We start from the raw sequence: 72,089 nt of genomic DNA, 5'->3' as shown, positions 1-72,089 counted from the left end.
TAACTTCACTGTCACTGTAGTTGTGGTCAATAAATTCCGCTGTTGAAGCGCACTACCGTAATGAATTGTTTCAACGTTTGGGGCAAAAAAAAAAAATGGGGCTTACAAAACGGATCATATCGTCTACTTTGGTACGCTATAGAGGGGCCACTGCCGTCTTTCGCAACTACTTCCACGGGCTTTCGAAGGAATTTCCAGCACTAGCCTTTATCGTATTTGCTGTTACTACGTGGGGTCTTCGAACAGGACTGTGCGAATAGTTAGAAAAATGTATCCACTCACCAGCTCTGGTAGTAGCCAGAGTGGATAAATTCTTATTTATCCACTGTGCACCACCTATCGATATGTGTGGGCACCAGGGCGCACAGATAAAATTTTGATTATACACTGGGTGCCAAATCACAGATAAGATTAATGAGGTGCACCCAAAGATTCCGGAGGCGATGGTACTTGCTTTTCCCAAGAGCTCAGAAGAGGGGGGCTGCTGAGCTCCCCCGTTGTCGGTGCCCATGGCGGTTTGTACCTCTACATTCTCCAACGTGAGGTCATGAGCTCGATGAGCTTCGACATCTTCAGGATAAATGACTTAGTATCTTGCGCTGGGCCACAAGACCTTTCAATTTTCTTTTGGTAAAAAAATAGGCCTCTTAGCACCTCCTCATTGAAGAGATGGAGTGCTGGGCCAAACCTCATATTTTCAAAGCCGTTAGAAAAAAAAAGAAAGAATTGCGGATGTGAGGCATGACCTTCAACGTCACATTTTCACAGTCACTTCTCCAAGCCTTTCAAGTGTAGTCAGCGTGCGCAGGACCCTTCGGTGTGTCAAAACCAGTGTCTATAAAACCGATCTAGCAGATACTTTACAGAGGGCGAAAAGTAAAAAAAAAAAAATGAAGAGGACGACTGTCACGACTGCCTGCACTACATGAAGCAGAGTCTCCCTGTCACTCCTTTTAATTAATGTTGCGGGATCACGACTCACGTCGATCGAACTCGAGAGGGGCACGAAAAAGAAAACGGGCTTTTTTGCAGGATCGGTAGCCACTGTTGCAACCTGGCACGGGCCCCAGGAATTGAAATTAGGTGGGTGGGAGTTCGGGGGGCATTGAGGGCCCCCCGAACTCTCTCCCTCCCCCTCGTTGTCGTTGTGAATTAAGGGGGTTCCACCCCCGTAGGGGGATGTAGGGAAATCACTGCCCCGGCACAAAACACGTCCCGTCTCTCTTGTCCCGCCGTCTTTCCGTCATTTCACGCGTTGTCTACATGCCACTGAACGGCACCGATCGCAATCCATTTTACTCAATCATTATTAAAAAAAAACAAAAAAAAAACATTGCAGCAAAACAAAGCGACGACGCCAACCACGCGATCACAAGCAGTACGACAACACGGGAGTCCGAGCGGGAAGGAGCACGCCTGTTACCCGCAGCGCCCCCTGCCTTCCCTGGGCACCGTCATCGCTGCGCCGACCTCCCCCCTACGTTGCTACTCGGCGTGGACGACACACTGCCCAGTTCTAGTACACCGTACCTGAAACCACACTGTTGCCGACGTTAGAAGCTAGTCGGGCCAATAAACCAGCACAAAAGCGCCTTGCACGTCATATGGCAAAGTAGCAGCCGCCATTGTGCCGTACCATGCTCCTGTGCGCGTACCCTCTGCAGCATATATTTTGCACCATAAAACTTGATTTCTTTTTTTTTTTTTTGCATGGCTTGCCGAGAAGAACAAATTCAATGGTGCAAAATGTATGCCGCAGAAGGTGCGGGCACAGGGGGGCTATGTTGCGCTTTTTGCACTCCCAGGAGACTGGGGAGAGGGAAGTGACGTCAACGACACAGCAAACGCAGATTGGGTGTTGATTTCGTTTTCTTCTGTCAACATCCAATCTGCATTTGCTGTGTCGTTGACGTCTTTTTGCAACTTTCGGTCCACGTCGTTGACTTCGACCGAAAGTTGCAATGTGCACTACGGTATGCCGCCATCTCGCTGACACCTGTCTAACCAGCCTAATGGACATGAGGCGTCTTCGTGTATTTAAGCTAAAATGACAAACTCTTTCATTTCGAGTTTGGTGCACCAATCCGTCCCTTCCGTCGGCTCATTGCACGTGACATCATAGAAATGAAAGAGGGAGAATGATTTAAAACGTACAATGATTTTGATAACGCTTTCCGCCAGTTTCAAATATCCACAAACACTAAAAGAAGCAACAAGGCCAGTGAAATCTGTCAACGCCCACCTGTCAGCAGGAGCCGTGAAGCTTGAAGAAAAGCTCCAGTTCGCCCACGTGACGTTCACCTGCAAGCGTGTTGAGTGTCACCAGACTACCGGTCGTGCTTCCAGTAAAGTGAATACTTGGGTGAGTTGGTTTTGCATATCGAAAAAGAAAAGGGGCGTGGGAGTGGCCGTTTGTCGCGGTTTTCTCGTGGGAGAGCTCACTTCGCTAGGTGAACCCAGCTTGCTGAAACTGGTTCTGGCGTGGCACACGTGTGAGCCCAAAATTATATTACAACGGAGCAAGTGGTGGAAGCCTAGTTCTTCACCTCGACCCACGACTGGCGTATAGGCGGCGGCATCCCTTTGGCGAGGCAAACCAAAGCAACATGCAAAGCCAATGCAGCCGCGCAAGTGGATCCTGGGCCCGCGAGACAAATCCCGTTGCGGCTAGGCTTAGCTAGCGCCAGCGGGCTCTCCCGCTCGAAAAAAGCGCCGCGCCAGTCGCCCTCTTTCAGCCTCGCGAGACATCCTACTGCTATAAATTTGACAGGTGCCCCTGGCAAAATGCGTATTTTTTAGACACTGTCCACTTCTGAGGCAAGTTTCACTCCAGGTCAGCCATTGTCCTGTGTTGTCTTTACCCATTCTTCGTCCCCGTTTATCTGAGGCTGTTTTTTCATCATGTTTAACTGTTACCAACTGGCCCAAATCACCACCCTACCTCACTCCAGGTCCGGGAGACGGAACGAAAAAGTCTAAACGTCATTTTCTTGAAAATACTCAAGACGGTGCCTCACGTCCGTGGTTCATATAGCATTGCTCATAGATTAGTCGAATGCAGTGTGACCTCTTGTTTTAGCGTGCATGATTGTATTTGTATTTATTCCAGCCTTTGACTAAGTTCCGGCTGACTGAAATGGAGTGTAGTGTAACTCGTAGTCACTCATCAAAGGCTTACCTCCCGTGGCTTCCCAGCGGCCCAAGAATAAAGGCCGACGCGCAAAAATTAATTCTTCCTGGCAGAAGGTTATTCTCCTTTTCTTCGTTTCCTCCTCTAATTTTCTTCTCACTTCTTTGCGTCCTTCTCGCATGCTAAGCGTCTAAGCTATTTATGACCCCCCCCCCCAACCTGAACAACATTAACTAGTCAACTGGCAGGAAATGAACACCGAAAGGGGCTGTCGCTATTGCTTGACTTGGATTCGTGGATCGCTCTTCTGTGACGGGCTCACGAGTTTCTTTTCGGGAAGGACCACATGCACCTTTCGTTCCAGAGCTGACAGTGCGGTGGAAGCTACGTGTTCGTAGGAATGTCTATCTTTAGCCACACGATTACGCTTCCGTCCATACAGATGCTCAGGGAGCGGGGTCAGATGATGAAAGGGAGGCTATTCATTGATTCGGCGAGCGCTTAACTCCCACAGTACTGTCAACTCAAGGGTCAACAAAGATTTTCAAACTTTTTTTTATAGAGCCTGAGGCATTGAGCTGTCAGAGTTGTATTCTTATTTGTTTTTTGTTTTTTAGAGCGCAGCTCTTAGGGGCCCGTTCCCGGTCTGAGCGGCGTCGCCGTCGGCGTAACCAAGGTCATCCCAAGGTCACGTGACCCCCAAGGTCACGTGACCCCTCCCAAGGTCATCTCAAGGTCACGTGACCCCACGTGACTCCCAAGGTCATGTGACCCCTCGAGGTCACGTGACCCCTCCCAAGGTCATCTCAAGGTCACGTGACCCCAAGACCCCACGTGACCCTTTGAAGGTCACGTGACCCCCGTCACGTGACCCCTCTGAGGTCACGTGACCCCCGAGGTCACGTGGTCTCCTCCCCAAGGTCACGTGACCCCCAAGGTCACGTGACCCCTCCCAAGGTCATCTCAAGGTCACGTGACCCCAAGGTGACCCCCACGTGACCCCTCTGAGGTCACGTGACCCCCCGAGGTCACGTGACCCCCCTCCCCGAAGTCACGTGACACCCCCCCCCGAGGTCACGTGACCGCCCCCCGGAGCATATTAAAGAATGAGGGGAGGAGGAGGGGTCTACCCTCCCCTCAGTACCCTTCACTCCTCCTCCTCAAGAGCTGCGCTCCAATTCGGCGTTACAGGGATTTGTAAACGGCTTTCACTTTTTCATCATGTGCCAAGCTAAGTTTTGGCAGCACAGTGTGTGTTCAAGAGTGCAGATATGTCACCAAGAAATCTTGATGATTCACTACGTCTTTGTAAGCCGTATTTGAGGATACCGAGGTGTCTCGGAGAGGCACAACAGAGTTTCCATAGTCATGGCATTAGTGAATCGTCTTCAGTTTCAGCATTTGCTTCTTTTAGAAGAGTGTCGAACATTGTCGAGCCAACTTTAGCCGGAAAACGCTAAGCTGATGCTCCGCCGCAGACTCCTCTTCTGACATGTACGCTCTTCTTGGCCATCGTCCCGCAACATTTTCTATAAGAACATAGACTAAAGGCTCAGAAATCCCAATGTTCGTTCTACTGTAAACAACTTCATTTTTGCGGTCACGTAATTCCATTGATTTCGTCAAGTATGAATTTTGGGAATATTTAGTGGGCATGGCATTTTACGATTGAAAGTGGTTCGCTATGTACTGGTTGCGATGGAGTGATGAATTTGTGTGATCAATTTTTCTCTTTATTTTTAAATTAGGAAATTTGTCGAATTTAGCTATTTGCAAATATTAGTCTGCTTTAGTATATGATGTGGTTGCTGAAACAGTAAAGAACCATATTTCATTCTCCAATAAAAAAAGTGAACCAAAACCGATATTCATAATAGAAAACCTCAAACAGGAGAAAAGTTATCCTTCAGAAAAAGAGCGGTCGTTGATGTTCCCTTGTCAATAAAATGCTTCCTAGATATCAGAATGAACGAACCATGCGAGAAACCGAGTGGGGCAAGCAGATGCCAGCATGCGAGAAGAATAGCAGCTTGGCCTTCTGAAGTTTTTGTCTCGTTCAGCCCAAAGCTTACGATGTGGTGGGAGCTGCGGCCTGGTTGGTCCATTCAACCACTTCTTTCGTGGCTTGACCCCGCTCTCTGCGCGTTGGTGTGGGCCGGGGTCGAAACTTTGTGGGGAAAGATAGGTGTGTGACTGGTCCGACGAGCACGTAGCGTCCACAGCACTGTCGATACTTCAAGTCCGAGGGTCAACGTAAAGGTTAGCATCAGGTAGGGGGAAGTGGGAAAGAAAGAAGGTGTGGCTTTTGCATTTCTTTGCATGATTACTAACTGGCCACTAGACCAATCCTTTCTAATCCTAAACAGCAATGTGAAAGAGAGGGGTTCTTTCCTCTTGCATGAAAAACAAACTTGATCTAGGCAGTCTACGCCACCAGTTTGCAGACGATGCATGTGTTGTCAGAAGTGCTGCCAACAGATGTCGTATGCCGTGCCGAAAGAGCGCCAAACGATTTGGGCTGTTTTGCGGGAGTGTCTGCCATCATAACGCAAATCGATCGGCACTCCCTTAATCCGGCATACGCTATCTGTTGGCAGCACTTTTCACTATGCGTGAATCGTCTTCGAAGAGGCGAAGTAGATTGCCCAAAACAGGTTTCTGTTTTCCTTGTCTTTTTCACTGTATACTTCCACCACTTGCTTGCACCTCTGCAATAAACTACCGCACAATACATAGAGAAATAGCTTTTGAGGGCCGTCTAAAATGCCCTAAGGGTGTTAGTTTACATGTTGTAAGGGCTGTCTGACTACTGCAGCATGCGGTTCAAATTTCTAATGATCTTAGCCAGGGGAGGCCAGACAGACACGTTGAAAGAGCCATGAATAGGAACCATTTTAAGTGAAAAGAGGGAAAAAGGAAATGTTGCACTAAAAGAAAGATATCATCAGTTGGTGGCTATGGAAAATCCACTCCTAACATGATTGCTGAAAATATTTCCTTACTGTGAGTTTGATTCGTAAAACAAGGATCAAGGCAGACATGCGTATGACAGTACGAAGTTAAAACACAGGCTTCCCTCTTTTTTCTTTTCCTCTTTCATTCTTTTTTGTGTGCGTGGGAGGCAGGGGGGGGGAGAGGATGGGGGAGGGTTACGGGTTGCCAGCGAGGTTGAGCCGCACTTGGGTTCACGAAGAGACGCATGAGGCTCACCAGCCGTGGTTAGGCCATCCCTGATTTTAGCTATGACTGAGAGTAGGCCACCACGATATTCCTCTGCTTTCAGGAAGCTCATGGATGAAAACACTTGAAAATACTCACTCTGTGTATGGACCAGTGTTGGGTTAAAAGAACATCTCTTTGCGTCTTGTGAACATGGAGCAAAGAGCTCTCATGTCAGTTTGCTTTCTATTTTTTGTTACAGAGCTTTGCAATGCTCCTGCTATTTCAACCCATGCGGCCTTTCCTTCTGAAGATGCTGGTGGTGTGTCCTCTCTGCATGACCATCTAAATATTGACGAAGCAACCATCACTGTGTTGAGGCAAGGCAAACTCCCTTTGCAGCACTACTCTCACTGCTCTGTAGGGTGCACAACCAGTAGTAGTGAGCAAGCTGGACACAGAAGGTGAACGGAGATCAGAAGGGTTTTGAGCTATGAGAAAACACATCGAAACTAGTGTTTAACTAGCTGTTCCTCTATGTAATGGAGCACAGGTTAGTTTTGCCGATCCTCGCTTTCAGAACTGAAATAAAATGATATCGCTTCATCCTCAAACCACTCTACTGCCATCTGAGTCCTAAAAGTTGATGAGGGATTTGCGAGAATTGCAACGCTTGCATGCATGGACCAGGCTCATCCATGGCTGTCAGCAGCAACAATGCGCCATTGGTTTTACACTCAACTTACAAATCGTCGCAATGGAGAAGAATAAACTAACACATAGAAATTAAAACTAGTCTTAAAACTATTTATGAAATGGCAGAATGAACCCGGGAGCTCAGTAGAAAATTTGAAATAGACCTTTGTGCCTATCGATCGCGGATAATCGATACACTGCGTGCACGATACGGAAATAGTCAAGGAAAATCTTGCGAAATTCTAAGGCATCCGTCAGGCACATCACATTATCTTTCTATGTACTCGTACAAATGCATCACATGCCGCTCATCTCTTTTTGAACAATCATTCGTTCCGCAAACAGTAATCGACTGGAATAACCTCCCAGCACGCATAGTCACGAAAGATGATGTAACAAAATTTGATGAACTTATGTGCGGTGATAATGTCTAGTTTGTTAGCCTTGTACTGGAGCACATCTTGGTTATTATATCATGTGGACCCTGGCCTGTCTTATGCATATTGCCTTCTGCCAAGTGTACTTACAAGATGCATGCCATCAGTTGAGCATTACAATGGACATCACCATTTCACTGTTTGCACGGTTTCTTGAAAACGGCTTTTTCCAGCCTTGAAAGCCCTGAAACTTCTAGTGGTGCTTGAAAACCCTTAAATTTCCTGATGATAGTCAGTATTTTTTGTTTTTTCACAATAATAAAATTTGTTTACAATTATAAAATGTAATTATGTTTTTTATTTGTATGTTAAGATAAATTCTGAAATTCCAAGGAAGAAGTTATATGGCACATTTAGACAGATTTAGCAGATGCCCATTAAGCACCTGACCACAATGGTCGCTGATTCAACAACTTCTGCCAATCACTTCGCTGAGAAATTTGCTCATATATGCAAAAGACAGTCTGCGAACACAAGTTACCACAGTATCCGTGGTTTAAATTCCGCGTGCCAAATTGCCTCCTTGAATTCTCATTACCCTGCGGCATTCGGAGCACAGATCTCGCAGCGATTCGCATTTGAATCTGCATGCAGATTGTTTTTTGTATGATGTATTTGCGGCGAGAAGTTTTGCTATCGCTGCCTGGTGAAATGTTTTCCCAACCAAGAGTGAGGATACTTCAACTTCCTCTGCTGGTGCAAACACACGTGCAATGCCAAGCTTCTTTGCACTGCGAAAATGAAAACATAACTGCGTGGGTCGCACGTGCACCGCCCATAATAAGAAGAACAGGAGCGCCCCTCCCTAACAAGCTTCTCACCGTGAATAAGCAGTGTGGCCCTGGCTTAAAGAAAACGGCGAAAAACGAGGTGCAGGAACTTCTAAAGATCAGCTAGGAAATCAAGGAAAAGATGCGGTAGCTGTGGTGAACCCTTTACTAGCACCTCTTTGGCAAATGCGCCTCTTCCTAGGTATCGCGCAACAACAAATTTTCGCAGTGCCTTTGAAAAAAGTTGTTACATTATAAATTTACTAGATAAAGTATTGGAAGAAACCTTGAAGATATTTTACAGGCTCTTAAAAGTCTTTAAAAACCCTTGAATTTTTTTTTGAACCTGTACGAACCCTGCATTTTGACAGTCAAATATTGCCGCGCGCGCTGGCCAAGTAGGCAGCGCGCGCGTGGCCTAATGGTTATCACGCCTGCCTTCCACGCGAAAAGCTAGGGTTCGAATCCTGGGAGCGACGTGTCTTTTGTTTATTCCTGTAACTTAGTGTTCTGGAGAATTCGGGAATCAGGTTGCTTGTTCCAGGCCCGAATTTCTACGCGTCGAAGTTTCTACGCCGATTATTCCAGAAGACCACGCATGTACATAAGGGGCTCCGCGTGGCGAGCCGCAGTCAGTTTTGCCCCAGCGTTCGACTGTGCTGCTCCGCCGACTTCGACGCCCGCGACGCTCTGTTATTATCGTTGTACCCCTTTTATTTTTTTGGCACAAGTTCGCCACATTAAACGTTCATTTCTTCCTGTTTATTTCCTATTTTTTTTGTCACCACCCGTGACATTTTGGTGGAGGTGCGGGGTAGCGCATGCCCGTGCAGCGTTCCCCTCCCAGGGCCCGCAGTGCAAGCCCCATTCCGAGCCCGGTGAGAAGACCACCCGACGCGGAACCTGAAACTCGGACCAGTCGCCGCACCCAAGGTCTACACCCGGAATACAGACTTCTGCCACCCAGGACCAAGCAGCCAACGAAGCCGACGATGGACGGCCAGCAGTCACAGACCCCGGCCGCTCCTGCCTTCATCTACCTACCAGTCGCACCCCGGACTCCGACGCCATTCCACGGGGGCGCCCACGAAGACGTCGAGGACTGGCTTCAACAATACGAGCGGGTGGCCCAGCACAACCGATGGACGGAGGACCAGCGCCTGCAGAACCTTTACTTCGCGCTCAAAGGAACGGCCAGGCACTGGTTCGAGAATCGGGAGACATCATTGATCTCGTGGACCGCCTGCAAGAATGAGTTGAGGCGAACTTTCACTAACCAGTATCGACGGGAGAGGGCCGAGGACCTTCTTCGAATGAGAACCCAGGGCGCAAACGAGATCATCACCAGTTTCGTCGAGGATGTCCTGCGCCTGGTCATTCGCGCCGACCCTGAAGCCACCGACGAAAAGAAGTTGCGGATCCTGATGCGAGGCGTACGAGATAACATCTTCGGAGGCCTCGTCCGCAACCCGCCGACCACCGTCGAGACGTTTGTAACAGAGGCGACCAACATTGAACGGGCCCTGCAAGCACGAGCCGCTCACTTTCATCGAGCCCCTGCCGTCGCTGCACCCACGCCGTCAAGCTGCGCCCTCAGCCTCAATATTCCAGGGATCCGAGAAATAGTCCGGGACATTGTCCGTGAAGAACTGAAGAAGCTGATACCTGCCACCGAACGTCCAGCTTCACTCTCGATCGCCGAGATTGTTCGAGAAGAGGTCCAGCAAGCGCTCCAGCCAGACGTTCTCGCCGACGCCGCACCGGAACCACCAGCTGTGACCTATGCTGCCGTTGTTCGTCGTCCGCAGCCTCCTATTGCTCGGCAGTACCCATCTGCACCCCAACGAGAAGTCTCTTCGCCGCAGTACGCGCCGCGCCAAGAGCAGCGTGGACTTCGAAAGACCGACGTGTGGCGCACGGATGACGGACGCCCGGTGTGCTTCCACTGCGGGAAGGCTGACCACGTTTACCGGAGGTGCCCCTACCGCCAGCTCGGCCTGCGAGGATTCGCTCCAAACGACCGTCGACCTCGTTTTGGAGAACGACCAAGGGACATCGAGGAATACCTCCTTTTCCTCCGTCACCAGCGCCCACCGCACCACGAGGTTCCCGTTCTCCATCTCCCCGACGTTCCACGTCGCCTTTCCGTCGGTCGCGCCGTGACAGCCTGTCCCCCCTATCTCGTCGGGAAAACTAAGTGCGGCAACGCCTGGAGGTGCCGTTGCCGAAGACGACCCGAGTAAAGAGCCTCCAAGAACGCCGGAGCGCTCCCACTCTCCCGACGCCACGCATCGCTACGACGCCCCTGCAACGGTGTCCAACAACCTAAACGTCGTCATCGACGGCCACGACACATCGGCACTCGTGGACACCGGAGCAGACTACTCAGTCTTGAGTGGGAGGCTCTCCCGCCGACTTCGAAAAGTCATGACCCCGTGGGAAGGACCCCAAATACGAACCGCCGGAGGACATCTCATCACACCAGTCGGGAGATGCACTGCTCGCGTCGAGATCCACGGTGAAACGTGCCCGGTCAAGTTCGTCGTTCTGCAAGACTGTTCGAGGGACGTTATCCTCGGAATGGACTTCCTCTGCGAGTATGGCGCCGTCATCGACCTCAGAACAAACCGGCTGACGCTAGGAAAACCTGCTCCACCAGCGGAGGAACCCCAAGCGACGTCACCCACGGTCCGAGTCCTCGCAAACCACGTAAACCTACCACCGCGGTCGAGTGTTTTCGTACTTGTCGGGATCGATGAAGCTTCCTGTGGCGAAGTTCTTCTCGGGGAAGCCTCCAATTGCTCCTGGGAAGAGGCATAGGTGTCGCAAGGGGAGTAGCTGAACTTCAGGATGGGCGGACTGTGGCCCTCGTGACGAACTTCCGAAACGAAACGCAACACCTCACGAAAGGTGCAGCCGTGGGCCACGTCGAGAAACTCCGAAACCCCGCCGAAATCACCGCGATTACTGACGAATCCTCGCCGCCCCAGCAAGACCGTACGTCGCCAGCGCAGCTCGACATTGACCCTAAGCTTCCGGACCCTAAACGGCGTGAGCTGGTTAACCTCTTCGCCGAATACCGCGACTGCTTTGCGACGTCGTCGAAGGTGCGCCAGACCGCGGTTGCCAAGCACCGCATCGTTACCAAGGACGACGCGCGCCCTGTGCATCGATCGCCGTACAGAGTCTCCGCTAAGGAAAGGGAGGTGATCCATCAGCAAGTTCAAGAGATGCTGAACGACGACATAATCCAACCTTCAAGCAGTCCATGGGCCTCTCCAGTCGTGCTGGTTAAGAAGAAGGACGGAACTCTTCGGTTCTGCGTGGACTACCGGCAGCTCAACACGGTTACGAAGAAAGACGTCTACCCACTCCCCCGCATCGACGACACTCTAGACCGGCTGCGCCACTCGATACTTTTCATCGATGGACCTGAAGAGCGGCTACTGGCAAATCGAGGTCGACGAACGGGACCGAGAGAAGACAGCCTTCGTCACGCCGGATGGACTGTACGAGTTCAAGGTGATGCCCTTCGGACTATGCACGGTGCCAGCAACTTTCCAGCGTGTCATGGACACCGTACTGGCAGGGCTGAAGTGGCAGAGTTGTCTCGTCTACCTTGATGACGTCGTAGTATTTTCAGCTGACTTCGACGAGCACTTGAGACGACTCCGAGCTGTTCTTCAAGCCATTCAGACCGCCGGACTCACACTCAAGCCGTCAAAGTGCCGGTTCGCCTATGACGAACTGAAGTTCCTTGGCCACGTGGTTAGTAACGAAGGCGTCCGCCCAGACCCCGAGAAGACTCGCGCCGTCACGGCATTTCCAGCGCCGACAGATAAGAAGGCCGTGCGAAGATTCCTTGGACTTTGTGCCTATTATTGACGCTTCGTTCGGGATTACGCAAGGATTTCCGCACCACTTACAAATCTCACGAAGGAGGCCGAGAAGTTCGAATGGGCCAAGGAGCAACAGCAGGCATTCGACAAACTGAAACGACGACTCCAGACTCCTCCTGTGCTTGGACATTTCGACCAGGATGCGGAAACAGAAATTCACACGGACGCAAGTAACGCGGGACTGGGCGCAGTACTAGTCCAAGTGCAAGAAGGCATCGAGCGAGTCATCGCCTACGCAAGTCGGACATTGTCCAAGGCGGAGAAAAATTACTCCACAACTGAGAAAGAATGCCTTACGGTCGTCTGGGCAATAACGAAGTTTCGTCCGTACTTGTACGGGAGCCCGTTCCGTGTAGTCACGGACCACCACTCGCTCTGCTGGCTTGCGAAGCTGAAGGACCCGTCAGGACGCCTCGCTCGATGGAGTCTTCGACTACAAGAGTTCAACATGACAGTGGTCTATAAGTCAGGCCGCAAGCACAGCGACGCCGACTGCCTGTCCAGAGCCCCCGTCGAAACCCCTTCCGGCTGCACCGACGACAATGACGACGAGTGCTTCCTAGGAGCAGTGAACACCGACGATATGGCACGACGTCAACGGGACGATCCTGAGCTGCGCGCATTAATCGAGCACCTCGAAGGGGGCAGGAGTACCGTGCCACGTGTCTTCTCACGAGTACTGCCGACCTTCGCCATCCGGCAAGGTGTACTCTACAAAGAGAACTTCGGCAACAACAACACACCGTGGTTGCTGGTAATCCCGAGTGACCTTCGAGAGGAGATCTTCCAAGCCTGCCACGACGACCCGACATCCGGACACCTTGGTTACAGCCGGACACTGGCCCGTATTCGTGAAAAGTATTACTGGCCGAAGCTCCCCAAGACCGTCCACCTGTACACACGATCATGCCATGAGTGCCAGCTACACAAGAAACCGCCGACAAGGCCGGCCGGACTTCTGCAGCCCATTTCTCCTCCAACTACACCCTTCCAGCAGATCGGAATGGATCTACTTGGTCCTTTTCCGCCTTCGACGTCGGGGAACCGCTGGATCATCGTCGCCACAGATTATCTCACGCGGTACGCCGAAACGAAAGCTCTTCCTTCAGGGACTGCTGTGGAAGTCCCCAAGTTTTTCATCGAGTCCATCGTCCTCCGGCACGGCGCTCCCGAAGTTCTGATTACAGATCGCGGATCTTCGTTCATGGCCCAGCTGACGCAAGAGATCCTTCGTCTCAGTGGCACCGGCCATCGTCGAACCACTGCATACCACCCGCAGACCAACGGGCTGACCGAGCGACTCAACAAGACAATCGCCGATATGATCTCTATGTACGTCGACGTAGAGCACAAGACGTGGGACGAGGTGTTGCCCTACGTCACATTCGCCTACAATACGGCGGTTCAGGAGACCACTGGATTCACCCCTTTCCAGCTGGTACATGGTCGGAAGGTAACGACCATGCTGGACGCAATGCTGCCCATGAGCCATCTGACAATGAGAGCGACGACGCCCAGGCGGTTGCTCAAAGCGCCGAAGAAGTCCGCCAGCTCGCCCGACTCATGATTCAAGACCAGCAACGCGTCGACGCGGGCCGCTACAAGCTTCGTCGCCGGGACGTCCACTTCCAGCCCGGAGACAGGGTGTAGGTGTGGACACCGATCCGCCACCGTGGTCTCAGCGAGAAACTCTTGAAGCGCTACTTTGGACCCTACATAGTGCTTCGTCGACTCGGTGATCTGAACTACGAGGTGATGCCCGATGGAACACGGACTTCATCACGCCGCCCTCCACGACCAGAAGTCGTCCACGTCGTGCGCATGAAGCCGTACTACGCTCGATAGGACAGTGGACCTTACGTATTCCAAATGACTCTTTAGTTTACCGTTCTTTTTGTTTGCTTTGTTTTGTTTCGTGCTGCATCGGGGCGATGCACTTTTTAAAGGGGGGAGTAATGCCGCGCGCGCTGGCCAAATAGGCAGCGAGCGCGTGGCCTAATGGTTATCGCGCCTGCCTCCCACGCGAAAAGCTAGGGTTTGAATCCTGGGAGCAACGTGTCTTTTGTTTATTCCTGTAACTTAGTGTTCTGGAGAATTCGAGAATCAGGTTGCTTGTTCCAGGCCCGAATTTCTACGTGTCGAAGTTTCTACGCCGATTATTCCAGAAGACCACGCATGTACATAAGGGGCTCCGCGTGGCGAGCCGCAGTCAGTTTCGCCCCAGCGTTCGACTGTGCTGCTCCGCCGACTTCGACGCCCGCGATGCTCTGTTATTATCGTTGTACCCCTTTTATTTTTTTTGGCACAAGTTCGCCACATTAAACGTTTATTTCTTCCTGTTTATATTTCCTATTTTTTTGCTCACCACCCGTGACAATATGGCACTGCTTTGGATTGGACTCACTGCAACGTTTCCGGGCTGTTTTCCCAACAGACCCCGAGGATATACTTGGTATTGTGATGAGAGGAAGCCTCTGTTCTGAGGACTACTGTGGAGTGTCCATTACTCCACTGTGCTTGGAGGGAGAGGAAAACGAGACGCGCTGTGAAAGAAGGCGAGCTCGTCTGATTGTCTCTACGTGGCCCAAGGAATGTCTCTTGTCATGGCAAAGTGTGAGCAAAAGTGATATTTCCCTGTTTTCAAGAATCTAGATGTACCGGCAGAAACAATAACCACAATTTTACACATAGAAACCATTGCAGGGTCGGCTCGGTAGGAAAAGGAGCTTCCAATATGCATATGTTCCTTAATTTTCTATGCATATTTTTTTTTACTATGGTGAATAAATTTGATTTCACATATACTGCAAAGCCTTCAGTCTACTTCATGGAATAGATGGAGATTGGAAGTGTTTTTGAGGCTACTGAATAAATGCACGACTTGCGCAAGGACGTGAGCAACAGCGGCCATTTTGGTGGCCCTTCTGTCGAGTTCATACCTTCTACAACATACACTTCAGACCATTAAATTTGTTTTTTTTCGGCAAGAACAAATTGAAATGACCACCAGCACGGGGAGATGATGTCACATTCAAGCCATGTATGCTGCCTGGACTTTCTGTTGTCGTAGGCACTCACAAGCAGTTGCAGCGCAGTCGGCCACACTCTAATGCAAATGTGAGAACCAGTCTTAAGGTGGAAGTTATTATTAATTATTTACAACAACTTGGCCACTTCTATGCTGCATTTCATGGTTATTAATAGTGCCATGCACAATATTTAAAGTAAATGAAAATGAATGGAGCCCAGTGTTTGATAATTATCTGTTTTATGACTTCGCTCCTATCTGTTATTTTCATTCCGTCTATTTTATTTTAGGTAACTCATTTTTCACCATTGTTTTCTTTCGTTAATGAGGGCTTGAAATTAGGGTGGTTAGTATATGTGCAGCATTATGTGGTACAAAAAACTGAGTGAAGAGGCGCATGGAAAATGCTTTAAAATTCATCCCCGCTTCCTCTGCCATCTTCGACTTAACCCCCAGCCATCTATAGGACGCTGGAGTTGCGAATGATCGAGTTGTGTCTATTACTCCGCTGCATTTGGAGGGACAGGAGGATACACTGATCTCTATGACAATTGCTGGATCGCGTTTGCCCACTCCGCAAATGCGGCCACTGGTGGCCATCTTTTTGGTAGAGTTACTGTAAAACCCTTTATTTTCGCGGCCCCTATTTTTAGCGAGTCGGTCACAGATGACATAATCGCGACTACTAAATTTCGCAAATTCCAGACGCCTGCATTCAAAATCTTCAGGACCGAAATTTTCGCGCGCCCTTAAAGGGGCCCTGCAATCATATTTAAGCGTCTACCTTTTTTGCGGTTTCCACGTCTCTTGAAGTTCGGGCAAGCCAGCGGGCACGGAGAGAGTAACTAAATATCAGTGCGTCATATTTTAACCAGACGACGCGGAAACCTCCTCCACCGACGAGGGCGACCCGCGGTACCGAAAGCGCGCAAAATGTGACGTCTTTGGTCCTGGGCTTACTACTGGTCAGAGCCGCTAAAAGCTTCTTTTTAGTCGAAATACAAAATATAAGTGTCGCGAACCGTTTTAATTACTTATAAAAGTAGTTTTTGTTCACTATTTTAGATGAGAAAAGAAACAAATGCAGTTTATAAAGTACGGAAACAAGAAATGACCCGTCGACATACCCGCCACCAAGCGGTGTAAAAGGCGGCGCATACTAGAAAGTAGTAGTGGGATCAGGCGCCGACAAAGAAAGGTCCCGGATGTACGCGGCAGCGCTGCGGTCGTATGGGCAGGAGGATCCGACCGGCTCCGAGCCTTCCGAAGGCCGTCGGCGAGATGCTTTGTCTTGCGGTTCGGCCGTTTCACGGTATGGCAGCGCGAAGTGGCTCCCACTCTGAACTGATCTTTACCCCGTGTTTGCTGTCGTTTGTGGCGAATGAAGTGTCATGCCGAATGAGTGTTTAATCACGCAGCAAAGGCAATGAGAGCCGCTCTGGCTGCCCGCTGCATACAGCCTGTCCAGAACACGCTTTAGTGGCGCCCTCTCGCGCCGTCGACACGGAATGCGGCAGCTGTGAGCGCTCGCAATGAGCTCGCTACCCCTCCTCTAGTTCACGGCCGCTCAAGCAACCAAGGACGTCATGAGGGAGGTTATTTTTTGCTTGTTTTTGTAATTTTGATTTGCCTATAACTTTTAAAATAAAGCGAATTTCAAGAAAATAAAAGTTACACTAAGTTACTACGTTCAGTGCACTCAGGTTTGGTGCAAATTAAAAATTAGTAAAAAAGTGCTTGCAGGGCCCCTTTAAATTTCGCAAATTCTTCAATTTGTGAAATTCGCGAAAATTGAGGGCTCGCGAACATTAAGGGTTTTACAGTATATTACCTCTAGCCAATGTAAGCTGATGCAGCCACTATCATCCATCCAGGGCAGACAGCGTTGTGGTAATTGTGGTGGCAGGCTGCCATCAAAATAGCGTGGGTGATATTTCGTGCTTGATTGAAATTGTTTGACGAAACATATTTTTGAAACCCGGCATGAACGCTAGCCTGATCTTTGAGAACCCGGTGAAAGTTTTACGAAATTGCAGCACGCATCGAAAGTCACATCGAAAGAAGCATCGAAAGCAGACGCCGGTATGGAGTCTGCTTTCGATGCGAGCTGCGCTGCTTTCCCGCGGTGCTCTGCTTTCGTAGAACTTTTGCCGGGTCCTCAAAGGTGAGGCTACCGTTCACGCTGGGTTTCAAGAATCTGCTTCGTCGAACAACTTCAATCAAGCAGGAAATATCACCCACGGTACAGTGTATTAGATCCACGGCTATTTTATGGCAACCTGCCGCCATTGCGCTGTCCGCCACGTTGCTATGATGGCTAGAGATAATATAACTACCAAAAAGATGGTCGACCGTGGCCGCATTCCCGCCCATAGGCGGAGCTGGCCAAACGCGATCCAGCAAATAGACATAGAGATCGATGGGAGAATAAGACTTGTGTAGTGAAAGACGGTAATGGCTTCTTATTGTCGCTTCAGGGGCCCAAGATTATATTTTTATCGTTGATTGAAGTGCTGCGCTCTTTGCGCCAAATTGCGCCAGAAGTGAGTCTGGTACATCTTGTTCCAAAATTTCATTTTTGATAAGAACTGTGTTGCACCTGTACCAAGATAAGCCTAAACAAAGAAAAAAAAATGTATTATTGCTGCCGAACTTATGCACCCCAATGTTTTCTGACACGAAAGTACTCAAACAGTTTCATGACCAAAGGACTAGAGAAGCATATGAGGCACAAGTGAATTTAGTATAGACCACTTACAACGTAACCGCTTATAGTGCAGGACCGGGTATAATGCGGCTTTTTTAAACCACCGGTTTGCCTCTTATAGAACTCCATGTAATTACATACCGCTTAAAATGCAGGCGCGCGAAGGGAAATACCGGTTATAGTGCGGTTTTTGGAACAGCCCGGCGACCGCGCCGACTGACCGACGCAGAAAGCACGCTTCCCTGTGCGACACTAGATATCGGCGCGAGCCGCAACAACACGCGGCACTCGCGGGGCAAGGAGGGTGCTCGAAGAAGCGGTGAAAAACAAAGAGAGAGGCTTCAGTTGCCATAGCGACGGAGGGACGCACGCACATGTCGTTCACGTATGCGCGTCTCTCCGCAACCGCAACGACAGGCCAATCGCAAGTCGAGGAGAAGTGTTTGCGCGCGTTGCGTGCCGGTCGCGGCTTGGCTACTTCTATCCGCAAACATGGCGTCGGTTGTGATCGTCGACGTAGACGGCGTGGTTCGTTCCGCGTAAATCGTTCCGCGTAAAAGCGCTATCCTTGACTGAATTTTCGCTGTGTGTCGCTATGATAACCCAGCACGTACTAGAAGGGAAGATCCACCTGCTCATGCGGCGATGTCGTGGTGGCACTCTCAAGACGGCAGAAACGCCCGTGTCGTCATGTTCGTTTACTTTGACTACAGTGGTGACTTCTGCATTTGTGTTTTCGAACATCGCCCGGATTTCTTATTTGGAGCATTTCATGCCTGTGCTAAATTTGAGGGTATTACTGGCGCATACCGTATAAAGGATGCGAATTTTCACGCGTTTTCATCACCGGAGAAAAGTCATTAGGGTTAGCAATCCTGAACGCTAGCGACGTCCGTCCGCAACCCGCGACGCTGTTAAAAGGTGCGCCAGGCAAAAGTCGCTCATTTCTTTCAAAATGTGTGATACACTTGAGAGAGAAGTGTACTAGTCTGGTGAAATAAAGACTTTCCTAAAACTAAGCTTTATTTTTCATCTAAAATAAAATAAATTTGTTTTACAAAGGTAAGTTGTCTCATGGCATGTATTTTGGCCTGAAAAATTGATGTTTTGGTTATAACGCGGTACCGCTTACAGTGCGGATTTTTGCGACTCCCGCGACATACGTTATATGCGGTCTACACTGTATGTCAAAAGTGCAGGCCTGCATAAGTTCGGCATCGATAGCCCTGTCAGCGAAAGAGTTGGATTTGTTTAATTGGTGTCCCTGATTTACCTTGTTTCTTTTTTGTGTAAATATTGTCTTAGAGTTACTGTCATCTTCTTTTACATGTAAATTTTGAATGTCTCCTGTATTTAGTCTAATCGCTATACTCATGAGAATAAGTGAATAATAATATGTATCAGTCTTAAAATGAACAACACGTAAGAGGCTAATTATGTAGTTAGATCTGCATTCCTTTAATTGAAATTTAAAGATACCCGTAACATCTTTTTTCTCCTTCACAACCTTTCTATTAAACGTCAGTTGTGAGTCAGCGCTTGTCCTGTCTATGTCGGTTGCTTCTCCTTGTCCTTTGTGCTGTAGTGTGTATTATAGTGCAGGAGTCCTCCATTTGAAGTGCAAGCTGTATGTGCCCGCTCGGGCAGTCCTGAGCATAGTTATGGCTACTGGCATAACTACGCGCAGGACTGCCCATCTTAATACATAAATCGCAGTCTTAAAGGGATACTTCTACGAAATTTGAAATATTCCCGTCGTGTTCAAAAATAGGTTGAATACGATCCACAATATCCGTAAATGACAATCGCATGTATGTATTTTGAGCCTGGTGGCTCTATTTTCATTATAAACGGCACACTCTGGCAACCGCTCAGAGAACAGCCAGCGGAGACCACGTATCATGAGACGCATTCATGACGTCGAGAGGATGACCTAGTCGTTTCAGCCACCGGAGCGGCTGCTTTTGTACGAATTTTGAGTGATGGGTTAATCTTCTATGATCTTTTAGGGGGACAAGGGCAACTTCTGGGACACACAAAAGGGGTTCTCAGGAAGAGGGGAGTTCCTCCTTCCCCTCTTCTCTCGTCATGGCCGGAGGCGAGACAACCTCCGTCACTAGCTGTCAAGGTTCCTAGACGGCCATTACAAACGAGGCGTTAGCGACATCCACCAGGTGCTCTTTTGCTAATCGTTTAATTCGTTTTAAAATTCCTTTTCATGACTTTTTTAACAGGATGTTGGTGTGTTTGATGTGATGCTGCTCCTTTGAACACATATAGACCAAAAAATGAGCGCCGAAATTTCGTTGTAGTGTCCCTTTAATACAGAAGGGCTAGGTCCTTCTGTATTAAGACTGTGATTTGGACTAGTTGGTTCTGATACCATGATGGGAAATATGCCAGAAAGACGAGGACAGAGAAGAGAGACCTACAACTGAATTTTAGTAGAACACAAACATAAAAAGATTAAGACCGCACGAGCACACAGGGGATACATTTAGATGAAAAACAAACCCAGAAGCCAGACATCACTGGTCGGTGTCTGAAACTTGACTGATAAATGCTTGATCATTCTCAGGGAGGGCAATAGAGGGAGTGGTGATACAAACATTTGAACCATGGGCCCTTATCTTGAAGGCCTTGTGTATTTCACGCTCCAGTTGCGTTTTGAATCTTCTTGTAACCTTAGTTCTATGGAACTTCAGTTTCCATTCACATCTATCGCAGTGTACAGTTTTTTTATCTGTGTGTTCTTTTAAAATTCAGTTGCCATCCCATCATATGTTCTCTTCTGGTCTGTGGTTGATTATTGAGAGAGCTTACGGTGCCGTCCTTGAGTTCTTTAACGACACCTAGCTCTCCGTGAGCCTCTGAGCAGAAAAAGCGAACCGTCCCCGGCCCTTGCTGGCAGCTTGAAGACGACCACCATTGAAAAATTGTGGTCGGCTTCCTGCAAGCGGTTCAAAGAGCCTCGTAAATAAAACTGCTCCTTTGCAACACACCCCCAAAAGAGGGGCATGCGTACCGATAACTCGCTGCTTCAGTACTGGCAAGAAAGTAATCGGTGATGTAGCACGTACGCTGACACAGGCCATTGCCCGTGTTACTAAACGTGGCCGCTGAAATGACGAAATATATTTTTTCACACTTTTGTTCTTTGAAGCATTTTTAGGAATAAATCACATTTTAGTTTGCCAGAAATAGATTGCCCAGACATACACCTTAGACAGTGTCGCATTAATAAATTTCCAATTTGTGCTTGCGGGTTAATCTCTGCTGTTGCATATTTTCTCGAAGAAAATGTGGCATTGCTGCCTGAAAGAAAGGGACTGCCCTTAATCATGCCAACTATTGGAAGTTGTTAGCTGTATTATCGCTAATGTTTTTTGTATTTGTTGCTAAAGGTGGCTTCAATTGTGAATGATATTTTTTGTGTCATATTGCCATCTTGAAAATAACTGGTGCTTGCTTTGCAGGAGCTTTTAAACTGTGCAGGTCATCACAACTTCGGTGAATGTGTCACCACCAGTCCTGTGCAACTGGTGCAAGCATCTCTGTTTGCACCAATCCATTACCATTGAGTGGGGCCCCGACATGGCCAGTTATGCACGGCCGGTTCCTTCTAGAGCCCCCACTGCTAACACAGCTGACGCAGTCCTCCGGTATAGTGATCAAGTAACCCAAGCCTGTCTGATAAGCTTTTTTAACAGACTTATATCGGCTCGGTTGACATATATAGGGTGCAAATATACCTGTGCTCAGAATGCATTCTTTTACTGCAAAATGTGTTTCTTTTTTGTTAGTGTATGATGAGCCATTTGCTTTCCTCAGAATGAAGAGATGTTTAGTATAGGATGGGATTGCAGGTTATATCAGCTTCAAAGCCTATATGCTTGTAAAGCACAGAAAAATTTAGACTGAAGCTATAGACCTTTTTAAAAAGAGCTTTCTGGCCACCGTCATTTTGCAACTCTGAGCAACCCCTTATCAGCCGGAAACTTCTGCCACCCTTCTGGGCTGTGGAAACACATCGGGATTCTCTACCTGCATTGTTCATTTCGAGTTTGCCGCCTTTCTTTAAACTTTTTACTTTATTTGACTTCTCAGGTTGCTTACCATTTTTGTGTTCTCTCCCACTTTGAAAACCAGGGAACACCATGGCTCATAGCCTGCTCAACCTTCGCGGGAAATGAGCAGAAAGGGCGAACATAGAACAGCTTGTGACACAGGCTGTTTGGTGTTCTTCAAGGATTATTTCTGTCGATATAATCCGCAGAAAGCCTTCATGGTTTTTGAAAAAAATAGCTGATCGGGAGCAGGGTTGGGGATGGAACAGTCACGTGCATTCCCTTATTTCTATGCTGTACAAAAAACAGGCTTTTCTTAAAACGTGCCCTAAAACGAGTTTGGATTTTGGTGCATTAAATCCCACATAGAAAAATGAATTTAGTAAGCCTTTTCTTTTGTCTTGTTATCAAAGAATACCTATCCTAATGTGAAATTTATGCAAAAAAGTAAAACAGAGAAAAATGTATGCAAAGTTCTTGAACCTCTACCTATTTCTTGGCATCGGTGGACCAAAGTAATGTATAAAAAAAATTAACTATGCAGTGTAAACAAATGAGACTTTCTAGGAATACTCTGGATCAGGGGTGGCCAAGCTGCAGCTCTTCGCGTGTCAAAGTGCGGCTCGCGGCTCCCTCCTCTACCCCCCCCTCTCGACTCCCCCGTCTCGCTCCCGGTCACACGAGCACTTCCCCAAAAAAAGAAATGGAACGCACTTTAAATTGAAAGACAGGTTGCGGTTTTGTACTTTTATGCTACTGCTACCTTACGTACAGTTGGACTGCTTCTGACTCGTATAGATTGAAAGTAGTTCGAGTTTCGTTTATTGCGCTGAACAAAAGTTTGCCCCCCCCCCCCCCCCCCCCCCCACGGCTCTTGGAAGTTTCGTGGTTTTGTTTGCGGCTCTTAGGCTGGGTCAGCTCAGCCACCCCTGCTCTAGATGTTAGTGTATCTAATAATGGCATTTTTCAAAATTGACTTTTGCTGAAGTTCTTTTTTCTGCACTATTTCCCCCCTTAAAGACACCAGGCTAGTGGTTTTACCGCCAGTACCGATCGCCACAGGCAAAATTTGTCATCTACAGCTGAGGCACCGGGCGCTCATTGCTGCATACTAATTTCCCGCCAAACTTTTACACAACAAACTTCACCGACATTTAGAAACCACTAAACCACTTATATCGACCCCCGATCACACAGGGAATGAGAGGCTTTTGCAGAAATTGGGCCTTTTTTTTAAAGGGTGTGGTGACTTGCTCCGCCAGTCAAGCTCTCAAAGCAGCTGTGCTGCTGTACGACAGCAGTATGTCAGAAGAGGCAGTGACAGACGGGCCTATGCCCAAAAATTTTATGTGTTCGTGAACTTCCCCCTAAATTTAGCAAGGAACTTAATTGTTGTTTAGTTCACATGGCATGGATTGATGTCACATGACCTGACGTCATGTGATCTATACACCAGTTCATTTTCTGCTCTAAATGTAGCAGGAAGGTTGATTTAACATGACCTGGCGTCACGAGACCTAAGTATACACCAATTCTGTTTCCCCACTGAATGCATCGGGGAATTTGATTAAAATCTTCACTCCCCAAAACGACGGAATGTGTTCTAAATAACTTTAGACAATTGCACCTTAAATACTGCTTTTCATGCATTGTAGGACTTTAGAGATAAAGGTCACTTTAATCTTACACCGTAATCGAGTCTGCCGCTGGAAAGGGGTGTATCTATTGCATTCATTTTGATTCCAGCTCAGGGATTACTCCTTTTATGAATAGCGAATGGAAACATGGGAGTTTCAACCATTGACATATGGCTCCCTATAAAAAGCAGAGGGGGAAAATATCTGAAGAAAAGTATGTAAGGGCTGAAAGTGCCATTGCTCTATTCACTGCGCAGTGTGCATCGTTTTAACATGTCGGCCAATCTGTCTCTCGGCGAACTCGCCCTGATGTTCCACGTCACGAGCAGGAGTCCTGGAAAGAGGAGAGCGGGTACATTGCAAGCAGGAACTTCTCTTGAGAAGGCGATTAGGGTGGACAGCAGGGAAATGCTCTCCAGCAATGGGACGATGCCATTGCACCGTTGTTGTTTTGGTCTTTGCTCTGCCTGCAACAGAGTTAACATCACCAGACACGAAAGAATGCACACGGGAAAAATGATATATTAAAGTTGGGACTTAAACTAATCGAAGCCCGGGATTACCAGATCAGAGCTCATGGCCATTCCAACTCCACCCTGCAATGTACTCGCGTGTCAACCGCCGTGACGGATCCACTCATTTGCTTCACGGCGCGACCCTTACAGAAAAGTTGAACGTACCACAAGGAGTGCCGGGTGATAAAAAGGCATTTAATCTTCCCCGCACTTGCGATACAAATAATCCCAAGCCCGCGTGCAACACACTCGGTAGCAGTGAGGACAAACGCCCGCTTCAGGGGGCATCGAGAGAGTCCCTGTTTCCCGGCAGAGGCCCCTCTCCGCTCGGTTCATGCCTCCCTACCCTTCACCTCAGGGTCTCGAGGAGTAAGGCCAACAGGGTCCCTTCTGGAAGGGGACGACGAGGGTGCAGCATTAAAAGAGAGCTCCGGCGTCAATTTGAACATTTTAAACTAAACACATTTTCTGAAAGAGCACAAGGAACAGCTAAGAGCGGCAAGTAAATTTTCTTCAAAATTTATAAATCATTTTTAATTGTAGAATCACGATATAACTGAAACTAACCTCCAACTTTACTGGTCTGCCATCTTGTTGTGACGTTGGAAGTTGTATGAACGTCAGCACGTGGGCAGCTTGAGACTGGTTCACCCAGCGTCGGCAGCAGTCGGAAGGCCATCGCGATCGTCTGTGGGAAATAACGAATTACGATTTATAAAACTTGTCTTGCTCGAGCAATGACTAACAAATGTTTTAAGATTTTCGGCATGAGAGTTCAGACAATTCAACGTTTGCATTCGATCCGCCAGCATCACCTCAGAGGGGACCTCCCTTGGGGGCTGCATTTGCGAACCGCTGGCATGTGGACCCAGATGCCGCTTCGAAGCAGAATGGCATGGAAGGTTTTATTTTCTAGCAAAGTGTGAACTGTTTTCTAGCCCTACGCGAACGCTAGGAGGCAGCGTTCATGTCGGACTGCTCAGCCCCACTTCCTTTGCAGCGACTTCTCGATCAGAAGCCAATAATATGTCACTTAGCTGCCTTTCTTTGTGGTGTTATTGCACCCCACAGCCAATCACCGACCTCCCCTGCCCTCCACTGCATGCTGCAAACAGCCTAAACCAGACGCTATTTGCAAAACCACAGACGCTCAATATCACTACAAGTCTGAGGAGTAGGAAGTGTCGTTTGCTCTTGAATACAACATTTGACGTCACAAGTACCCCTGCTCGTTGTGGCCAGTAAAGCGGCAGCAGGCAATTCAGAGGTGTATGCGTAAACTTCAAAATTCATTTTCTCAAAGAAAGATATTTTAATGAAATCTTTCGTAAACATTTTTACAGGTGGATATTTAGTAAATGGGGAAAATTTAATAAAACTCAATGACCATCAATATTTTGCCGGAGCTCCGCTCCCCTTTCAGAATGGCGCTGACCATGTCGCCCACCAGCGAAAACATATCACTGTGACAATAGAGTCCAGCTGCTCCTGGATTTCCACAAAGTACAGCACTTTTGGTAAAGCATTCAAACATCCAACTTGCCTTACAGTGTACAGGCACCCAAAGGCTGATATTCGTCCCTTCGGGGGCATTCTGGACATCCTTCAAGCTTATTCCAAAAATTCTTAATTGTATTGGCGACGACTTCAACTTGCCCCGCATCGATCGGAACATCATGACGCCATTAACTAGTCGTGATCCTTACAACGCCCTAATTGACATAGCATTCAACTACAACCTCCAACAAATTGTTAATAGCACTACACACATCACCACTGAATACAGGTCACCGCTATATCTATGTTTTGTTTCAGAGTCGGTGGCACAGCTAGGTGTGCTAGCGAGAGTTATGGAGGGAGTTTCGGATCACAGACTGGTGGTCTGTGACTTTCCTCGAATTGCTCGCGTAACGGCTCGACGACAAACTAAGTAGTGCAGAGATTACAACAGTAATAAAGACACTGACGTCCGAGCTTTCGACCATTTGCCCCCTGTACAAAAACAAAACGGTGTCTGCCAGAAACAAAATGGTCCTTTTTTAGGGAGGTCTTCCTCACGTGCTTCAATAGCTTCATTCTGCTATGCTCCCAAAAAGTAAAAAGTAAAAACCCACGGATAACGTGTGAAATCTTGCATCTGGAAAACATTGTAGGCACCTACATTACAGTTCTTAAAAAAAAAGAAACGCAGTCAAAGATAAATATTTTAGAGTTTCATTTTTTTTAATGTGGCATTGCACTCCTTTTTAGAAGATAAGCCACATAAGTTTCGGGCCTATTTAGCTAAAAAGAGCAACTCTGTGACTGCAATCAAGCTTGATAATCAGATAGTAGACAGCAACGAGGAAATACAGAACTTGTTTAACAAGTTTTTTTCGTCGGTGTACACGAACAAGAACTCTCAGTTGTCATCGTGCAGCGGGAAGCATATTATAATTTTAGACATAGGGTCTAAAGCGGGACTTTTCGATTACCTGCTTCGGCTCGACACCAAAAACTCCTGTGGGCCAGATGAGATAGCAGGCATTTTTCTCAGCAGGTACGACAAATGGTGTTTCAAATTTTTCTCATTTACACGCAGACTTGATGCTGGAGTGGTACCCAGTGAGTGGAAGAATGCCAGGGTTGTTCCAAAGTGAAAATCTGGCAATACCTTTGATGTGAAAAATTACAGGCCACTGTCGTTGTATTCCGTGGCAAAGTTATTGAATGTTTCTGAATTTTCACCTAGCGGTCTTTTTCGAAAAAAACGGCTGCTTCTGCGGGGAGCAACACAATTTTAGGCGCAGCCTATTGACAGTTTTACAACTCTTACACACAGTCCACATATTGGCGAAAATACCTGACAAAAGCGCTGTTCAAATTATGTGGCTTATACATACCGTATTTACATGAATATAATGCGAGGGCATATTTTGATGCCCTAAAGAAGAAAAAAAAAATTACTATTATAACACGAGCCCAGGTCGCGTAAATTTACTGCTTTCTGGGGAATAGCAGAAGGGACAAGGCAATGGAAATTGAAGAATTATCAGTTCATGTTTTGACTGCACTCATCCTCACTGCTCAGGTCCTTTCATTTGCAATCCACTTGGTGACTATGCAGATATGCAGCAGCACGGTGCTGCTTGTGTGGTAGTTCCTCTTTTTTTGGCGTGAGCTCCTCAGCAACTCACAATGAAGGCAAGGCACGAAGCAGAAGCACCAACACACGAACAACAGACCACTTTGGAGCAGAAACAAAAATGTGCAGACAGAAAAAAGACTTGCGCCCGATACAGGATCACACCCATTCTTGTTCTGGTTCCTCTTCGTAAACGAACACCTTATGTTGCACAATTGCGTAAACACGGTCAGTGCGGTCAGTGGCCTTGGCTTAGCTTGTGTTGATTTCGCCTGGCTTTACTTGGCTTGAATTGGCCAGCGCCCGCATTTCCGTGTGGCGTGCTGCATTTCTGCAGCGTTCTTTTCGGCGTGCGTTCTACAAACACAAAAGCAATAAAAATGCTTTTTATGTTTAGTATTTCCCCCTTCACATGGCCCAATCGCTAAAACATTCCCTCCCAAACCCCCACTTCTTTTTCCACTTGATCTCCTGCATCAAGCCGGAGGGATGGCCTTTTCCATACTCGTGCACCTCGTGGCACAATTTGATTCCGAATATAATGCAAAGTTTGTTTTTAAACATGTAATTTAGAAACAAACAACAAAAAAAATTGCTGTTATATTTGTGCAAATACAGTACATTCAAAACATAGCAGTACAACCAAAATTTTGAAATTTTGAATTAAGCAGAACTGTGAAATATCCGAGTATATTTATCGCGAGCTGATTGTATAAAGGTTGACTTTCGGTAAACACACTGCTGTAGTGTGGTTCATGCGACAAATAGGGCTGTAAAGTGTGTCGCTATTGTATTTGTAAACACAAATCTGTTGCTGTGGGCCCTTTTGCCAACGCTGACCTCAATGTTCCATGCATTCTTCTAACACTGCATGATGGTGTGCGCTACTTTGTAAAAGGGTCTATTACAGTCCCAGATTTAACTACAGTGTCATAGGTGATGCACGCAACATAACATTGCTTCGTCATTTTTTGAAGATTTGCTTGAAAATGTCAAGCTCATTTTTGTTTCTAGCTAATTTGTTTCTGCAACAAATTTGTAGTTTTTTTTTATATAGATACTTGTAAAAATGTCTACTTTGAGTAACAAGGCGTTACTCAAAAAGTAATTTTCCCATGAGCTCGGGGATTTTAAAATGCTTAAATATGGGGCAATCTGTTTTCAGCTTTTTTTTTCTCAAAAGTGAAATTTGTGTGTTCGTTTATTGTTTTGATTACATTGATAAATCATTTTTGTGCAGTTGTCGAACTCTAGTACTTCTGCTACTGTTTGTTGCTTCTTGCTAGAAAATGCAGCCAAATGTAAAAACAGCTATTAAAGTCTTCCATCGTAAACCGGAGACACGGAAAAATAAAAAACGGACAAAACAACAACAAGTCTTGTTGTTGTTTTGTCCGTTTTTTTATTTTTCCGTGTCTCCGGTTTACGATGGAAGTTCTTCACCAGCTCGCCTGTGCTTTTACCCTTTCTTAGCTATTAAAGTGTCCATAAAAAAAAAATATGGCATAAGTAAAAAAGAATTTGTACAGTGAGAGCTGATTAAAGTATAACCTCACTCGAATCCCATTTAAGAATTACAATTTTTTTCAAATCAAGAGCTTGGAGTAAAATGCAAACTTGGTTTTCCAATGCAGTATCCGGGCATATGAATACTGGTCCTGTTTGTTTTACTTCCGACTTGTTTTTCTGCTCTCTCTTGTGACTAATTCTTTGCTACAATATTGCTTTTGGTGTCCTGTCTGGCTGCCATGTTTGGGGTGTTCAAAAATGGTCAAATATTTACATCACACCAGCGACACTGCCTTCAATTTCTTCTTTCCTCAAACTTGCAGGTTGATTCTGGCAACCATTGCAAGATGCAGGAAATGGCACTTTGCTGCTTTGCAGACAGGGTCCTTCCCACTGGCCAACTCGACTTTCGGGAGCATGCATTCTCTCTGCAGTGTTCTTGCTTATATTAGTCCAGCATCATTGAATTGAATAGAGTGTCCTCTATTGCATCAATTGAATCCCAGTTATTTAGATGAGCACTAGCAGTCGATCTACGTGATCGCATTCACCAACACTCAATTTGTGCTAACTAAACCAGTGTGATGTGGCTGTCTTGCCATGCTTGCACCTGCCTGGTGTTTGAGACTATAAATTGTCAGCAATTGTAGTTTTTTGACCACATTCTTCCACTGGAAACTATGCTTGCATACTCAAGTAGTGCATTTTTTTTATTGATTTGAGGGACATTGACTCTACAGTGACATTGTGTAGAACATTATTACAGTGGACAGACTTCACTACATGGTACCCCCACACTACCATAGCATGCACTGCAGATTTCTATTTCATAGCAGCTCTGCGGCCCAGAAAGTAGGCTAGTTTATGGTTGCTTATGGCTATTAGGATGTGAGATGAGCTGCTTCAATGAAAGATAAAGTGCTCATGAAAATTTTCTGCATGAATGGGCTGTAATCATATCTTTTTGATTATCCCAAAGTGTAAGATAACTTTTTACGTAATAACAGCTTTGCTTAATACTTGAATCGCTCTTATTTGTCGAGTTTGTTTGCTTTGTTTTGAAACTAACAGGTGTCAGTACACTTGTTTGTGTGTGCTAATTTCTGCTGAACGCAGTGCGGCTTTGTCAAACTTGTCTAATGTTGGAATGTGGGCATTGAACATTCTTTGTCATTGAATCTCTTTCTTGTTTCCCGGGTCTCTCCAACAGTACCGGCCGAAGCAGCCTTCCAGGATGATGGGGACAGCGAGAGCTCTTCCTCGAGAGGTGAACTGGTAGCGTGGCAACCCACGAAGCAACCACGACATGGGGGCATGTACCACTGCGAGTTCTGCCCTTACTCCAGTCGTTACCTACACGTTGTCACCGAGCACGAAAGGACACACACAGGAGAGAAGCCTTTCCGCTGCTCTGTTTGCGAGAGAGTGTTTGCTGCAATCGGTACTTTACGGAATCACGTGAGGACTCACACGGGTGAGAAACCATTCAGTTGTGAGGTTTGCCAGAAGGCGTTTGCCCGATGTCATGACCTCACGATTCACAAAAGAGTACATACGGGTGAAAGACCGTACCAATGTGGCATCTGTGAGAAAAGATTTTCGAAAAGAGTCAACTTGTTAGCTCATGAAAGAATCCACATGGGGAGCGGCCTTACAAGTGTGAAGCCTGTGGGAAATTACCCAGATAAGCCATTTAGGTAGCAATAGAAAAGTGCACAAGTGGGAGATCTCTTTGTTGTTCACCTAAGGTGAGAAACACAGGCATATATTCACAGTTCTAAACATTATGAGGTGCGGTTAGGCAACAGCCGTAGTTTCGCTGTGTTCCACTTTTGTTTTGATTGACCTTATTAGAGCTGTTCTTACCATCTGGATAAATTTTTGTTTTAGGATGTCTGCAGTTACTTTTGACTTCATTTTGAGTGGATGAGGAAACTGACTAGTTGCCCTCTTAGCTCAAAGATTTCAAAATGCTCAAGTATGATGCGGTTAATTTTAACTTTATCTGTGTAAAGTGGAGTTTATTTTTTTGTTTCTGTTTTGTTCACACTGGATGTATCACTTTCGTGCAGTCGTCTAACACTAATACTTTTACAACTGTATTTTGCTTCTTGCTGGAAAATGTTGCCAAATGTAAAAGCTGCAACTAAAGTGTGCATTAAAAAGAATCAAGTATTTGCACCGTGAGAGCTGATTGAAGTACAGTGAAACCCGTTTATAACAAACAGTAGGAAACGCAACAATCAGTTCGATATAGCAAGCAGTTCGATATAGCAGAAAACATTTACAACAAACTTCCACGATGAGTTTGTTGTAAGGCGAGAGCTTCTTATTTTTTTTCTTATCTCTTCACTTCCGCCTAGTAACAATGCGCTAAAAAGATTTTTTTTTTTTTGCGTGCGTGCGGAGCTTTTTTTTTTTTAGCTTATCTCCCTTTCTGATTTGCTTCTCTTCACTCAATTTCGCTCGCAACTTGAGCTTTGAGAATTTTCTTTTCTTTCCTACTTCTTTTTTGGGGGGAGGAGACAGGCTAGAAGACGATTGTTTGCACGTTTTTGGAAGCCTTCCCGGGGGGAGGGGGGGGAAGAGAGGGGAGAGGGAGGGGGGAGGTAAGTTCAATATAGCCAATATGTTGTTCGTTATAAAACATACTTTTTACATGCATTTTTATTTAAATTTTTTGTAAGTTCGATATCGACAATAATTCGCTGTACGTGGGTTCATTCTAACCGGTTTAACTGTATAACCCCACTACAACTCCGGAATTACGATTTCCCTAAATCTAAAGCCTGAAGTAAACGGCGAACTTTATTGTCCGATACAGAATCCAGCCATATCAATACTGGTCCTGCTGGTTTTATTCGTGACTTTTTGTTCTTCTGAGCACTCCTGTCGCAAATATTTTTTTTTGCTACATTTTTTTGCCTTTGGTGTTCGTGTCAGTCTGCCATGTTTGGGGCAATAAAAAGTGGTCAAATGCCTTCTTCACCGGAATGACAGTGTCTTCGCAGTTTATTCTCTTCTGAACCCACGCAGGGCACCTGCACCTAAGGTGTTAGGTGCTTAGTGAGTTGCGTCACCACAAACCCCGAGCCTTGTGGGTTCACCTGTCCACCTGGCTGTGCGTGGCTTAACCTGTGTCCAGGAATAAGAGGATCCTTGTGGTTAAGCTGAGCCCGGGGTTTGTTTGGACCCTGAGGGGCCCCCCGGGTAAGGCAATATACCACTTCAGCTCTTGTTTCTCGTAGACGGGTATCCTGGCTTAACCCGACCAAGATGATTCATTCAGTCGCCTCTTCTACCCTCTTCTTTCACTTTTCCTTCCACCTCTTTCTCTTTCATTCCACTCTCTCTTCCCTTTTCACCTCCTTAGGTGGCAAGGCCCAACCTTGGGTGGAAACAGGCTCTTTCCCTGCAACCACACTCTGGTATGATACCTAGGCAGCACTGGTAGAGTATGTCAGCAGAGTCTTTCTCGTTATGGCACAGTACCTACCCTCTGTTGGGCTCTGTGGTGGGCGGTGCACCTGGGCACTGAATCTCCTTCCCATGTGTTCTGGGTTCTAAACAATAAATTTTCCTTGATCGGCCTCCGAAAAGGGGCCTCACCAAAGCACTATTCTCTGAAAAAACAACTTGCATACCTTCCAAGTTCCGCAAGTTTCTTGTTATACACTTGGAGGGCGATGAACCTTTTGGTAAGTTGTCCCTTATCTCGGTTTGAATGTTTTGAAGGAGTGATTGGAAAAAACTACAATTGAAAAAAGACGTCCTCCGGTGATCTCCTTGTAGAAATACGCACTAAGCAAGACCTGTACTCCCAATCTTGGTGGTGCAGGTCACTCGTTTGTTCAAACGGGTCACTTGTATGTTCAAGAGTTTGCTCAAACGGGTGACCATTTTGCATAAGCGGGTGACTGGTGACTCAAACTGCACCGGTTTAATCAAAAGGCTCTCCCATTATGCAGTGAGCCCGTTTGATACTGAAGTATAGAGTGCGGCAGAAGCATGCCTGTTTGACCCTTATGCAGTCTCGAGAAAGCTGTTTTCAATGTCGGTGCACATATCATCAATGTAGGCTGAGCAACGATGTAGCAATTGCGACGCAAGAGCCGACTGCACCTCGGTCTGCTGAAGTGTGAAAGTGGCACTCTTGTGCACCGTTAGCTTGCTGAAGATAGAAGATGCTGCTTTGTCGTTGCAAATCCTTTGCCCTTCAAACGCATGCGAAGCCGTTCCAGCTCTCGGTGTACCCTATGCAGCGCCCTTCAACAACCATTTGTACAGCATCGCAACCTTCCGTCTGTGAGCTCTAGCGGTTCATCGTCGCAGGGGTGCACGTTCGCATACTCGCATTCATATCGCGATGTGAACCGCCGGTGCTCGCAGACTGCCAAGAGGCGCCAGAAAGGTTCAATACTGCGTGGGTGGTGTGCTGAGCACTAGTTCGCAGGTGTTCGAAAGGCAAAATATAAAGGGCGATTCACATCCTTGCGTTGAGTCCGACTGAGTACAACTGCAACGGCTGCGACGTACAGGTTGTTACGGCGACACTTACTATGAGCCAATGAGTAGGCGCAGTACTGCGTGACGCAACGCAGTCAACACAAATGTGTGAACCAGCCTTTAAAAGGGCCCCGCAATCATAATTAAGCATCTACCTTTTTTGCGGTTTCCACGTCTCTTGGGGTTTGGGGCAAGCCAGCGGGCGTAAAGAAAGTAACTAAATATCAGTGCGTCGTATTTTAACTGGACGATGCGGAAACCTCCTCCACCTGTGGGGGCCACCCGCGGTGCCCAAAGCGTGCGATATGTGACGTCTGTGCCCCTTGTCTTATTACTGGTCAGAGCCGCTAAAAGCTTCTTTTTAGTCGAAATACAAAATATAAGTGGCACGAACCGTTAAATTATTTATGGAAGGAGTTTTTGTTCCGTATTTTAGAAGAGAAAGGAAACAAATGCAGTTTATAAAGTAAGGGAACAAGAAATGACCCTTCAACATACCCGCCACCAAGCGGTGGAAAAGGCGGCGCATACTAAAAAGGGGTAGTGCGATCAGGCACTGACGAGCCTGATCGCCTAAAAGGTCCCGGATGTACGCGGCGGCGCTGCGGTTGTATTTGGGCTCAAAGATCCGACTGGTTCTGAGCGTTTCGAAGGCCTTCGGCGAGCAGGTTTGGGCTTGCGGTTTGGCGGTATGGCAGCGCAATGTGGCTCCCGTTCTGAACTGACCTTTACCCCGTGTTTGCAGTCGTTTGTGGCCAGTGAAGTGTCATGCAGAATTAGTGTTTAATCGCGCAGCAAATGCAATGCGAGCCGCCCTGGCTGCCCGCTTAATACAGCCTATCCAGAACATGCTTTACTGGCACCCACTTGAGCCGTCGGCATGAAGTGCGGCAGCCGCGAGCGCTCGCTGAGCTCACTGCCCCTCTTCTAGTTCATGGCCACTCAAGGGACCAAGAACGTCATGAAGGAGGCTATTTTTTGCTTGTTTTTGAAATTTTATTTTGCCTATAACTTTTAAAATAAAGTGAAATTCCAGAAACTAAAGGTTTTATTAAGTTACTTTGTTCAGTGCGCTCAGGTTCAATGCAAATTAAAAACCAGTAAAAAAGTCCTTACAGGGCCCCTTTAAGGGCGATCCACAAACTTGCGTTGAGTGCGGCCGGGTACGAGGGTTGCTTCGGCAACAGCTGCGTCGGCTCCAACGAAACGGGGTAAGAACCGGTTTTGTTGGGGCCGACAAATAGGGCTGTAAATGCGACAAATAGGGCTGTAAAGTGTGTCGCTATTGTATTTGTAAACACAAATCTGTTGCTGTGGGCCCTTTTGCCAACGCTGACCTCAATGTTCCATGCATTCTTCTAACACTGCATGATGGTGTGCGCTACTTTGTAAAAGGGTCTATTACAGTCCCAGATTTAACTACAGTGTCATAGGTGATGCACGCAACATAACATTGCTTCGTCATTTTTTGAAGATTTGCTTGAAAATGTCAAGCTCATTTTTGTTTCTAGCTAATTTGTTTCTGCAACAAATTTGTAGTTTTTTTTTATATAGATACTTGTAAAAATGTCTACTTTGAGTAACAAGGCGTTACTCAAAAAGTAATTTTCCCATGAGCTCGGGGATTTTAAAATGCTTAAATATGGGGCAATCTGTTTTCAGCTTTTTTTTTTCTCAAAAGTGAAATTTGTGTGTTCGTTTATTGTTTTGATTACATTGATAAATCATTTTTGTGCAGTTGTCGAACTCTAGTACTTCTGCTACTGTTTGTTGCTTCTTGCTAGAAAATGCAGCCAAATGTAAAAACAGCTATTAAAGTCTTCCATCGTAAACCGGAGACACGGAAAAATAAAAAACGGACAAAACAACAACAAGTCTTGTTGTTGTTTTGTCCGTTTTTTTATTTTTCCGTGTCTCCGGTTTACGATGGAAGTTCTTCACCAGCTCGCCTGTGCTTTTACCCTTTCTTAGCTATTAAAGTGTCCATAAAAAAAAAATATGGCATAAGTAAAAAAGAATTTGTACAGTGAGAGCTGATTAAAGTATAACCTCACTCGAATCCCATTTAAGAATTACAATTTTCATCATTTTCCCATCTCTGCACAAGCCAAGGTTGCAGCTAGTGCGAAATTCGAAAAGGTAAAGTTAAAAATTTGCACCTGGTCAGACTTCACAATCTTATCTTCCAGAACTTGTTTTTTTTTTTTTTTGATTTTTCTTTTTCATATTTTTTGTTCTCCCTCACTCTCCTCTTTTGCAAGATTTCGTTTTTAAGCAGAGCTTTAGTGGAGCATGTCACTGTTACGAAAAGGGTAACGCAAAAGTACTGACCACAAATTATCTTCAGATGTCATGCTTCCCTCACATGTTGGGCTGTGTGGATGGCACCAATGTGGACACTAGATGCTCCGCACATGAAATTCCATCCATGTACACGAACAGACACAAGAAGTCCTACAGCATGCAAGCAATTGGTGATTCTGATCGCAAGTTGCTTGACGTCTTTCTTGGACATAAGGGGAAAACACATGACGCACAGGCGTTCAGGTGGTCCTTTGTCTTGGATGACTTGCCCCAAATCTTTGAGGGTGACAAGTATTACATACTAAGAGATGCAGCGTACCCCCTACAGGAGTACCTCCTAACTCCATCTAGGAACTACGGCAAACTCGCGTCCGACGAGGTGAACTACAACCTAAAGCTGAGCCAGGCGCTTGTTCGAATAGAAAATGCCTTTGGGCTACTAAAGGGACGCTTCAGGCAGGCCACACGGTTCATTCTTGCGTGTTGCGTCTTGCACAATTTGTGTATCGACGCAGGAGACACGGATATAGATGAAGACCAAGTAAGAAATGCAAGCAAGGGCCGTAAGCCAGGCCCAGGTGACGCTTCGGCTAAAGAAAATCACAAAAGGGAGAAGCTACTAAGGCAACTGGGTGAAGAAAAGAGAAAAAAAAATTGCACGCTACATCCGCACCTTTCACCTGTCAACTTTTCTGTGCACCACTACATTCCAGGAAAGTGTGCGGCACCTGCCAACCTTTTTGTGCACTCTTGTAAGGACATGACATAATAAAATTAGTATTTATGCATTTGAGCTGATGCTGTATTCTGCAGAGCAATAGCATATATAGTATAACAAAGTACAGCCTTAGAAACCAACCAGCAAAAGAACTTCATTAAATTTAATATTTACAAATACAAAAAGCGTAATGGAAGTCTCTGTCCATATAGAAGCACGTCTTGGCTCATAGTCGTAACATTTACATGTGTATCGTTAGACATCAAGATCTTTTTCAGGAGCCAGAAGACTGTGCAAAACATCCAACTTCTGTTTGTGGCGACGTTCCCGCTGCCCTTCTTTGTGCATGTGTATCTTCCCCATAATTTCACATACAATGTTCAGCTTCTGCTTCTTCGTGGGCGGTGTATCCTTGGCATTGTCTGGTTTAGTGCCATCCGAACTGCTTGAAATGGCCGAGGATTTCAACTCGACTCGACCAAAGTCCTCTAAGAAGTTCCGGTTTCACACTGTCATCGATAGACTTGATCTTCTGAAATTCCTCATCATGAGGAATAGAAACAGGATCTGCACCTGATGAGGCATTGTGTTCTCTCCGTTTCATTTGGCGTTTCTTTATAGTTTTAAAACGGTTTTGACACTGATCTGCCGTTTTCTGGGAGCCGAGGTCATGAGCCATATACGCCGAGATGGCTGCCCACATGGCTTTTTTGTTCTTAAAGGTTTTCATGGGCCCCACTCGGCTCAAATGGGCTTGAATATTTATCAAGAAGCAGCCTGGTTTCTCTTTCACTCCATTCACTTTGGGTTGGATGAGGGTCAGGCAGGATGCAGTCCTTTGCTTGGGAAGAACAGTTACCTGTTGTCTCTTCAGATTCTGGAAGCAACAAATAAGCTTAGATCGACGCACTGAATTATTTGGAACTAATAATAGTAGCTAAAACTCATTTAATAGAAAATCAGTTTAAAATTTATTGCAACAGAGAAGCAGTTTGCATTATTTTAGGTTACCTGTGGTGTATTTTAAAAATGAGTAGGGACTAGCTGTTTCAGCATGACTTGGCAAACGATAGGGTCCCAGTGAGCCCATCGGAGTGTTTGAGGGAAGCACCTGACAATGTACCGACAGTATGTTGACCGAGCTCTTGACATGCTTTGCTCTGTTGCTCCGACTGGCTCACAGGGGTAAAGCTTTCTCCCTTTGTCAGCTCATGCTGAAACAGAACATGGAACATCTTGGCAGATCCCAGCAAGAACTCTCAGCAACCCCACATTGCACTCCAAATTGTTGCGTTGTGCCAATGTACATATGTGTTTGTGTTGACCGACACACTTCATGCATCTCGAAGCAGCACAATCCCTTGTCTCTTATGAAGGACGGTCATCACTGTAACCATAGTCTGGAGCAGGGAGAGGACCTGGACAAGCCCTGACGGAAGGGACGGCGCTTCCTTGATGCCGATGAAGGATCGGCAGCTCCAAGGTGGAACCCACCGTAAAGAATAAGATGACTCGCTGGTGCTGAAGAACAATGGGTCTAAGTTGGTTGCCTTAGAATGTTTAATATGTACCAGTTCAATTGTGACGTCAAGCGGGAAATGAAACAAACACAAAACGTACACATACAAATGGCATAATTTAAGTAGTGTCATTTGTGAATACAAATATTATTTACAAATAGAGCATTGCCCCTCCCTTATACCGGCTAGAAGGGAGAATGTGGCAGGTTAAAATCTCGCTAAACACAAATTTTGAAAATCACTAAGTAATTAAGTAGGGGCACTGTTCCTTTAATCTCCAGCACAAAGTCATTGCTTCTAAAAAGGCAATTAAAATCCTCATCTCTGGCATTTCAGGTCACAATGTCACTTTTTCCCCTTTGATAAAAAAATAAAACTACCAGGTCACCATGCAGAGAAAGCTGAAACATAAAAAAATATACTTTGTAAATTCACAACCCAAGTTGTAGGTGTTTGTTATGGACATAACCCAGCCCAGGAGGCTCCTAACAAATTGAGCACTCAAGTGAGCTGCAGCAACTGCTGTACCTTTTTATGGCCTCCATAGTGAACTCGAGACAGGAATAATAAATAAAAACAGACAGAAAAACAAATTTGTGCTAAACAGAGCTTGTTGTCTCGGTTTTACTATGGATGTCGTTCACCAGCTTGCCTGCGTTTTTTCCTATTCTTCACGATCCTATGCAGTATGTACCATGTGCAGGTTATAATATGATACTAGTTGCACTGTCAGATCAATTCATCCTAGGACGCCTTCATGTGCGCTTTGCGAAGGGTGATGTCACTCTGTGTAGCACCTGATGCCAACAGCTGCACTCGTAAGGAAAGTACAAAGAAATAGATGGAAATAAAATGCTGCCTTAGCACAGTCAATACTAAAAGCTTATATCGGGAGACACTTTTTCACATGCTCCAGAAGAAAAATTAACATGCATCGCAATGAAAATGCAATGATGTCACTATACCCCGGGCAAAGCGCACACCCTGGTCCAACCTAACAAAAATGTGAGCTGATATCCATATAGAAAATGCACATGTCATGTCCTATTGGCGACGTGCGCAACCGAAAGCGTCACTGTGGTCGGCCATCCACAATTGGCCGAACGCTGACTATGACGTCGGAAAGGGGATTTATCATCAACGGAAATAAGAGGAATGAAAGAACTTTGATTTTGACGGTGTTGGCAGTGTTTCTTTGAGAGTGCAATGATTTCAAGCTTCCACCATGCTAATAACAAACACCATTGAACTTGTTGTTTGCAAAGTAATGACGTCACAAGGGGGTACCATAGGAGGGCGCCACCAAAACATCTTGCCGCTAATAACCTAGCTAGGAGTGGTTGAGTGGGCTAGTGCACATCAGCTCGGAACATGAGGGAAAGCTCGCGCTGCAGGACCCAGGATACTGGTTCAATCCCCACCCCTGCCTGTTTTGATCTGGATGAGCATCGTACCGGCGTGCGGTCATGTATCACTACTGCATGATGCCCGTTAAGCGAGTAATCGGTTTGTATAGAGCACACTTTGAATGGAAGATGTTGACAAGTGAGAGGAAAGAGTAAACCGTCATTAGTACGTGCTCAGGCTGGTGCGCTGGGAAAGCGGCCAGCTTGTGCTGGTGCAGCTCATTGGGGCTAGAGTGCCTTCATAATTGGGGCTGTAGTCCAAGCAAGCCGTAATTGTAAAATCTTAAAGGAATGCAATACCCTGGCTCTGCAAAGCAGAGCCTATGCAGTTACTCTACCGTTGCCCGATGCTGCTTTTGTTGTTCACCGGTTTCCCGCGCGCGCATTGGCTTCCGCCCTGTGACGTCACCCCTCTCGCCCGTGTCTTTCACTACTACTCTCTACGCAGCACGCTTCCCTTTCCACTGTTTTGTCCGCATGCGGACGGCGTGAGCTTCTCCCTGTCGTGCGGATACTGACGCCAATACTAACGCATAAGCACGACGCTTGCTTATGCACCGTTAGTCATGCCAAAAGATTTGTGAAATGTAACATCCGTGTTGTGTACAGAATACCGTTGACATGCGGTAGGGTGTACATAGGCCAGACAGGACGGTGCGTAAATGAGAGGATGCGCGAGCACATGTCATTGCGTTCAACAACAGGAAACGTGCCTCTTTATTGCAGAGATTGTCTATAGCAGCCCAACTTTCAAAATACGGTTAGGGCCCGTGAAAAGTTGCGAAGGAAGTGCTAAAGGCGCATGGGGAAAGGCTGCGTAAGCCAGCTGCCAAATTTTCTGCATCAAAAAGAGATTGATTTTATTGGCACGTGGTGGTGGGTGATATCGATGAGTAATTCATCGTTGTTTATTTTTATTATTTTTTTTTTTACTTTTTTTATCGGCGGTCGTTTGCTTTAGCTGTTTTTAAATAAATGTTGAGAGTAAGCGCTCGTCGATCTGTTCGCCTTCCTTAATTTTTTTTTGTCATGAAGCCACTCACACGCTTCGCCACTTTAGTTTATTTTTATTCTCGTTATTTATGGCATGATTTTAGTGTGGAGCTTTTTTGAAGTGTAATATGGATATTAAAATAACGCAATTTGAGCTTCACTACGCAACATTAAAGTCGCAGCAGCTGCAATATCGAAACCGCAACTTAATTTGTGGCAATGCTTGCATTTCTCAGTATAATAGTAAAGAATGGCCTGTATGTGCCAGACGTCTTTTTTATTATTATTTAGAATTTTAGATTATTGTCGTTGTAACGCTGTTGAAGCAACAAAACAGTATCGCATTAAAGTTAATGAAACTTGACACTTGAGACTGCTGGATTCAACAGAGCCGTTCGGAGCCGTTGAACTAGCAAAGTCAATTCGATAAGGCGGATGAGGCAGTTTTTTTTCTTTTTTTGTGTGTGTGTTTCCTTGCTGTGATTTCTTTGTGTACCACGTTATCACATCGAAGGAAACATTGGCCGAAATTTGAGCACCTGAAACGTTGCTTTCGTCTCTCAGACCAACTCGTTAACTCCGCCAGACTCGAATGAAGCCAGATCGTCAAGGCCAAGCCTTCCTGTTTTGTGCAATCTCGTTGGGTTTCTGCCACCAACTAGATTCTTGATATTGGATTTAAAACACTTCACACTTCTCTATCCTTAAATAGTAGCCTAATTAAAGCTGATGTTTACGATGTTTTTCATACATCAGCGCGCAACAGGCTTTTTTCAATCGAGCCCTAGCCCACCTTCAAGGGGTGGTACCGTGGTGTCCGAATTCTGTGCAACGAGTTGTTTCGTCGATTGACAGTCTACTCACCGGGGTGAGTGAACGCCCAATATCCTGTTCCGCATGCCGTATTCGTCTATTTGTGGCCAACTACGACCGGAGAATAATGCCGGCTGTCCTAAATGTGGCGAAGAAAACTTTGGACAGTTCCACTGGTACCACTCAAAAGACGACGAGGCTGCGTAATCGGCGCGCGCAAGAAGACGATTGCAAGCAAGGCCTCTGGGGAACGACCGTTCGATGGTTTGCACCAGTACACAAACGCATTCCGCGCTGCGTACTTGTGATAATTAAATAAATAAGTATTTGGCAGAAAAAAAAAAAAAAAGGTGAACATGATTGAATTGGTTCGGCGCGAAAACAAAAGACAGGCATGATTGGATTGCATTGAAAATAAACCGATTTCTGTGAATACCCTATTCTGATTACCTTTATTACTTTTATTTACCCGCAGTACTTTTGGGTGAGTGCATCATGAGATGTTTCATAGACGTTTCAAGAAGCGGTACTACAGGGTCTCACAAATAAAAATTTACACGGTCTTTTTTACCGCAAAAATAAACTAGGCATCGCCGAGCGCTCATTTTCCGACCAAAAGGTAGAGCTAGAGGTCACAACCAGATGCCAAAGTTTCAGCCCGATCCGATAACTTGGACCACGCGACACCCAGATGCTATGGAGAGGCCGACGCGGTTGGCACACCTCCGATTTCTAGCACACCCTAGCAAGAGCGTACGGCAAAGAATCCGACACATGGCCATACAACAGCATGCTTTTAACGCCATCTGTACTTCGACAAAGCAATTGAAATAAGTGCTGTCGTTGCTGGTGTGCAATTACCTCTCCTGCCTTCCGCCCTCCATCCTGCCATTCACGCTTCGCCCCTCTCTTTTGAGGCCCCACCCCCTCGTTCACTGGCAGATCAGCGGCAATATTTGCCGGTTTTGCTTTCACAACAAACTGTTATATTTATTTTTGAATGTCACGGTTTCTAGATGTAGTACATCGGGTGGAATCGGTCTATGCACTGGTGCAGATCATCAGACTGTCGTTCATGTAATGACTTGCTTGATATACAGTTCATGATTCTTGCGCGCACCAATTTCCCGTGACAGAAGTCTTCACGCCACCCCATTGTCTTTGTGGGGTACGGTTCGAAATTCCAACTTAATTATGCTGCATATAAAGAGCAGTTTGACATCTGCGCTATTAAAACATCTTCATGCAGTCATTAACTTGGATGACTGCATTAATATTAGCCTGACCAGCAGAGTTCCAACTGTCTGTGCCAAATACAAATTGAATGCCAGCATCAAGGCAGCGCCATATATACAGAGAGTTTGGCCATTCATTGGGAAGTATATGATTCAAATGAGGAGACGCCATTGGCCGAAAGCGTGCTGGGCGTGTTCCATGGCTTCTTCACAAATTTGAATGTGGCCAACCAGAAGCCGGAAATAATACCTTGGCGGTGGTTACGAGAAACAAACTTAAGTGCATCGGAGTCACTCTCAGTGACTGAAAATATGGTGCACGTGATGTTTCAATCACAGTCATCCAAAATCGTGGTAGAGCGTGACTTGCGGAACGATTGACATAATCCATATGCCAGGTGCCGAGGGCTGAGAATCTGTTGTCCAAGCGGTCACACTCTGTCCAAGCAAAACAGTTTGAGCGGCACATTCGTTTCTTACATCTTTCTGCATGATCATAATCGAAACATAGTGTGCACCCTGTTTTCAACCATGAATGATTACTACATTTAACTCTTACGCACTTATTAAAACCATATACCTATGATTAAAACTGTTTCTTACTACCACCGCTAGGGGATACTTTTGGGCTTCTGATTGGCCAAGAGAGCATATCAAGTCCTCTTTCTGAGTCTGGTGCACGCCATGGCTCTGTCCGCACCTCCCAAAATTGGGTTTTTCGTATATTTATACAGCCCAGAACTTGGTCAGCCTCAACGGGCAATGAGTCTCCCAGCTGTAGATGAGAATCTTAGCCAGTGCAGTACAACCGCTAGCCTGTGGGCTTGTACCCAAATTTTGTTGGAATCTTGGGAAATTGGGCAGCATCTATTGCGAAAGTGACTGTGATTCAACCAGCTATTGTAAGAGACTCCAAACAATTGTGTCAATGGGGCCTCGCCCGAGGTTTTTCATTTGGGAGCAATATGCACGGCACTAGAAAAATGGCACGGAAAAACAGTTTTTCGATAATCTGATTAATTGTCACCGCGACGAATTTCCTTATGACAAAATGCGCTATGTGACGAACTGCCCTGCTTCCGATTGACCCGCTACAAGTTGTCTTTCAACGAACGGCCCGTAGCCTGCCTCGGCTAATCTGCATTTTTGCATTACCATAAAAATAGATAATCTAAAAAAAATTGGAGGACGGACGCTTGTCCATCAGTTTTATATATAAATGTACTGTGTGCATTTTCTCAGATCTTGCAAATTTGGGAACATGCGTTTAGTGTGGAACAGGTGGATACGTGGTATTCTACAGTATTAGCCCCGAGAGCGAACACAAGCGTCGCTGCGGTCGCCGCGCCCTGATTGGGTGAGGTGTACCGTGACGTCAGGGGGAGGACTCCGCTCCGCGATCTTGCATCGGCTCGCTTCCCAGCACCGATTTCCTGGTTTGGCGTTGTGTGCCGCAAGCTCTTCGAGGAGCTGGACTTCGCTCACCCGGTGTACAAGACGTTGAGTTAGGCCGATATTTTATTTATTTATTCAGGTAGCTCCTGCTGTGCCGTTGAGGCATTATTGCAGGGGGCGAACAACATAGTAAAAAACATTTCTGCATTTGCGGCACAAACAGTTTCAACACTTAAATTGTTCCAATCCCTAATGGTCCTAACAAAGAAAGAATTTTTGCACAGTTCCGTCCTGGTGGAATATTCGCGTATTTTGTGGATATGATCTTTACGTTGGGAAATATAGTAAGGGGGTAGAAGGTAATGAAAACCATTAATACCAGTGTGTTTATTATAAATGCTATATAGAAATTTTAAGCGCAAATTTTTCCGCCTGAATGTCAGCAAATCCCAGCCTAATGTATTCTTCATGTTCGTGACGCTCGAAAAGCGGTCGTACAGCCCCAGGACGAAGCGTGCCGCACGATTTTGGATCCTCTCTAAAGCGTCTATGTGATTTTGCTGAGCAGGATCCCACACAGTGCAAGCATAATCTGTAAGAGGTCGAACGTAGGTAAGGTATGCAAGTTCTTTTATTTTTTGAGTAAACCTTTTTAGATTACGCTGGATAAAACCGAGTGCCCGTCCCGCCCTCATGACGACATCGTCAATTTGCGCATTCCACTTGCAGTCTGCTAATAAGGTCACCCCCAGGTACTTTACTTTACCGTCATTTTTTAGTGGTTCATTATTTAAATAATACTGAGTGTGAAGTTTATTTTTTTTGCGGGTGAAGGTGACATGTACACACTTGCTGACGTTTAACTGCAATTTTGATAGACTGCACCAGAGTTCAGTTTGATCCAAATCAGCCTGCAGTTGTCTGGAATCCTCACCTTTTTTTATACATCTGTATACAACACAATCGTCAGCAAACAATCTTAGCTGAGAGGTCATGCCAACGTGAATATCATTTATAAATATTGCTTCCGTACATTTTATAAGTTTGCTTGTCCCTTTTACTTTTAAAATTGGGTTAGAAATCCCGAAAGCAATCGGCGGAGGCAATTCCGCCGATGCACCTCCCCGTCCGTGCACACGACACAAGGCAATCTTGCGAGGGGTCGATGAAGCGGTGGTGCATATGTTTCAGACGCTGGAATTCTGTCCCTTGCATGTTCATGATTTAGGACTATATTGCATCCCGCTTTCAAGGCAGTTGAAGTGTCATTTATATCATGGGCCTTTGGGTGGTCGGCAATTTAGCTCGCAACCCCGACTCTGCGCTGCCACTCTGCATGCGCTGGTTCACAGATGTTTTAAAGGCCCTATGTCTGATTATCTTTGAAGTGCTCGTGGAACAGGGTTGTTTTATATAAATGTAGTTTCTTCGTGAATTAATTATATAGTTTATACACGTCTGCAGGCATATTTCTTAGAAGACGCACAATTACTAGAAATTAGTTTGTATGGTAGCAGCAAAAACGGCCGAATCGCCCCCAGTTGCCTGTATGATATGTATTGTACTGCCCAAAATATGCACAGCAATAGTGCCGTAATTTGGAATGTTTATACTTTTTTTGTGACATTCTTTATTCCAGTCTTGGGTATTCGGAAAATACACCGTTTAGTCTGAATTGTCATTTCCAATTAAAAGAGACACTGCTGCAGGTCCCCAAAAGCTTCCTCAGCCTCCAAACTCCCTACAGCTGGACTCTCTGACAACAGAGGAAAACAGGAGTAAAAGCAAGCATTCGAACGTTGGTTCTGTGGTAGATGCAGCAATAGTAGCAGAAAATGTGGAACCTGTGAAGGGCGACAGTCTGCGTGAGAAAGGCTTCTGGTATTTTAGCTTCAGGACAATTCGATTTAAGTAAAATATCATTTTTAGGGCTTAAGGGACTAATATTGAGCTAGACACCTTCGCTTATGTTTGTTATACATTACTTTAGGGTTGATGTAAACAAGTCCACAGATACCACACGTGTAGTCCTTTGAAATACTATCCCAATCCAGCAAAGGTCAAATGTGAGCAGTGTGTATAATAAATGTTCCTTCTTTGTTTACTTTGGCCCTGTACTTGGACTATCTTACTTGTGATTCTCTCCCTATGGTCCAGACTGTATTTAGCATGTTGCTCGAGCAGCATGCAGTTTTTCTGCTTCGGCGATCGTGTAAAAAAAGCAGAGATACAAAAAAAAAATAGTATACATAACCTGCCAAATCATTCAGACCATCAGCAGCATTTATTGTGCGAGATGTAAATCTATAGTGATGCTCCTGCAATTGTGGCCATACTTCTTTATTTTCATATACCAGCTGTGATTCATGAGTTGCCTGCCCTGTCAACCATGCTTAAAATGTTGCTTGAAGTTTCGCCTGTAGCTACAGGCCATACCTAAATAAGGGCTCATATAAAAATTTACACTTCCTACGAAAAACACACCAAAAAAATTAAATAGCAACGAGCGCGCCGACAGCTAGCGTCGTCACAGCCTCCGCAGGGCGAGCGGGCCGAGTCGGGGAAAAATTCTCTCCTCACCGTGACGTCACCTCGGTTCGCCGTAAGGGGGCGCCACGCAAACTTCTCAGGGCTAATATCAACACAATTGTAAAATCCGGACGGTTTTTCACCTTCGTCGTGCAATTCTTTGTTTTCTCTTTCGGCTCACGAAAAGCCTGTTTCGTTTTCCTGATCGACCTGTGTATATGTGCATTTTTAAAAGCTGGTGTTGCTGTGCAGAAAGTCATAGAGGAAAAAAAGTTTGAAAAACTGTAACGAAACACACACATGGGCTGCTTGCGCCGTGGGACCAAGACGAACAGCGGGCGTCGAAAGACGAAGGTTACGGCTTCCGAAAATTAATTAAGATAATGCATGTCAGCTATACCATGTAGCATCCATGCTTGGAATCACCTTCTTGAGTCCACAGTCACCAACACTTATTTCGCAATAATATTGCCATTTATTCCACCCACTGAGTTTTCTTCCTAGTCATTCGTTTTTGTGTACCTATGTCAGCGCTTGTATAAAACGTTTGGTGTATTTATTTTCCCAATATTGAGCGATGCCGGCGCGTTAGATTTGTGTATTGTTCGTGCGTTCTACAGTTTTGCATTTGTGTATTTGTTCATATTGAAAAACAGCACAAATAACACATGGACGAGGAGGAGAGAACACACAGGACGAGGCGCTGACTATCAACTATCTATTCAGAAGACATACAGAGAAATTCACGCGAGGACTGATTCTTCTTTTTTCCTCTTCCACCAGTCGCTGGCCGTTAAGCGTGCAACATTATAAATCATATCAAATTAAAACACACCAGCACATTAAAGCACACCAGCACAGGTATAAGTCATCGCGTCTTCTTCCTCCTTTCTTTCTTTGATCTTCAATCTCAATCTTCAATTCTCTGGTCAACCCATGTCTAATAAAACTATCTCACTGTCCACTAGGTTAATGGATGGTTGGCTCACGCACCTGGGTTTTCGTTTTGCTATATGGTAAGCTTCTACTAACTCCCTCGATAGCTGATCTTTGTGTTTAAACAGCACGTTTGTGTCACTAAATCTTGGCACCAGAGAATTGAAGATCGAAGGAAGAAGACGCGATGGACTTATAGACGCTTTGCAGCAGCTGTGCATGGACGCCGTCATAACTGACCTTCAGTTTTTGTTTCCTCTTATTTTGTTTATTTCACTTCATCATTACCATAGCAGGCCAGGTTATTGCCACATTAGCTTCATCTGTGTCCTTTTCTAAAGCGTCGGCCTTTGTAGAGGATTGTCAACTACTGTTTCAGTTGCTCGGCATCTCGGTAAAACAAGAGAAGGTCAGCAATGGCGGCTGTAATTTGGCGCGTGTGTAAAGCGTCTATACCTGTGCTGGTGTGCTTTAGTGTATAAAAATTCAAAAGCGCAAACACCAAGGAAAAGAAGAGGGGACAGGACAGAGCGTTGGTGTGTGTGCTTTTGAATTTTTATACAATGTGTAGCCAACTAGCCCAACAGTTAATTTTGATTCAAGTGCTTTAGTGTGCTGGTGTGTTTTAATTTGATATGATTTATAGTCATATCTAATATTGTTGCGCACTTAATGGCCAATGACTGGTGGAAGAGGAAAAAGAAGAAGCAGTCCTCACGTGAATTTCTCTGTATGTCTTCTGAATAGATAGTTGATAGTCAGCGCCTTGTCTTGTGTGTTCTCTCCTCCTTGTCCATGTGTTATTCGCGCTGTTTTTCAATATGGATTCATACCAACTAGCCCAACTTTCCATTCCAGTGTATTTGTTCTAAAACCCCTCGTAGGCAATGCTGTTAATAAGCCTGTAAGGTATTGCGAGTAAATAAATAAATAAATATAGTTTTAAATTCAAGGTCGCACTGCAATTAATTATACAAAAGACAGCGTGCAGGCACCGTTCGAACGCGAGTCATCCATGCCATCTATGCTTCGTATGGAGTCCCCCTCGAATCGGTTGCCGTGCCGTCACATGAGGCACGGATGTCGTGGTGAATTGCATTGCAATCTGTGTGCAGACTGTCTTTTACGTGATGTATAATCAATGTGGCCCCAGCTTAAGTTCCTGTGCAGGCTTTCGTGATTTTGAAAATGACCTAGGCTACCCATCATGAGGCTACCTGTTATAAGTATTGTAGTGTTCCAAGAGGCAGACAAGAAGGAAGACGACGATAGGCCAGGATATATCAAGACGAGGAGGATGAAGAGGTGGATAGAATAAAAACACCAGTTTTAATCTTGACGCGTTTACGAATCGTTACACTTGGCGCAGTCGACAGGATTACTTGAAAGATGTGGATTTACTTAATTCTGACGGTTGGAGAAGAAGGACAACCAATACTGGAGAGCTATCAGCTGGACGGTGAGGAAACAGTTCCAGTGGCCCGGGAAGCTAACAACATGGAACTTATCTCCTTCATCGCCGGGAAAGCGAAATTGTCGCTGAAAGAGCTTCCTCTAAAACGGACGGTGAAACTAAACATCAGAGTGCAGGAATTCCAGGAGTGGTTTCAGAAGCCGACCACTACTTCTGGTCAAGTGATTCCGGCTGGTGGAGACATAACATCGGTTGTTGCTCAGCTGCTACAGATGCAAGTATCTCAAATGGAACAGCAGAGGCAGTTCATGACCACCATGTTAGAAACTATGAGAGTGCAAGAACGTAGGCGTGAAGAGACCGTGAAGCCCGATATGTTCGACGGTGAATCTTCAGCTGCTTCTACGTGGCTGGACTTCTACGAATATGCCTGTGAGAAAAAGCGCTGGACAGAAAACAGCGAGCGGATCGAGAATTTAAGACTCTTTCTCGCAGGGAATGCGAAAAAATGGTACGAACTTCGTGTGGCTGAGTACACTAACGATTCGTGGGATATGTGGAAGGAGAGCTTCACGACATCTTTTAACAAAAATGCGGTTGAACGGTGGGATGAGGCAATATTTTACAAACATAGAGGAGGCAGCCTACTAGATTAATTTTATGAGAAGCGGAGACCTCTACAGCTCGCCGATTCTAATTTACCCGAAACATCGATCGTCCCACTCGTCATCCACGGGATGAGCAGAGATGCACAAAGACAAGTGCAAGCGCACTCTCCAAAGACCATCGAGGACCTCCTGTATTCACTGAAGGGTGTGTTCGTGGACCACTCTATTCCCTACGGACAACAACGACCACTAACGAACCCCAGAAGCGCGATCGTCGACACCCACAGCGGCCAAAAGCTTCCAGTAAACTAGGCAAGTAACAAGCCTTGGATGAACGCAAGACCCAATTCAGGCAGCCACGAAACACGTGCGAATGCACGCGCTTGCCACCACATGGTGGAAGGGCCTCAATGTGCGTGCTACGATACATGCCACTGCATCGTGAACAGCGGTGCTAACGACCAGCCGAAGAACTAATAAAAGAGGGAGCACAGTCCCTCCCGATGAAAAAAGAAAGCGACTGTCTACTTGGTTAAATACAACATCCTTTATGCCCCTGTTATCGTCAGTGGGAGACACGTGGATGCCTTAGTTGACACTGGAGCATCCATCAGTCTTGTCAACAAGAATATCGTGGACCCAGAAAACATACGAAGTGGGCAACCCATCGAGGCTCACAGCTATGATGACAATGTTAAACTGATGCAAAACTGGACGACGTTGGAAGTCGAGTTTAAGGGAAAGAAAATCCCGGTCGAGGCACTCGTCGCAGAAGACGTCGAGTTCGTGTTCATATTATCACGACTCGATATGAAGCGCTTCCAAATGAACATATCCTGGAGGGACAAAGTAACGCTGGACCACGATGCGGATAGCCCACCTGCTACTCCAGTTCAAATGCTCAGAACTGTGAAGAGGTCTGAGGACGTACCAACATCATTCCCAGAGTTGTTATGTGTAGAATCATATCCACCCGCAACCTCGGTTATTGAGGTTCCCTTCAAACTACGCGACACTTCTGTAGTGCGAAAAAAACCCTACAGCATGTCCCACGAAAAGAAATTATGGCTTAAGCGGGAGCTGCAGGGAATGCTAGATGCCGGGATCATCAGACCCTCGACGTCCACGTTCGCATCCCCAATCACCATAGTACCGAAGGAAGATGGCACGGTTAGTCTCTGCACTGATTATCGCCAAATCAATTCCCAGACCGATCTTTTCCCTTTCCCTATGCCACGCGTCGATGACATCATCAGCGAGACAGGAGGGTGCTCCTGGTTCTCCAGGATCGATCTATGCAAAGGGTATTGGCAGGTCCCTCTACAAGAAGACACCAAGCGCTTTACTGCCTTTGTAACACCATTCGACGTGTACGAATATAACCGACTACCATTTGGGTGGAAGAACTCTGGAGCTTGGTTTCAGAAGATGATAAATGAAATACTCAAGAACTTTTTGGGTAATTTCTGCAATGCTTATGTCGACGACATTATCATCTATTCCCGAACAAAAGAAGAACACATGGACCATTGGTCTCAGGTGCTCGAAGCACTGAGTACTGCCAGGTTGAAAATCAACACCAAGAAAAGTGAATTCTTCCAAAGAACAGTAGTTTTCCTGGGACGAGTTTTGGACGGAAAAACGAAAAGCACGAAAGTAGAATCAGTGCAAAGAATATCAAAGCTGACCAAGCCCTATGACCTACACTCATTACGTGTTTTTCTAGGCCTGGCCGGACATTTTCGGGCATTCATAAAAGATTATGCTACGAAAACAAAGTGCTTGACCGCTTTGACTCAGAAAGACACCCCGTTTGTCTGGACTGAAGAGTGCGAGAGTGTGTACGACTACCTTGTCAAGGTCATCTCTTCTGACCCGGTATTGGTACTGCCTGACTTTCAACTGCCATTCGAACTCTGCACTGACGCGTCAGGCTACGGCACAGGAGCTGTCCTCTATCAGAGACACGCAACAGAGCCTCCTAACCGGCAGTTGAAAGTCGTTGGCTACTACTCCTACACATTCTCGAAAAGCCAAGAAAACTATGCCACGACAGAAAAAGAAGCCCTAGCTGTGGTGATGGCTTTGAGGTATTTTCGAAGTTACCTGGAAGGTCGTCAGTTTAAACTTTTCACAGACAACCAAGCTCTTACTTACCTCTTGAGCTTAATCCCAACCGAAGGGACGAATGGCCAGATGGGTGACTGAAATACAACAGTTTTCATTTGAAGTTGCTCACCGACCCGGGGAGAAGCTTCCTGACGCTGACGCCCTCTCCAGACTTCTTATTCCAAGAAATACACTCAACGGGAGCATAAACCATGCCCGAATTTGGGAAGGTACCCTGCACATGGAATTACAAGATGGGAAATTCCATGTGCCAGCATGATTCCCAGGGTGTTACAACTCTATCACGACAGTCCTGAATCAGGAGGACATGACGGATTTTGGAGGACTTACTGGAAGCTGACAAGGAGATTCACATGGAAGAACATGAAACATAATATCGCCAACTATGTGCGTACGTGCCACGTGTGCCAAATTCATAAGGCCAAATACCGACCTCGGGGAGACAAAATGGTGACCCCTCAATACTCTTATGTTCCCTTCGAGACTATTCATCTCGATTTTGCAGAAATCAAAAAGAAGAGAGAAGGAGTGAAGAAAACGCAAGCTTTTCTAATTGCCATCGATGAATGCACGCACATCATAGCTGCAAGAGCTGGCAGAGAAGACACTAACTCTGTCATTTCATTGATGGAACGAGAGGGCTTCGAGAACACGAAAGTCATTTTTTCGGACAATGGACCGGCCTTCCGCAGCAAGAAGTTCCAAAGATGGGCACAGGAAAAAGGAATTACACTTCGATTTCCAGCTCCTTTTCACCCGGAAGACAACGCGTTAGCTGAACGGGCGATACGCGACATCAAACAATTCATAAAAATGTACCCTGAGCTCACAGGTGGATGGAAATGTGCACTTGAGGCAGCCATTGCACACCACAATCGTTCCCGCAGCGCGCGGAGAGAGCCCACGGCTACCTGCCGATCATCTCCTGGGCCTCACCGACAAAATCATGCTACAAGAACAGAAACGACCCCCACAGCAGCAGGAAAAATATTGATCGTCAATGAAAAGAAATTACGACACACGGCACCTAAGTGCAGTCCCAGAGATTCAACCCGGCGACATGATTTTAGTGCGAAAAGGCCTACAAGGATCCAAGGCTGCCTTTTCTGGTCCTTACATGGTTACCAAGACGTGCAGTCAACAAGGCATCCTCAAGACGCTGTACTACATGGGACCCAACAACACCTCCGAAATGGCATCTATTAAGAATATAATTCCATATCACCCCAGGCGGGTTGAGGACAAAAGCCCCAGCGTGTGTAGTGTTCCAAGAGGCAGACAAGAAGGAAGACGACGATAGGCCAGGATATATCAAGATGAGGAGGATGAAGAGGTGGATAGAAAAAAAACACCAGTTTTAATCTTTGACGCGTTTACGAATCGTTACAAGTATAAGGCTGTATCTTTACCTATTCATGTTTGAGATTGAAAATGGCAGTCTTTAAAAGAAGCAATAATTTTATTCCAAACGAAATATTTGCGGTAGTAGGAGGTCATTTCAGAATTTCTCATTCTCTTCTATCGATATCTTCATCTGATTATCAGATTTTAACATAATTTACACCCAATGTGAGGGCATTAAAGGGCAACTCCGCTCAATTTCGGAAAATTTAGGCTTCCATGTGATTCACATTCACAAAGCACTACTAAACAACTCTACGTCTTCGGATTCGCGAAATGTGAAATATTATTTGTGTAATCCTAATTTAAACATCGGCAGATACCGAAACCGAAACTTCAGTTGCGTCAGGCAACATTGGTCTCGGGTCGTCAGAGTCATGACCACGTCATGCGAACCACATGGTCTCGTGACGTTCGGGAAGGAGCGAGAAACAGAACACGCAACGCCAACAGGTCTTTTTTTTTTTTTTTTTTTTTTTTTTTTTTATTGGACGCGGGCAGGCCACTTTGCATGGCGTGGACGGTGATGGCCCGGGGGAGAGGGGGAAGGGGAGAAGACGAAAGAGGAGAAGGGGAGCGGAGAAGCAGACCGATAAGCGCACAGGGCAGCGCAAACTAGCGCATCCGTGTTAGGGTGATCACGTGAACGCCCGGTCAGCCAACACCGGGAGGAGAAACTCATGACGTCATCGTTCAATTTCGCTCTGAGAAGTAAAAACAAGCAAAACGTGAGAATGACGTAGTCATGCCTCTGACGTAGTGGTTCAACATTGGCCGCTCCAACTCCGTGGCATTGACTGCGCTGATGATTGCGCTTCGTGCCGCACGCTAGAGTTGGCAGATTTCGGCGACTTGGCTCGCTTGAAGGTTTGCTGGCCAGTTTATTAAATATATAAACGGAATTAGATTGTAATATTTTGCATGAGGTCTTCCTATATGATACTGAAGAGGGCTACATAGTTTTCTAAATATCAAAAATGAAGCGGAGTTGCCCTTTAATGGAAAAGTCGGTCAACAAAACAAAGAAAAAAGAGTGGTTCAGTCTAAAGAGAATACAATAAATATAAAATGAATGTTCCATGACCGACATATTGATCGCTTTCAATATTCAATATGTTCTTGGGTCCCTCTCCCCCTCCCCCATCATGGCTGTGGTCGTGCGGGAAGACCCTTTAACATTTCTGACGTCTGCGACCTTATGAGGGAGTAGAAACGCCTCGACCAATTCTGTGAAGATCGCGGCCTCACCCCGAAGACACCTGGAGTCACGGGCTGTATCAACTGTGAACCCGGTTTACGGCAAGTGTAGAGACCTGCGCTTCTTCAATGCCGCCCATCCCCACTTTATCGGAACAGTAACAAAGTACCAGTCAATGTCCAATAAAAGGAGCCTTTGCAACCAGCTGCAATGTGGCAAGTGTGACATGCAGGTCTCGGAGTGCAACCATGGGCCGAACGGCTCGTTCTTCACGAGCACAGAGATCCTGGGGAGGCCCAAGGGCGAGCTATCCCGGGCAGAGGTGATGTGGCTCCTTTTCACCAAGGCCAATGACCTCACGATACAGCAGAACAGGCAGTTTGTACGTGACGAGTTTGAAATGGGCTTCCATGTACAGTGACTGGTTCCGTTTCGTTCGTGAGGACATGACCGTGACAAGGGCAGTCACCATTGAGATGGCCAGACGGCGAGGAGCGCAGATCACGCTCCTCACCGTCTTGTCATCTCGTGGTCCATTGTGATAGATGTGTATGTTCTTCGCTACTTGGTGACAGTAAAACTTTGTCACGGCCCAGAAGTAAGACTGCCAGAGAAATTGAAGAGAATTTTTTATTTCCACCTTTGGTGCAGGCATGCATGCAAGCGCTCTGTCGGTAGCCCTGGCGGGTGTTGGGGTGGAACTTATTAGGAGGTCGGGCGGGTGTGTGTAGGTGTATGTTGGTATAAGGGGGGGTATGTTATCGGGTTGTTAGTTTTTGTGTCTATCCCGTCTATAGTATCGTGTTCACTTGCTGTATCGTGCAGAAGTGAAATTTTCAACTGTAGGAGCACTCTCTTGTGTGTACTTCTAGTTGTCTTCCATCTTTTGCACTGTTTTTTCCACTTCAATGATCTGTGCATGCTATTTTATATAAAAATTAATTTGATAAAAAGCTCAAATGCTTGTTCCTGTCAAAATCAAATGTTTTTGCAGGGCGTAGCACAAGGAGCAGGGAGCTTTCTTTTTTACTTTCGCCTAAAAGGTGCCTGTCGACACTTATTTTGTCTACTCATTGATGCATTCATGAAATGAAGACGAGCACATTGATATCTCGTGCAATAGTCTCACCACTCAATGTCGCTGTTGTCAAAAGGGTTCACTATCCTGGCACTTTGCTTTTATTAACTGAAGTGTACATTTGTGGGCGGCCCAGAATGGTGTTTCTTTAGTAAATCATGGTTCTATTTTGCCTCTGGCTTTAATAGGGCAGTATACTGTGATTGTTGAAGTTTTACAATTTGTATCTGCCAAATATAAATTAATAAGCACTTTTTTTTTTTTCTTTTTTCAGGAGCAAGGATTTGGACACTGAAATTTTCCCGGATTATGAGTGCACCCATCATGATTTTCTTGAGTGACAGCTAGTGGTTGCAGGAATGCCTGGGAAATACATTACTTTCACATGCTCTAGTTCCACTTTTATAGCTGCATGCTTCTCACTACGGGAGTGTAAAAATAATGATTGATCAACTTTTATTTTTCTGCTTGGTGGGCTCGAATTTCGACTATGGCGCCCATAATTTGATGGAGGCTTTTGTGGAGAAGTTCGATATTTTTAGAGATGCATTAAAAAATCCTCAGGTGCTCAAATGTAATCCCTAGTCCTCTATTGTAGTAAACAGATAGCCTTCATTGATTGCTCATGTAAACCCCAAAATTTATTTTATTACATCATTCCAGCTCTGGGAAGATTTGCCGAAGTGTCCTGTAATCAGTACCGTTTCGGTGTACAGTTTTTGATGTTGTATTGTCGGTGGTTGTTTTTTATTTGCTCTTTGTAACTGAGAAGTGCAACAGCCACCATACTCTGATGACTTTAGTACCATATTTTCTGGGCTATAGTCCACAGACTATAGCCCAGAAACATGTTGAAATGTTGAAATTTTGGGTTGTGCGGACAATCTAGACATGCAGATTATACAGAAATTTTGTTTTTCAAGATTGTTCGTTATGACGAGACGTGACGGATTTTGTAAATGAAAGAGTATGATATTGATGATTTATATACAGTCAAATCTCGTTAATTCAAACTTGAGGGGGACCGAAGATTTGTTTGAATAAAGCAGAGTTTGAATTACCGGGAGTTTTCTCCCAGAAAGACGCATAGGATGGGACCTGCATGTTTGTTCGAATTAAGAGAGTTTGAATTAATGAGAGTTGACTGTATAATACAAGCTTCTTTGTGTGCTAAAAAAAGCAGACACTCGTCAAGGTGCATGAGAAGATTTTCGTGTCAACTAAGCACCAGGGGCAGACTATGCACGGCGTGCATACCACACACCAAACAGGCATTTCTATTATAATAAAACACTTCTTTTGCAAAGCATTGTGGGATTTCACGTCATTTCTCTTTGGCAGAGCATCTGGCATTGCTTTTCTATGTCATTAGTGCTACTGTATTTCCTCTGTAGAACCTTGTTACAAGGTTGTTGTTTTTTTGTCTTTTTTTTTTGTCTTCTCATTTGACTGTCATTCTGCACAACTCCCATGTTCGGACTTCTCTAACAGCAATGCCCTAGTGTTCCTTTCTACCTCGACCTTGCCAATGTGCTTGCTTTACGACAAGTGTTGCCTGGTTATATTGAGCTCTCTTTCCTAGTAATCTCTTTCCCACTAATCTCTCTACATGAGGCTTGGGCACAGGCAACAAGGTTCTTGAGATATAGTGCCTGGCAGTGGAGGGATGCTCTGGGGTCTCTGTGTTGTCAGCTGCTGAGAAGTGACAACTTTGTTGTTTTTGTCCGTGGCTTATGCACACACATGACTGTGTCGTCCTCTTCTGCAGCTGTGCACACGATGCCTTTGGCTCCAAGGTACGACATCTTCGGCCCCGAGGACCCTGACAGTCTGCCGCTGGCATCGTGGCTGCACCGAAACAAGCATGGGGAGAACAGTGCCCCGGTTCAAAGAGGCAAGCCTGTTTGTCTTTAACCCCCTCAGGGGTCACTGCCATACATACATATCTTTGCGATTGCACGTTTGAAACATCCCGCCTAAACGCGAAACCGTGCGCACCCTGGAAGGTGCAGCTATCGGTTATGTCTTTGGAAACTATGCGGCGCGCAAGTTTGTCTGGTTCAGACGTCTTCACGTCTTCTTCACACTTCAGCTTCAGACGTCAAGATGTCAGAACAACGAGCTCTGGTTGAAGGTTGGGTAGACCTCAAGGCAGCTTGCTTTGAGGTCTACCCGCTATCCTTCAATCGAAGGCAATCAGTGCTCAGAGTTCTGGCGTCGCCACGACCCCTGCAAAAGAAACAGACGAGCTTGCACTCCGCATAGTTGTTGCTAGCGGAGACTCGGGGGCGCCGCGCCCCCAAGTCTTCGCTAGCAGACAAACCCCTCAAAACGCATTCATTGGCTTTGAATAATCTCTGCACGAAGGAGGCAACAAAAGGTCGTCATGACGGTTCTTGGTTCGCTTTGATTGTTAACAGCTACTTACCATTTCGTGAGTGAAGGATGCATTCCTTCCGTGAAAAATTATTTTCTTGACTTTTAAGGCAAAATTTTTTCTTTTTAGCTATGAAAACATTCTGATGACAAGTTTATGTAAGGCATGCAAACACAAATATATCTTTGCACCTTTTTTTTTAAATACTTAAACATCTAAAACTCTCAAAACATAGCTACGGCCTGACTCTAGTACAGCGAAACCCGTATAGAACGAACCCACGTAAAGCGAAATATTGTCAATATTGAACTCGCAGAAAATTTAAATAAAAATGCATGTAAAAAGTACTTTTTATAACGAACAACACATTGGGTATATCAAACTTTTTCCACCCCAGAAGGCTTGAAAAACGTGCAAACAATTGTCTTCTAGAGTGTCCCTCCCCCCCAAAAAAGGTAGGAAAGAAAATTTTAAAATTTCAAGCCGCAAACAAAATTGAGCGAAGAGAAGCGATTCAGAAGGGGAGAAAGCTAAAAAAGGGGCACCTGAAGGACACCATTGTCCTTCAGGTGCCCCTGAAGGACAATGGTGTCCTTCAGGGGCACCATTGTCGCCGTTCTCTGCCACCCCCTTAGCGTTTGTCCTGTGTGCTTCTTCGTCTTTTTGTCCCGTCTCTTTTGCACTATTTTAAATATGAATGTCCACTACCAACTTGCCCAGCAGACCAAGCTTTTACTAAAAAATACACTCTGCATGCGCAAAAAAAAACCTTTCATTTCAAAGTAGTTCCCCACGAAGAGAGGCGATTCGGAAGGAGATATAAGCTAAAAAAAAAATTGCAGCGCATTGTTTTAAGGCGAAAGCGAAGAGATGAGAAACAAAGAGAAGCTCTCGGCCTTACAACGAACGCATCGTGGAAGTTCGTCGTAAATGATTTTTGCTATATCGAACTACTTGCTATATCGAACTGATCGTAACGTTTCGTGTTGTTCGTTATAAACGGGTTTGACTGTGTTCCGATTAGTCAATACGTCTTACCTTTGCTGTTGACATTGCCGTTTTCATGAATGTCTTGCTCGTACGGTTCTCGTCGGGAAAACAATCTGGCTATTACTGTCGATACCATCGCCAGTTAGAAATAAAAAATTAAGAAGAAAACTTCTCATGATAGATTCAGTGCCACAACGTCAATACGCTGCATGGAGACAACTGTGCATATAAGATCTCAGGTCATTACCGAAATGAATGTACACTTGTCATCCATTCCACAATGAGTGCACTTCGCTCAACCTTGTATACACAAAGGACATATCTTTACCCATTGTTTACCTAGGGAGCACCCATCCCAAGTTTTACATGATTATCTCTAAATTTTGAGTGTGCACTTGCTCAGAATTTTATGGTACACCTAATTGACAAAATACTGAGCTTGAACACATTCGTGAAAAAGAAAGCGTTGTGGCCCCAAAAAAGAGGAAACTCGTTTGCGATAATACAATGCACACATTCGGTCTATGGCTGGCTTCCTTTGCGCACTATAAATGCCAGCACTTGGAGGACATTCTCGCTGCTTATTTCTTGGTTCAGACGCCGCTGCATTGCGTCGTCGTTTCTTCCATCTGCCTTTTTGTTTGTCTTCATGTTTTTTTATTTGCAGGCACATTTTGTTTTGGTTTGGGATGAAGGCCCCAAAATTACGTCTTCTGTTTTCAGTTGCGCTTTTTTCTGACTGCTGCAATGTTTGTAAAGTGATTGTATGGTCATTCTTTTTGTCACTTTTGTTGGGTTGTGGTGACGTGCATGTGTGTTTGTGGGCATGTGTTCTACTGGTCAGCTTCTGCTAGCTAGTAGGCTCTAGTGATATCCACTGGGCCGAATGGAACACCGACTTTGAAGTTCGGGCACTTTGTGATCACCTATTCCGAGCAGACGACATGACAAGGTTATCGCGTCAAACCTCTCGCATCAAAGGCAATTTTCGAGAACATGTTTCTAATGGATAAAGTCTTCTTTTTGGTCTTCCAACCCAAACCAGCCGTACCTAATACCCTGAACGGCATTGAGTCTACTTAATGAATAAATAAATGTCTGTTTTTATGTGTGCTATAATTTGATTGTCGTTGCGGTTGTCATCATGGGTATTGCTGTGCAAACACACTGAACGTGATTACTTGTTTCAGCTGTTAGGATAGGGAAATAGGGTTCGCAAACTTCTAGAGCATCGCGGAGCCTATACTTTTTTATTGCGTCAACTGCTTGCAAAGGCTCCAGGTCCTTCAGGGGCACCATTGTCGCCGTTCTCTGCCACTTTCTTAGGTTTTCGAAGGAGTTTCCAGTGTAGGCTTCTTGCACCTGATGTCAGTTCCAGTTAGCCTTGACATCGAAACCAACATTGTCATTTGCCATCACTGCCTTGGCGCCATGTTGGAGGCCTTCGGTGTGGGGTGACCACCCGTCCCACGACTCAGAGTACTGTCCCGCATCGAGGTCTCGTGTCCCGCGTCTTGCGAAAAATTCCCAAATTTTCAAAATGTCCCGCATTTCACACTGTCGTACAATTCACTCTGTAACGCATGGTGCTGCCGAACAACGGGACACGGGGAAGCGCAGAGGTTGCCGGTAATCGTGTGAATCGAAATGGTACGCCATTTTCTATCCGAGCATTATGGGAAGCGACCGTCGTTCTTGCAGGAGAACCGATGCGAATGTGCTGTTGTACTTCTCCCCTTGGTGGCAAGATGTTGTAAGAAAAATTGCTTGCCAAAAGTTTAAATATAAAGTGCTGTAATTATTTTCAAATCTTTGTGTCAGTGCTAAAGGGTTGCTGTGGTTTTCTTTTTAGTGAAGACAGCCACACTCGCAACGGTCGAAAAAAAAAATGTTAAAAATTTGTGTAGGACCATGTTGATAATAAATAAGCGTTGACAAGAAACAATAACACAAAAAAGACTTACTGTTTCTCATTTCCATTTGATGCATTGCGTTTTGATACAGTCTGATACGACACGTTAAAATTAAATGTGTCGAAATTTTCAACTTCGACACATTTAATAACATATTTGTCATAAAACATTTACCGCTGGGAGTGAAAATTATTTGAGCTCAATTTCTGCACTACGATGAGCAGGTTTATAAGCAGCACATGATAATAAATCTGTTAACAGAGCCTTAGTTCGTTGTTTGCGTGTTAATAAATTACCTCTACCACCCCTGCCCCACGTGTCCCGCATTTTGCTGGCAGGAAGGTGGTCACCCTAATTCGCCGTCTTATCGCGCCAGCGGTAGTGTCATAGAGCCCCAACGTTTGCCTCGCTCGCATTTGATGATAAAGCAAATTGGTGACGAGAAGCCGATGGAACACAGGTCAGAATAAGCGTGACTTGTGTTTAACATCCTCGGAAGGCACTTATATGCGCACGTGGAGTGCTGTTGGTCGGCAAACAATGCGTCATTTTCTAATCATTTGCGGTGATTGACAAGAAAATTGGTGCCGCTACCCTAACTTGAAATCATCGGGAAATATTGTGTAAAACCTGTCAGCACTGTAGCCGGTCTTCATTCCTTTTTTACTTGCCGCACAAGTAATTTCGTCCGCCTTACTCGTTTTACTTCTCAGAGTCAGTCGCAAAGAGGCCCCTTACCTGAATCGAAATGCAGTCTACAAACATTTAGTCGGTAAAAAGCTGTTCTATTGAGATTGTGCATCTGTCGGACCCATTCAAGAAGCGGGCGAAACAATTGCTCGATAGTGGCTTCAACTTGGTTCGTAATAACTACGGAAATTCTAAAAAAAAAAAAAATGCTGCTGGCCGTATGTTTATTTTGTCACTGACTTTTACGGCCGGAAAAATTAATTACGGCCCAACTTGCCATTTGAAACCTCAAGTCCTCAAGTGCGCAGACAAACTTCAGCGCGAACGCGGCCCCAAAACACACAAGACATAGCATAACAGCTATGAATGCCTCCAACATGGATTCTGGTGGGTTCCGGCGAGATTTTCGGATCCGAAGTAGCGTTGCGTCATGGTCTCGTGCAAGAAGCGTTTTTAGTTTTATTATGTCATCAGGCTTAAATTAAAGGACAAATTTATGGGACGCAGTAAACATACAAGTTGGAGACTGATTCTGGGCACCTTAGTAGCGGCAGTCGGAGCGGCAGCTCTTCCAAATCGGACTTCCAACGCTTCTCGGAGTTGAATTCAGAAGATGAGAGCTCATCATTCGACGGAGTAGCTGCGAAGAATGGTTTGCTTCGGAGTCTGAGACTGGTGGAATGTCGTGGAAGCGAATGCACTAAAATGAAACCGAAAGGAAGAAGGGGGACAACTTTTGCTCCTTCTATTTTTTCCTTCGAAGCTTCTCAATCTGGACAGCTTGCAAGAACTATGCCCCCACTAGATAATTAAAAAAAACAAAAACAACTGCTCATTGGCTTATTTTTTGTGCTATCCCATTGGATAAAAAGCCAACCACTGGGGCATGTTTTTCTAATATAAAAACCGACCTCAAAACGGTGGATAAGTCAAATTCATTAGAAGAACCATACTTTGGGCATAGATTTTCCGGTGTTTATTCACAACAAAAATCAACAAATTTTTTTTAGTTTTTTTTTTTTTTTAGGTATAGGTATATTTTGGTGATGTTTCAGGTGCACATTCAGAGCAATGATTGAAAAACAGAGTTCAAGTCTAAGAGGGGAAGGCTTCAACAAAAACAGTCCTAGCTGCAGCAAACATTTTCCTAAATTAATGGATTTTTTGGAAGGTTCGAACCAATTTAGTATTTTACTACGCCTGCAGATGCTTGTCGTTGTTTTTCGGGTGAAACCAGAAAGTCAACAGCCTAATGGAGTACCTGGCTGGAGGGAGAGATGCCTTTGATTTTTTCCGTTGCTGATTACACAGAACTTGTGTTGTACTTCTCTGTAGCGACAGATGAAGTGCCGCCAGCCCTAACCTACGAAAGTGATGACTCTGACAGCCTGCCGCTGGTGTCGTGGCTGTACCGAAACAAATATCGGCAGAGCAATGCTGTGGTGCAAAGAGGTAAGCTCTAGCATTTTCGTCTTTAGTATGTAAGAACAGTGCATTCAACAAACCATAATGCAGTGATCTGACTTCTGTGACATTTGTGCCAAACTATGCTGAAGTGCTTTTCCTGCTATATCCTGCTACTACCACCAAAACGTAAGAAATTTGCATCAACATTGCACCAAAAGTTTAATTTTGCTTTCTCGGTGCTGAAACTAATAGCTCAGGCCCCGCTGCACCGCCTGATCATTGTGCGAATCTTGAAAACTTTTAGATTATTGCCTCAAGTTCAATTTGATCCTCTTATCGAATGCTGACAACACTCGGGAATTTAGCCATTCCTCTCGCATTGTTCATGGTCCGTTCGGGCGAGTTAGGTTCATTGGGTGTTTTTCTCACCACGCTTTGGTACACTGTGGAGAAGTGGCACCTGTAAAGTAAACATTGCAGTTTTGCATGTATCACTTTATCGCAGCGGAGCCGCGTGCTTATGAGGAGCACACTCTTCAAGAGTGGTAAAGTGCAGGTGCACGTGTCAGGTACTAAAAGAGTGAAAGCCGTTTACAACTCCCTGTAACGCCGAATTAGAGCGCAGCTCTTAAGGAGGAGGAGGGAAGGGTACGGGGGGGGGGGGGATCAACTGACCGGAGGCGGGGGGTCACGTGACGATGACAATGCCGATGATGTCATCAGTGACGTCACTGATGACGTCATCAGTGACGATGACGATGCGGATACCGATGACGTCATTAGTGACATCACTGATGACGTCACCAGTGATGATGACGATGCGGATGCCGGTGACGACATCAGTGAGGTCACTGATGATGTCACCAGTGATGATGACGATGCGGATGCCGGTGACGTCATCAGTGCTGATGACGATGCGGATGCCGGTGACGTCATCAGTGATGATGACAATGCGGATGCCGGTGGCGTCATCAGTTACGATGACATCATCAGTGATGATGATGACGATGCGGATGCCGGTGACGTCATTAGTGACGATGACGTCATCGGGAGGGAGTCACGTGACCTCGGCGGGGGAGTCACGTGACTTCGGGGGGTCACGTGACCTCGGGGAGGGGGGGGTCACGTGACCTTGGGGAGGGAGTCACGTGACCTCTGGGGGAATCACATGACCTCCGGGGGTCACGTGACCTCGGGGTGTCACATGACCTTGGGAGGGGTCACGTGACCTTGGGAGGGGTATGTGACCTTGGGGACCACATGACCTTGGGGGTCAGGTGACCTTGGTTACGCCGACGGTGACGCCGCTCAAGCCGGAAACGGGCGCCTAAGAGCTGCACTCTAAAACAAAAAGGATTACATTTCGTGAATGTTGACAAAATTTACTGCACAGGAAAATTTTCTTCAACATAAAATTCCTACCGGTACTGCAGACAGCGACATCCTGTTGAGTTGCATGCGTCACTGATCATGGCTTTGTTTTTTTAAATTCAAGATTTAAGGAAGATACTTACGTATAGACCTGTGGAAGGTACATGACTAGGTTTATCTGGGCAGCACCATAGCCAGTGACGGAAGTGCTGTGCCATTTGCGCCAAATTATGCCGTGAGCGCAGATTTGCTACATCCTGCGCCAAAGTGCCGTTTTGGCTAAGAATTGTGCCACACCTGTGTCCAGATGGACAAAACAAAAAATTGATTAATTTTTTTATTGGTTGACCCTAATACTCAAAGAAGTAGAAAGAAAGCAAACGGTAAAAATATGTATTTCACAGCGTCTCTACTCACCGTATACGTTGTTCCATGTAAGGTCAGAGCACAGTCGAAGGTTCGAACATATACAGCACAAACACATATAGTAAAAGCGCAAGTCACGGGACATTCGCTGCATTTGATTGGTTTAATCTATGAAAGGACACGTACAGGAAGATGGCCCGATGCCTCGATGTCGGGCTTTGACGTTGTTTGGTTAACCCCAGTGGCTCGTAGCGTCGGCTGCACTTTAAACCAAGGTGAAAGGAAGTTTTAAGACTGCTCGACCACCGCGCTGGCCAGTTGATGCGCTGGCGGCTTGATCATTGATATCCTCTAAAAATTTAGACAATGTGGGCGATGTCAGGAGGCAGATGTCGCGACAAAAAGTTGCAAATTAGTAGGATGGCGGCTACTGCAGTAAAACAGAACCAGGCTCCTGTACTCCTGGTGAGATCAGTTGATTATTATGTCCGCCGTATGCTTCCGTGGTGCCTCTCACCAGCCCACGCGCGTCGGGCGTCACCGCCTTGCACCGGAGTGCTACGAGTAGCTAGCTGCTGGCATGGGTGAGCGTCCGGTTTTGCACAGTGTACATGTAAATTATGTTAAGTACTTTTGCTGGTCCACATTCTTTGATCTTGATTATATAATATTGTTTTCAAATGCTGCGTCGAGAAAGAAAAAGAAAATGCGTGGTGCTTTTTTTTAATAAATGTAAGCGCAATAGTAGGATTTCATATTATTTTCGGGTGGCTGTTTTTTTTTTTAGTTTTTAATGTTTAAGTTGTGAGTTGGGTAACAATCAAATTTGGGAGCCGCATTTCTACTGATAGACGTGTTAGCGATTATGTTGGTTTTTGGTGGCATTTTACAGAAACAATACATACAGGCTAAATGAAATACCGGGTGTAAAAGTGGGAGGGTAGGGAGGCTTTGTCCTAACTGAAGTGTGATTCATTTCTTATCAATATATTTAGTACCCATTGTAAATAGAACCTACTCTGAACAGAGCCTCGTTTTTTAAAAAGGAAGCTCTATGTACCTTTTGTGCCCTATTTGTTCTTATTACAAAAGGTAAGGTAATAAGTAATATGCTCCACTATCAAAGAGAAACCCTCAGTCATTATCAGATATGAACTCACTTAGTGGTGCAATAAATTTTTTTTTTCTTTTTCAAGTGATATGCTAACAGACGTAGGCATCTGCTTCAAAACGTCAGTGGCTGCTTTAAACAAATATTTTGATGCTACAGAACCTGCTCTAAAGGGTCAAATTCCACTTCCCTCACTGCATAGCTTTAACCCCCAAGTGCCCCCCTTTTTTTTTCGGAAAGTAACCTAAAAGTGCTATATTTTTTTATTTAAAAGTTTTATTACTCTAGTTATACTGATAAAATTTCAAAAGTTTATTACGCAAAAATTAGCGGCGGCGAAAAAAAAAAAGAAGCGCCAACTAAAACGAGTGCTGCTATCTATTATCAGCGCCCCAAACTACTCGGGCGAGCCTAGCTCGTCCGTGTAATTGAGGACTACCGAAAAAAACACTGGACGAGCTGGGCTCGTCCATGGCATTTTTAGCCAAAAAGCGGCCGACAAACTCAACTTGTCCAAGGCGCTTAAAGGGTTAAAGGAGAACTCCGGCGATTTTTTTAGCTACTCCAACCAACCATCTTTTCGAAATCACCGGTCTTTACCCTTTCAGGTGTGCTATTTAGTATAGCGAAATTCAGAATAGTTATTAAGAAATAGGCGAGTGATGATGCCGAAACCAACCTTCAAATGTACCCGCGCTTTTGACCGACGTGACGTCAGGGGAAGGCAGGCTTGCAGGTCGGGTGGGCAGTCTAAAGATGGACTATGTCGAGCATTTGTTTCGTGCTGCTCCGCGGGTGCTGCAGTCAGCTTCCGAAGCATTCGTTTGGCACCATGAAATATGCTTGTAATCTATTGGGAACAAAGTCTACAGTCTAAAGAATGATTCCCTGCCTTCTGCTGGCGTCGCTTTTTCATTGTTGCTCGTAGAGACTCTCACTTTAAAAACACGGTGAGGACCAAAATTGTAGATTCAATAACTGCGAAAACTTTTTTTTTATTTTGGCACAATGTTTCGGTTATTATTTCAGTGATGTTTGTTAGTGTGTTTAGCAAATTTTCAGGCAAATCGGGGACTAAGAAGAAAACGCCAAAGTACCCCTTCAGTGCTTTTTTCAAATCTCACATTTGTTCTCTATCTCTGTTATAGCCTTTTAACTATATAAAGGTGCTGTCAATAAGGCTTGCATTAAAACTAAATGAGGTTTTGTAGTGGACATAAAGTAGGTAGCTTGATGTTTTTTATTTTTGTTTTAAAGAGGTATATTTAGCTGCCTATTTGCTCATTCTGCATTAAGAACAACAGATTATTTTTTTTTTGCTCAAAGTTATTTATTCTAACATTATTTTATTATAATACAATTCAGTCAGGCTTTGATTCCATACTTAAGCTGACCACTCGCAGATGTTCATGCTCTGTATTTCAAAATTAGCCTGTGCTTCAAGATTAGCTGTTGCAATGGAACCCGTTAAAAGAGAAGGATAACAATCTCCATAACATTCTAATCACCATATCTGGTGTTTTTAAGAAGCTCTGTAAAGAGCTAGTAGATTAGTGTCTCAGAAAAATAAAAAAACTGTCTGCTGTAGAATTATTGCTAAGCAAGAAAGGCATTATCTTTTAGCCTGGGAGGCTGCTGTATAATCTTAGGATTGTATTTGCAGTGAAATGAATGAGAATTAAGTAGATGTTCATACTTCAAAAACTCCTCATGCTGCTGTTCCAAAATGAACTTTTAACTGCTCATGAAACCTGCTCATGAAGAGCAGGCTGGAAACCAACATGAACGTAATAGCTCGAGCAGCCTATGCAGCCAACAAATGATGCTCCAAAAAGACTCAGAAATATCACATCACTGATAATGCCGTACCTGGCTGAAGAGAGACGCTTTTAAATAGACCGATCTCACCAGCCAGTTTGACTACGCCACTGCTGCCTCAATGCATCGAGGGAACTTTAGTCTTTCTGCACGTGCGACAACCTCGCAGAAGCTCTGCGCGGGAGGAGCACGAGACAGCACGAGCCCTCGCATGCACGGCTGTTTGCCTCCTGTGAACTAAAGTTATGGCAGCGGTACGTCAGTGAGATCGGTCTATTTGCAAGTTGTTGTTTCATCTGTTGCTAACCGCACAGAATTGGTGTTTTTCTCCTCTACAGCAATGGATAAAAGTCATCGTTCTCGAACATACGAAAGCGAGGACTCTGACAACCTGCCGCTTTCACTGTGGCTGAGTCTTCAGGACATTCAGGAGACGAGTGTCGTGGTGAAAAAAGGTAGGGATCTGTGCTTCTTGGTAGTCATAGAGCAATGATTAAGCGTTCTGCATGGTAATGATTGTCATCTGCGTTTTCGCACTGTCAGCCTTGCACCCATTGCATGGTGGGTATCTTTATCACATCACCATACTTCTCGCACACTCCAAATGTCTCTAGAATTTACTGGTTTAGTGGCTTTTAGTGACGCTCGGCAAGTTTCTAATTGGAAGTACTGTAACAAAACTGCATATTATACGAACCCACGCATAATATGCAATGCATTTTAAAACCATCGAAAGAAAAGAAAAAAAAAGGTTTGATCCACGTATAGTGGGACCCAGGAACAGAAGGGACGTAACTTGTGTCCGAGGCAGCTCAGTGCTTGCGGCGAGGTACGGAGCACGTCGTCCTTTCACGAAATAAATTAGATCCAGATGTGTCTTGGCAAATGTCCCTTCCTTCAGCCCCCGACAACGTCCTCTTGTACCCTTGCACGCAAAAAAGTTCTTGTTTCGGTCTCCTTCTTCCGGAAATGCAGCTCCGGTACACCGGAAACTTTCGTCCCACTGTACCACTGCCGACCCAACCAAGCCTAAAATGTAAGGGTCCCAACAATTAAAGACTGGCTCGGTCTCTTCCTCGGTGGTCAAGACACAGTCTCGGTGGTTAAGACGCAGTCTCGGTGGTTAAGACACAGTCTCACGACCGACTAGTGACACGCGACTAGTTACCGCCAGTTTTAACGTGCGATCAGCAAGTCATAAGTGTCCGAGTCCCTTCTCAAAAGTGCTCTGGAGCTGTTGTTGATTGAGCCCCTCCCCGCTACGGCACAAATTTGTGTCTTGTTGCCTTCCGGTGTTTGTTTCTGCGCAGCTGCACATTAGTTGCGTTCGCCGTGAGAGAACATCTCGCGATAGCGGCCCGGGCCCTTTGGGACTGTAAAGTGTAATCACAATTGCTACATCAACGTGTACTCGGCTATCTGGTGCAACACATTGCCGTCAGACCAAAAGTGACGCTGATTTGCTGCCAGGCCACACCCTTTCTAGGGTGCTTTTTTAAGTCGGTCTGCCATTACTATAGAAAAATCAATACTCTGTAACTGTTTAAATCAGAGCCTCTGGGGAGACCTTCGTGGCATTACACTGCAAATCGAGGTGCTGCGCTGACACTTTGGTTGCGTCTCCCGCAGAACGGAATGACTGATGTAAACAAACCTAATGTGTCACCACATCGCTTCTGAGACAGTGCCGGTTCATTCGGCCACTCGGAAATTTTGCGTCATTCAAGCAAAAAGCTGTCGTGCGACCAAAAAACAATTCGGGCGTGTGCAGGGTTCTCTCCAGGAAATTCAGAGGGGTGGACATTGCCGGGGGAGGGGGGGGCGGCACGGTTGTCCGTTTTTTTTTTGTTGATTCAAATCGTCTGTTTATTGATTAACCCCCCACACTGAACGCCCGCGCTCTTTGTTTGACCTGCTGACGTGGACCTGCTGAGTACGACGGCGACGGTCTGCAGCCACGTGTGCAGGCAAAATCACATCCTCATACCGCAACGTAAAAAAAAAAAGAAAGAAACAAATTGAGTGGTGGGCAGTCAGTTGGAGCGGTGGGCGGCAAAGCCACTGCCACCCTCCGTGGGGAGAACCCTGGGTGTGTGTATGTTTATACAGCCTAGAACTTAGTCTGCCTAAATGGGCGACTTATCTCCCAGCTGTAGATGAAACATTTAGCCAGTGATACACGACCGCCTGCTGGTACGATGCTCATCCAGATCGAAACGGGGAGGGTGGGGGATTGAACCCCGGATCCCTGGGATCTGCGGCACGAGCTTTCGGTCCTGTTCTCCAAGCTGGTGTGCGCTAGCCCACTCGGCCACCGATTTCCCCTGTCGTGCGACCGCTGCGAGTCGTAACTGTGAACACACCTTTATAGTTGTCTCTAAAGAGATTGATTCAGTTTGGAAACATTGACACCCTTCGGTTTTAGGGCTTGGCTGAAAACCTTTTTCGATCTCTCAACCTCGCGCAACCAGACAGATTTCTGTCTAGTGTATACATTGAATTGCAGTTGGAGACTTATTTTAACTCTACACTGCGAAAAGACAAGAGCTGTTCGATTCGATGCGTCTCCTCTCCGACAGAGCCCTCCGAGGACATCTCCTACATTGAAGTTGGTGGGCTCGATCGCGGCAGCGACGGCCGGCCCTCGCTTCACGACTGGTGGGACCGGAACCAAGAGACAACGCCTGGGCTTCACCGAGACCGGGGCCGCTTCCACCCTCACTCCAGCGCCTGGGCATGGCATGGGCGGAACCAGTAGAGAGGAAATGCGCTTTGGGGAAAAGCGCTTCGGTTGCTGTCACTGCCCGAAGGCGTTTGGCCGGGAGCTACTCTTACGGGCTCACGAGAAGAGTCACACGGGCGGGAGGCCCCACAGGTGTGTCACCTGCAGGTAAAGGGTCACGCGCAGCGCTCTGTTGAGAAACCACGAGGGCATCCTCGAGCGTAGGAAGCATTAGGGGCAGAAAGTCCTTGGGCGTCCGGTTTGTGTTTGCTTCATTGTTCTACGAGTGGCATAGGTCCTGAAACTGGGCCGTCCAGATTACTGCCACATGTTTATGAGCTACCCAAAGTTTTTCGTTCATCCCTACCCTCTAACTTTTTCACGGCCGTCGCCGTACCTGTGGGCGGCGATTAGTACACATTTGCAAATGCCTGCCTAAGCGCGAAAGTGCGCGCTTAGGCGGGCACTTCGCTAGTTTTTGCATCTTTGTCGCGTTTTATTCGTAATTGTTGTATTTTATTCGCCTGGTGTTTCACTTTGCTGGGCAATTTATTGTTTTCTAAATAGACACTCTATGCACATGATGCTCTTTTCACATACTGGCCCCTTTGGCAGTAGTGCCAATGGGAGCACTGGCTCTTCCAGTTCAGACCTCTAATGCTTTTAGAAATTAAATTCAGGGGACGAGAGTTCGTCATTTGACGAAGAAGCTTTATAAAGTACCTACGGTGAAGAGTCTGAAGCCGCTGGAACACCCCATTCCCGGCTTTTCGCCTTCACTGTGACAACTTTTCTTCTTTAATATTTTCATTTAATGCTTCTAAACCTAAACAGCCTGTGATTGTTTGTGCTCCCGTTAGATAATTAAGAAAAAAAGTGTATGTCGACCTTTTTTTATACTATTCATTCTGAAACAAAACCCGACCACTGGGAAACATCTTTTGCAAAAGAAAAAAAAAACTCGAGCATCAAAGGGTTAAAGGGAAACTCTGCTCAATTCCGAAAATTTCGAGATTATGAGTGATTTTGTATTAAACATCACTAATAAAAGGCACTACGTCCTTTGCTTTGAGAAATATAGGATATATTTTGTGAAATCTTATTTTAAACATGAGCGGAAATTGAAACCAAAACTGGATTGTCGGGGAACATTAACCTGGGGCTGCCAAAAAACATGGCTACCACAACGTACGGGCAACTTGATCCTCTATGCGACGTTGGGCGGGATTGGGGCGGGCCGCTGTTCAGGCAGGCATGTGCAGAGTGCAAGTTTCGTCTGCACCGCAGTCTTCACCACGTTTTGGTGTCTATGCAGCTATGCAGCTATGCAGGTGTCTTCACCGCAGCTATGCAGGTGAAGACACCTGCATAGCTGCGGCAACAGTCTGCGCGCATAGTGTAAGTGAAACTCCGAGAGACAATAACCACGAACAGCGAGACAATGCGGGAGACAGAGGTTATGGTGGGCAATTATGTGGACATCGCTGAGCACCTGAAGGAGACACTGCTGACATCACCTGTTATGATTGTTTTTAGAAGCAAAAACAAACAAAAAGTGGCAATGTTGACGTTCAGCTGAATATTGGTTATGCCAGAACTGTAGCCTTGACTGCGCTGTTGATTGCACCTCAATTCACCCGCTGTAGTCGATCCTGGCAACTTGGCGCGTTCCAAAGTTTGCCGGATTGTGTAAGAAATACTTAGACAGAACTAGGTCGTAATGTTTGACGTGCAGTCTTCTCAGGTGATACTAAAAAGGATTGCATTGTTTTTTCAAAAGCAAAAATGAAGTGCAGTGTCCCTTTAAAGGGGCACTAAAGTGGTTTTCGAAATTGTCTATTTATTGTCGTAACTAATTCTACGAGATAGGCATCCGATTTCCCTTTAAAAAATAAAATCCAAGGTCACGACACGCCCGTTCTGTGACTCTGTGCAGAAACCAGAGGGCACCATCATGCGTGTGACAGCCAATCATGAGCAATCGCTTCCCGCGCCATTTTTCTGCAATTTGTGCAGAAAAGCGGGCGTGTCACAAGCTTTGATCCCATTTTTCTTGGAGAGATTAGTCGCATATCACTCTAATATTGGGTTTATTATGATGCGTATAACCTGTAGATTGACTTTTGACCCTAAATAGACTAAAGTTCCCTTTTAAAGGGCAAGTCCGCTTCATTTTTGTTTTTGAAAATACAATGCAGTCCTTTTCAGTATCGCCTAGAAAGACCACACATCAAATATTACGACCTAGCCCTGTCGAAATGCTACTTAGACGGTCCGGCAAACTTTCGAACGTGCCAAGTTGCCGAAATCAGCCGACTCTAGCGGGCGAATTGAGGCGCAATCAACGACGCAGTCAAGGCTATGGCGTTGGCACGGCTAAGATTGGTTTAACATCATCAACATTGCTACTTCTCGTTTCCTTTCACTTCTCCGGGCAAGCGTAACAGGCGAGTCGGCAGCAC

At 45.8% G+C, this 72,089-nt stretch overlaps 1 long non-coding RNA gene and 2 pseudogenes across 1 annotated transcript; 2 read left to right on the top strand and 1 right to left on the bottom strand.

Annotated features, from left to right (window-relative positions):
- The first annotated feature begins 29,621 nt into the window (after window positions 1–29,621).
- Window positions 29,622–30,931, top strand: LOC115329284 (annotated as a pseudogene).
- A 5,418-nt stretch (window positions 30,932–36,349) lies between these two features.
- On the bottom strand, window positions 36,350–41,127 carry LOC120850201. The gene is made up of 2 exons (XR_005718080.1): window positions 40,990–41,127; window positions 36,350–37,083 (listed from the first exon to the last, which is right to left on the bottom strand). It is a non-coding gene; the product is annotated as an uncharacterized LOC120850201 (long non-coding RNA).
- On the top strand, window positions 40,570–69,862 carry LOC8038426 (annotated as a pseudogene).
- Window positions 69,863–72,089: the final 2,227 nt, after the last annotated feature.

The sequence above is a fragment of the Ixodes scapularis genome, unplaced genomic scaffold (genome assembly GCF_016920785.2).
Source record: "Ixodes scapularis isolate PalLabHiFi unplaced genomic scaffold, ASM1692078v2 PGA_scaffold4__175_contigs__length_147842914, whole genome shotgun sequence".
NCBI lineage: Eukaryota > Metazoa > Arthropoda > Arachnida > Ixodida > Ixodidae > Ixodes > Ixodes scapularis.
The sequence above is the reverse complement of the archived record's forward strand: the minus strand, read 5'-3'. Positions and strand labels throughout refer to the sequence as shown.